Source organism: Zea mays, chromosome 6 (assembly GCF_902167145.1).
Source record: "Zea mays cultivar B73 chromosome 6, Zm-B73-REFERENCE-NAM-5.0, whole genome shotgun sequence".
NCBI classification, from domain to species: Eukaryota; Viridiplantae; Streptophyta; class Magnoliopsida; order Poales; family Poaceae; genus Zea; species Zea mays.
Window position 1 is genome coordinate 33,915,374 of NC_050101.1, and position 72,089 is coordinate 33,987,462.

Genomic DNA, 72,089 nt, shown 5'->3' on the forward strand with positions numbered 1-72,089 from the left:
CGCGACGATCCATTTTTATTTTAGGTTGTTTAAGGTGTAACGCCGCGTGTGTATTCACGCGACGTTCCACTTTGGACTCAGTTTAGTCGATGCTTAACGTCTCCTCATAACTAAGGCGAAGTGTCTCGTTGCGTGCCCGGTCGCGCGACGAGTCGTTAACTTCTTAATTTGTTTTAGAGTGCTATGTCGCGCGTCTCGCCGCGCGACCATCCTTTTTATTTATCTCCACCTGCTTATAATGATTAGACATGAAACATGACTTTACTTTACGCTAAACATAGTGTCTACATTAAATTTCCGTCCATCAAGCGAGTGGTTAATTTATAATCATGCAACGTGATCGTTTCTCGACTATCTTTTCCTCTTTCTCTCTTAATCGTACTCGCGAACCCGCGTGGAACGTCTGTTTACTTATTGCATTCTATTGTATGGTGTACTGTTCTTTTGTATTAAATATGTGGATGTATGTATGTTTGCAATCGCATAGAGAACGATCCGGTCGAAGAGCCCGAGGAACCCGCAGGAGAAGCCCCTGAGCAGCAGTCGGTTGGTGGAGGCAAGTGTCCTTTGACCTATCTCTGTCCTATTCATTATTTAATTCACCTCCCGCTCTACACATTTATGCCTAAGGATTGACTAGCTTTTGTTATCCATGTCCTTGTCTACCTATCTGGGTTGGATTATTATTAGTTAGCTTTATGCTATTGCTCACCTCTAATCAATGAACATGATGAGATTATCTATGATACGCTGTTTTCCATTCTCTTATTATGATGTTGTACTTGTGGCCTTAAGGGGGCTCGAGCGGTTTCTCGAGCGCCTCTCCGTAAGGACCTGTTCTATGGATGACCGCCCGGGAAAACAGTGCAACCATGAGGGTGGAATGGGGTGCCCTTAGCTGAATAATTAGAGGATCCGGGGTGTAGTTCGCTTTGCCGTCGTGCCGTCAATGGGGCTCGTTGTATGCGGCTCGCTCTGCCAAGGTTGATTTGTCCCTTGGGGAGGAGTGCGGTACATTTAGGAAACCTAACGGGCGACTACAGCCCCGGGGAATCTTTGTAAAGGCTACATAGTGAAACCCTGCCTATTTACCTTGGTAGTGTTTAAGGGTTTGATCGGCCCGAGGCAAGAGGGAATCACGGCTTGTGGGTAAAGTGCACAACCTCTGCAGAGTGTTTGAAAACTGATATATCAGCCATGCTCGCGGTTATGAGCGGCCAAGGGAGCTCCAGTGATTAGTGGTACTTGATCAGAGATACTTTGGTACAGGTGGCTATGAGATCGATGGTTTCGGTTATGACTATGGTGCTGGTAAGTGGTATTCTTTCCGTTTGGAAAGGGTACATCGGGTTAATAACTTGGGTTAATGCTAAAACCTGGCTTTCTACTAGTAAGTAATAATCTGACCAACTAAAAGCAACTGCTTGACTTATCCCCACATAAAGCTAGTCCACTACAGCCAAACAGGATACTTGCTGAGTATGTTGATGTGTACTCACCCTTGCTCTACACACCAACCCCCCCCCCCATCCCCAGGTTGTCAGCATTGTAACCACTGCTCAGGCGAAGACGAAGCCGTGGAAGGAGACTTCCAGGAGTTCCAAGACTACGACGAGTTCTAGGCGTGGGTTAGCGGCAACCCCCAGTCGGCTGCCTGTGAAGGCCGCGTTTATCTACGTTTCTTTTCCGCACTTTGATTTATTGTAAGGACTATATGGACGTCTCAGACGTATGATGTAATCAACTATTTCCCTTCTTAATACTATTTTGAGCACTGTGTGATGATGTCCATGTTATGTAACTGCTGTGTACGTGAATAACTGATCCTGGCATGTACATGGTTCGCATTCGGTTTACCTTCAAAACCGGGTGTGACACCAGCTGGGGCCGATCAAGTTATACAGGTAAAAAAGCGCATAACTCAAGGACTCACCCACCTCTGCTCGTTGTCATATAGACCGCAGTTGCAGGGTCCCACCTTGATGCCAGCTGTCCAAGCACGTGTTTGTTGATCTCATTTTCAATAATGTGCTCGAGGGAGATGTTTTTTGGACCTTCGGCACAAGGCATTCATCTGTTTTGCGGTCTGAGCACGTTATGGAAAAAATGAACTAATCTCGCGAGGGGCTACTATTGGGGGTAAGCCTTGCCGAAGGTCCTCAAAATCACCTAGTCTTAACCATCTTGTGATTTTTTTTCAAGAGCAAGCAATTTATGCTTGCCGAAGCTCATTAATGCATATTGAAAGGGGAATAGAAGAAGATTCACCTTAAGTGCATAGGCGAAGCATATTGCAGAGCTCGAAGCAAATGGCAAGAAAACAAAGAAAGGATTTTCCCTCATGCACACCAAGACTTCGGAAGAAAACGACGATGATGTCGTTAGTAAATTTTTCATAGTTGTTTGTAAAGTGTTCGAGGTCGTGGTTGTAATTTCTTACAAAATTGTATACCAAACTGCCATTATAAGTAGAGGTACAGTGCCATACACAAAGGAGACACTATAGGACGAAATTGCTCCGCCTCTAGAGATATGTTGCCTTGTCACCATCAAAGTGTTGTCACAGCCTTCGAAGATATAATTATAATTACTTGTAATCAGAAGGGATGATAAAAGGAGTGTATCAATGATGAATTGTCTTAAGTATCTTTATATATCTTGCTTTCTTTTAAGTTTGTAAAGATCTTTCTTCAATCTAACTCTCATGGGATAGATTTGAAGGATGAAGGTCTAATACCTTTAATTGTGTTGTCCTGTTCTGGTTCTCCACAGGAATCCTAATAGGTGACCAACATCCACCTCAATACATATGGATTGAGGTGAATACGGGAGTATCCAAACAAGTCTTTAGTGGATGGGGATAGTAAAGTTTCTATCCCCATAGGGATGTAAACGAGGAAAAAATCTCCCCCAACGTGTAAACGGGGACAAGAATGAGGAAGCATTCCCCATCCTTTGTCCCTGCACTTGTACGTGACGATGTTTTCCTGTAATAGTTAATGATAAAAATAATTAATTGCATTGTCAAGAGATCACCCGTTGTACAAATATGTTCATTTTGATGTATACGTAATAATTTCCTACATGTGCATAAGTGACAATGTTTTACAGTAACAACAAAAGATGTATGCCCTAATTATAATGTAAACGAGGATGAGGATCCATGTCATGGATTTATTCTTGTGGGAAACGAGAATGAGGAAGAAATGTCACTCGTAAACGTTTTTTCATCGCAGGAATAAGAATGGAGAGCTATTTGTCGACCAGAATTGTCGGTTGCCATCCCTACCCATGGAAAATTTCTAGGCGAGAAATTTCCGAGAAAACCGAAAATCGTGTTTATCGACAGGGCTTGGTTTTTTCCTTACCACTCAAATTTTTCATCTGTTCTGAATTCAGCTGGCCCAATTCAGTTTGTATGTATTTGGGCTGTAAATAAAAGTCCCAAAACACTAATCGTATATAAATATGGAACCCTAAAACATCTACAGCCGTCAGCCCGTCACCTGCTTCTTCACTGGCTAGCCGCCTGGTTCAGATTTTCTACCTAGCTTCTCCCGTGGCTGTTCTTCACGTGCAGCTCTTCCTATGACGGTCGCCAGTGCAACCGCGTGAACCACTCCGCCGCAACCACTAGCATCAGATTTTCTCCCTAGCTTCTCCCATGGTTGTTCTTCAAGACATAGATATAAGCGAGGTTGTTCTTCACGTTCAGCTCCTCCTTGTGCAAATGTGTTGATGGCCTGTTGTACGCCTGCACTAGTTCTTCACGTGGCGTCTCTCCACAAGATAGGTACAACACTACTGCATTTCTTGTATAACTTGTTGTATTTCACTTGGTGATTTGTTCTGTCGTCTGGTGTGCAAGGGAGGCTAGCAGCAAGCGCTGGACAACGACGAGCTGGGTGGAGGCACTGGCACTGTTCCTGCGATGTTGTGGGACTCGGACAGTGAAGATGAAGTGCATGTGGTTGACCATCCTACTGAGCTTCATGGTGCTACTCACTCAGAGAAAGGAAAGACCATGGCTGATGCTAACATATCTTCTAGTGGTGCTGAATGGTGCTTGTTCGACTTGGTAATTGCTTTTATTGTTTAATATATATGTGTATTGCTATAAATAAATTTGGATTCAATGCTGGATCAACAGTAGGATGTGGATTTCAATCCAATGCACATATTTATGACTAGTGTGAGATACTAATTGTTACAAATTTCTGTGGAATACTACTGGATTTCTGTACAAATTTATGATCAGATGGATTTCTATCTATTGCACATATTTGTGACCATTTGTGAGATACTACTTGTTAGAAATTTATGTAGAATGCTATTGGTAATGTATTTGCTAAAATAGTGTTTGGTAATGTAGGGAAACCAGTGAAGCTAAATGGACCAATTGATATGACTTGGAGCCATGGTGAACCATATCCTGGACCTCATGGGGCTGGCTTTAAGTGCTTTTATTGTTTTACCACCAAAAAAGGTGGGCGTCTCGATTAAAAGAGCATCTAGGTCACATACCTGGGAGTGTGGAGGCATGTCGTAAAGTGCCAAATCATGTGAAGGACCTAATGTCTCAAAAAGTAATAGATGGGAGAATTAGGAGGGCACGTGGTAAGAAGCTTCGTCTGTTTGTTGAAAAGGAGGTTACTAGAACAAGACATGGTTATCGAAGTGCAAGAATTTCTCTTGATGAAGAAGCACAAATTGATGTGGCAATGAGAAATTCATTGAGGGATTATTTTTCCACATTGGAACATGATAGTTGTTCATCTTTTGATAAGTCAACTGCTAGTGCAAGTGGAGCTGCAAGTTGTTCTACATGGAAGCAAAGTAGGCTCTCAAGGTACTACGAGGATACACAAGATACCTCCAGCGATCCTTTTGACATTGACTTGGCACGCAGTAGGACACAAGTGCAACCACGTATAGATGTTATGCTAGAGAGGGTCACAAAGAGAAGCTAGGGATAGCATTGGCAAAATGGTTCCATGCTAATGACATTCCTGGAAGGAAGGCAAACTGCCCATACTTCCGTTCAGCCCTTAAGTTAGCTCAACAATTTGGTGATGAAATACCATTTCCATGTGGGAGAGAAATAGATGGTCCATTATTGGATACGAATTATGCAAACTGGAGACTCACATGGCTAAATTCAAATAGTATGGGAAGGATTGTGGAGTTACAGTCATGTGTGATTCATGGAAAGGTAAACACTTGTTCAATTAGTTGACCTTACTTTATGTTGGTATTCATAATGACCTTACTTTTGTTTTCTATGTCTTGATTGTATAGGTCCTACCTTGATGTCCATTATTAATTTTATGATCTTTTGCAATGGGTGCATGTTCTTCCATAAGTCAATAAATGCAACCGGTCTAATTCAAAATTCTGATTATATCTATGGAGTTATATCTGATGTGGTTGTTGATATTGGGATCAAGCGTGTTGTTTAGATCATCACTGATAATGGCTCAAACTATAAAAAAGGTATGTCAAGACTTCACAACAAAATATCCACATATTACTTGGCAGACATGTGCTGCACATACCACAAATTTAATGTTGAAGGATATAGGACGATTTCCTGATGTTGCAGAAGTAGTGGATAGTGCAAAGAGAATTTGTAGATTCTTCTATAATCATAATAGGTGATAGTTCAATTCTGTTTTGTCATATTTCATTGTTGTTTTGTCATAATTCATATCCATTGCTGGTTTTCATAATTTATTGTTGTTTTTATTGTATGTTACATGCTATGATGCGAGATAAAATTGGTAGAGAGCTAGTTCAGTGGAACGCAACTAGGTTTGGTACTGTTTTTATTTTCCTGCAGAGTTTTTTTGGACAGAAAAGATAAATTTAAGTTGTGGATGGCATCAGTTGATTGGGAGAACTGTAAGTGGGATGGTGAAGAAGATCATGACTTCACATATGATTGTTTGACAAAAAATAAATGGTGGACTGACATGGAAAAGGTTTTGAAAGCTGTGTCACCAATCTACTTTGTACTTTGTTTAGCTGATCAACAGAAGAGTGTGTCTATATCTTCTTTTCTTCCAAAAATGATGAGTGCTATGGCTAAAATACGAGCCAATTTGGGTGATGATCCTATCAACAAAAATATGTGTGATAGATTAATGCAAGTAATCAATACAAGACTTGACTATATTGTCGATGTTTTGGGTCCGACCGCGCACCCGGGGTTGCCCCTCAAGGTGCTTTTTGGAGTAGGACGGTGTTATCGACTGTAGCTCGATGGTTTGTGCTAAATGCATGAGAGACAGTGGACAGTTGTGTACAGGTTCGGGCCGCTTTGAGATGCGTAACACCCTACGTCCTGGTGTGAGTACTTTATGTGGTGGGTTACAAGGAGGTTCTCTAGTATTGGAAATGCAGAGAGCCGGCGTGGATGCCTAGGTAATGAGGTCGATTGTCTTGAAGGGGTGTCCCCTAGGCCTTATATACTCGACCGTGGGACATTACATGTGGGTATGATAATAACGAGTGCCTAAATAATAGTGAACTGACTGAGTCTATCTTCCTATAATTCAGCCGACCTATCCTCGCTCAGTTCCGATGTACGTGGCCCCTGCGCGGGAAGGTCGGGTCACTGTTGTGATCACCGCTCGAATTCATCGGGCCGCTTGGGCTTGCATCGATCCGGCCTTGTGTCGATCCACTTTATTGGACGTTCCTCCCCAGGCCCACGAAGGGATGACCTTGCGGATTATTGGGCCCACGGGCCCCTTGCGAGGCATCTTGTCCTTCTGGTGGACCCGGGGGATATCCGTCCCCCACAAGCCCCCGATCTTTGGGTTGATTTTGAAATAATCGGCCCAAAGATCCTAGGTCCAGCTTGCAGTCTTTGATTTTAACAAGAAATGCCTTGGAAATAAGCCTATCGGGTCACTACCTCTGAACTCTGAGTAATCTGGTAAAAACGATCTTTTACTGTCTTCCTCCGCTATTATTCCTCGGAATTTGGTGTTTTGTCTCAGGTTCATGCTTCAGAGGTCAGCATTTTGCACTGTAGAACTTTGAAGTTCATTGGGTGCACCGGAGGTGCACCCAATGGGTGTAGCCCCCGAGCTTCGGGTGGATTTTTGCAGATAATCCACTCAAAGGTCTTCATTTCAAGTCTTCTCAGAAATCACTTTTATCTTCCACTTATGCTTTTTCAGAGGTCAGCTTTGCCTTAGTTTTGTTGTATGCTTTAGAGGTCAGCATTTTGTCTTTCGGGGATGATTATTCATTGGGTGCACCGCAGGTGCACCCAATGGGTGTAGCCCCCGAGCTTTGAGTGGATTTTTGAAAATAATCCACTCGAAGGTCTTCGTTTCCTGCTGTTTTTCAGAAATCATCTTTTTCTTTTGTCGAATGCCTTAGAGATCAGCATTATATCATTAACGTTATGCTTTAGAGGTCAGCATACGTTTTTGTCTTTGAAGTCGAGTACGCGATCAGCCCATATCTTGCTAGGCCTTGCAATTTATTTGATCTGCGACTGATTGGACGTTCGATAGATGGCCTTTGGCTAGTCTTCATATCACTTCATGCTTCAATGCTTCTATCGATTAGACTTGTACCTCATCGGCTATATTTGGCTTTCCTCTGATATTTGTTGATATCTTCCTTCTGTCTTGAGGTATTCATTGCATATACTGTATGGATGTGACTGCTTTGGAAAATCTATTGAAAATTCCTGGACGTCGCCCCCAATGGGTGTAGGAAAGGGACGGCTTGGTACGCTGAGCGTTTAGCAAACTGCTTCTGAGTAGTAACTTGATGTGACTGCGGGTGTAATCATATCGCCCGAGCAGTTGACTGAAGTCCCAATGGGTGTCGTGCTACATGGAACGGCGTCAACCGCCTGACGTATCTCCAGACGGTTTGAATTGCATATTGAATTTTTGCGACTGTTCGGTGGCCGTGGTAGGAGGTGAGCGGTTGCCTTCTTCTTCTATAAATATTGTTCTTGCTTCTCCGGCATTTTCACATCTCTTACCGCTGCTCGCTGTTTACTTTCTTCTCTTTCCTTCTACTCCACCATGGGCAAGAGCAAGAAGGGTGGTAGTTCTTCGCATCACTCCGGCGACAAGCGGAAGCATGAGCCGACTCCTCCCTCGGAGGACTTCGGTGACTTGGAGTACTCGGAGGAGGAGTTCTCCTCCGAGTCCGAGGGCTCGCCGGTCCATGCCTCTCCCCCGGCGTTGTCTGATGACTCAGACGACTCCCAGGGGATCGCCGCAGAGGTGTGGACCTACATCCGGGCCGTCGAGCGCGATGGGCTCAAGGGCTCGGATGAGTCGGAGAACTCCTCGGACTCGTCCGAGGAGGGCGGCGGCGGCGATGGCGGTGACGGCGATGACGACGGAGGCGATGGTGACGGTGGCGAAGGCGACAGCAAGGGTGGTGACGGCAGCGGCAAAGGTGGCAGCGGCGACGGCGGCGATGGCAGCAAGGGCAGCAGCAGGGGCAGAAACAAGGGCAGCAGCAAGGGCAGCAACAAGGCCAGTGGCTAGACGCCACTGGTTTTAAATGTTAGTATAGATTAGTAGTAGAAGTAGTATTAGTGAAATAATGTAGTAGTAGTTAGTAGTATAGTGTAGTGGAATATGATGTAGTAATGGGGAGGACATCAACTCATAATGAGTTGGTTTGTAAGTTCGGTAGTGCTTCCCTTTTATAATGAAGAATGATTTCACCCAATTCTGTGTGCACCATTTTGCCTTCCTGGCGATCATCGATCGTATTAATGCTTAATGCAGATGTTGTTTCTGAATGTGACGCTTGAGTAGCGACTCAGAATTGTCGAGTCGCGCTTCAGACTGCCTTCTTCGCGATATCAGCGCTTTAGTGGTAGTGGCCGAGTCTTTTGGAGTCACGTTGTCGTTTTAGGGATGACAACCGAGTGATTAGTGATGTCGGCGCTAGCCGAGTGATAGCGGGCCACGTCGGTGTTTTAGAAATAACGACCGAGCGGTTACTAGTGATGTCGACGTTTTAGAAGTAACAGCCGAATCCTTTGGAGCCACGTCATTGCTTTAGGAATAACAGCCGAGTGACTGCTGGCGACGTCGGTGTTTTAGAAGTAACAGCCGAGTGATAACGGGCCACGTCGGCCGCTTTGGAAACAATGGCCAAGTGAAGTCTGGTAACGTCAGCGTTTTTAGAAATAACAGCTGAGTTAAATTAGGCCGCGTCGGCCGTTTTGGAAATAACGGCCGAGTGATGACATGGCACGCCAACATTTTAGAAATAACAATTGGGTGGTGACTTGATGCTTTTTAGAAATGGCGTCTGGCCCGGGAAAACCCCATATGTACTGCACTGTCGCATGCCTCTGCTTTCTATGTCCTAGTTTTGCTTTTCTGCATCCAGGCCTTCTCTGCTCTCTTGCAATATTGCCTCCGCTCTGCTCGCCAGCAAGGTTGAGATGGCACCCAAGCAGAAAGCCCAGAGTTCGTCTACCGCAATCATTCCCCCTATCGATCCCAACAGTCAGCCACCTTTCGCAGGTAATCACATGTCTGTCGTCTCTGAATCCGACCTTTTCCATCTCATATCCATCGGAGTTCTTCCTCCGAAGGAGCTCTGTTCTTGGCGGATCTTCTATGGGGTCACTATTCCGACAGAAGACACCCACGAATCCGTCATTTATGTTCTTTTTCTCATCCGCGGCCTTGCTCTTCCCATTTCTCCTTTCTTCCGCGGTCTCCTTGATTTCTATCGCTTGAATCTGACCCATCTGAATCCCAATTCCATTCTGCAAGTTTCCATTTTTTGTTCATTTATGCGAAGCCTTCCTTGGTATTCTGCCACACTTCGGCCTATGGAAGTACCTGTACCACTGTCGGCCTGGGATGGCCGGAGGGCAGCACCAGCTTGTGGGGGGGCGCGAGTTTGGAGATGCACCGTGGGAGGAAGATCGATTACCTCAACATCCCACTCAAGGACAGCATCAAAGGATGGCGCCTAGAATGGTTTATCGTGGAGAATCACGGGAATTCCCTCCCCCCACGGTCAGGGAGACAGCCAGATGTTCGTACTCCGAGTTGGACCGAATCCCCCACAGACCTGGAGGTAGCTAAGGCAGGAGCTCTGCTTGCTGAAGTTGGGTTGTTGAAAGAGAGGGGTCTGACTGCAGAAGCTGTGGTTGTCGATTTCATTTTCAAGAACATTCAGCCACTAAAAGACAGAGCATACCCGGCTTATCTGTATCGAGGCCTCGCTGATTCAACCTGGGTTACCAACAGAAGGATTCCTGCTGTGGATTTGGTGAGCCGGCTCGAGATGATACTCAGAGGCAAGGTGTCGAACGTTGGCGCTCCTGTTGCATACTCAGCCTAGAATCTGCCTCCTTCCAAGGCCTTTACCAGTTTTGTGTCAAATCCTCCTATTGGAGATAGCGGTTTGGGCCTTAGAGTGCGACCCTCTCCCGAAGAGGTTAGTGCTTTGGTTGCCTCACTTGGCGAAATCCCTGACGACGAGAGGCAGGTTCATTTCGAAGTACCTTTGAATCCAAGTGATGCAGAGATAAGTGCCATGCTGGATATGTTGGCTGAAGATTCCTCTGATGCAGCCCCTGCTGAAACACTGGCTGTAGCACCCATCCCAGAGACTGGCAAAGCTTTGGATATTCAGAGGTCTGATAGTGTTCGCCCGAAGCGTCCTCGCCGAGCCAATCAACCAACTTCTCCTGCTGAGGGGAAGAAAAAGAAGAAGAGACATCTTTGTCGAGTGTCATGTTTGGATCAGGATGTCGGTCCTTCTGCTCCTGCTGTTGAGGAAGTGCCAGTGCCAGTTTTTGCTGAAGCTGATCCCAATGGGTGTAATCTGGCCACAGCTAATCCCAATGGGTGTACCGTCCGCATTATTGATGAAGATGAGGAAGAGGAGAATGAAGTCCCTCTAATTCGGAAGAACAGCCGGCGCTACATAGCTAGCGGGGAAAGTAGTGGTGTTCCTTCTCCAGCTTTGTCTGCTCTCGTTGGTCTGCAAGAATTGTCTCTGGCAAATTTTGATCAGACTCTCGAGGATATGGTCCCAGAGGATCTATTGTCGGAGCCGGCAGATGGTGGGATGATGGATATTTGTGCTGATGTGCCTGATGCCGGGTTGGAGTTATCCCGAGCAGCGTCCCATGCCTCGTCGACCTTGGAGCGCGGTCTTAAGGGTCAGGAGGCTGGTCTGGATTGTTCTGCTCCCATGGAAGTGGGTGAAGGTCCTTCAGCCTTAGAGGTGGCTATTACAGAGGGCTCGACCCTCAAGGATGGTGCTAGTGCTTACCCAGCCCCCGAGGGTGTCGCCGAGGATGATCCGGCTCGGATGGGTAGCGCGAGCTATGACCCAGCCCCCGAGGGTGTCCGAGTTAGTTCTCCCTCTCACACTTCCATGGATGTTCATGTAGGGTCTTCTCCTCCGCATTCTGGTTGCATGGCAGCAGCTCAAGCTTCGGGTCAGGAAGTCGCCTTAGAGGCCGGCGCTCCTAATGTCAGAGTTTTGACTTCTGCTGATGACACTGACTTGGTCCCCACTGATGCATTGCAGGTTGTTCCGGTTGGTGATCCTTCGTCGAGCCATCAACTGATTTCCCACGACTTGGGAGTTCCTTCGTTCTTCTCCAACCTCCAGGTAATTTGGTTTTTCCTAATCTGGTTGTACCCCGGGTGTGATATTGTTCTTACATTCTTTTGTTTTTAATGTCAGGCATTGGTTGACGAAATGGCTGGTCAGCTGAGGTCGCAGGGTGCTTCTGTCCCGGAAAGAGCTCCATCTCTGACGCATTGGAATCCAGTGCTGCTTCAGCTTCGGGTATCTGATTTGGAGATGGCAAATGCTGGTTAGTGCCCTTTATTTCTTCTTTAACTACTTGATTAATCTGCTTTTTGGCTGAACACCCTTGCTTGACTATTTCTTGACAGATATGGCTTGGCGGTATTCTGATCTTGAAGAAAAATATTCTCAAGGTCAGACTGAATTGGCCTGGGTTTCTGCTTCTCTGAATGATGCCAACACGCTGAACTCCACTCTGAAAAGGTGACCAGTGAATTAAGCTTTACTTGGCTTTATCTGCTGTGTTCTTAGTGCTTGCTTGACGTTGGAGAAACTGATTCTTGTCTGCAGGAGGAAAAACGTGCTCTTGCCACTTCTCGCGACAACCTTGACAAGCTATACCGCGACGCCAGCAACTCGTTGACCATCTTGGAGAGGAGCCATCGCTTCACCATGGAAGATTTGGATAATCATCATTATAAGCTGCAAGAGTCCTTGGATGATATGATTTGCCTCAGGCAATTGGTGTCGAACAAGGATACTATCATCAAGGATCTGTGTGCTTCCAAGAAATCAGTCGTCCAGGAGCTAGAAACTGCTCGGTTGGCTGTCAAAGCTACTGAAGAGACTTCTGCTACTCTGAGGGCCCAGCGCGACAAAGCTATGGACAAAGCTATTCGCGTGGGGCGGATCCTGATGAGGAGACCCGATGTGGTTGTTCCTGACGACATAGTGGCTGACGTGAATGCTGCTCCAGATTCTTCGAGTCGCCCTTCTTTGTCGGTCGCTCCTGAGAAGAACATTACCAAATAGAAACACTGAATGTTATGTATACGCGGTTAGTGTGCTTGGATATTCCATCAGAAAACATTTTTCAGTACTGAATGCCGTTATTGTTTTTCCGTTGTTAGAATACAACTGTATCTATAACCACAGAAGTAAATGCAGTATGATGGTTTTGAAATTTCTTCATATTTCGCGGGGCATAGAGGTTGCCCTAAAATGAGTAATTGCAAACGTGCTTGTGTTGGACTAAGTAGACGCGAGTGTACCGTGCCGATTTAAGTCATTACCGACTTAAACCGACTGCTCCGCTAGTAGGGTATAGTGGTCACCCCGAGTTAAGTAAGCGTGAGCATGTCGCATCGCCTTAAATCATTGCCGACTTAAGCCGATTGCTCTGTTAGTAGGGTATAGTGGTCACCCTGAGTTAAGTAAGCGTGAGCATGTCGCACCGCCTTAAGTCATTGCCGACTTAAGCTGATTGCTCCGTTAGTAGGGTATAGTGGTCACCCCGGGTTAAGTAAGTGTGAGCATGTCGCACCGCCTTAAGTCATTGCCGTCTTAAGCCGATTGCTCCGTTAGTAGGGTATAGTGGTCACCCCGGGTTAAGTAAGCGTGAGCATCTCGCACCGCCTTAAGTCATTGCCGACTTAAGCCGATTGCTCCGTTAGTAGGGTATAGTGGTCACCCTGAGTTAAGTAAACGTGAGCATGTCGCACCGCCTTAAGTCATTGCCGACTTAAGCCGATTGCTCTGTTAGTAGGGTATAGTGGTCACCCCGGGTTAAGTAAGCGTGCAAGTTGACAGTGAATAATTTGAGTGCCTTTGAAGTCTTTTTATTGATGATATATTTCCCAGTTTACAGCGTACATTGTCGTCCCAATAGCTTTTGAGATGTAGCTAGGGGTAAAACTTCCTGAGATGTTCTATGTTCCATGAGTTCCCAATTTCTGTGCCGTCCATTTGAGTGAGACGATATGATCCAGGCCGAGTGACTTCTGCTACTATGAATGGTCCTTCCCATAGTGGCGACAGTTTATGTCGTCCCTCCCCCGTTAGAATTCGGCGGAGGACGAGGTCTCCCACTGCAAAGGATCGATGCCGTATGGCCTTGTTATGATAGCGCCTCAGAGTTTGCTGATATCGGGCCGACTGAATCACCGTATTCAATCGTTCTTCTTCTAGTACATCCTCCAACCTAGTAGCCTCAGCTTCTGCTATGTTTTCAAAGATTAACCTTGGTGCCCCAAACTTGAGATCAGCAGGTAGCACTGCTTCCGAACCATAGACCATAAAGAAAGGTGTGTTTCCATGCAGAGCTCGACTAGGTTGAGTTCTCAGGCTCCAAACAACATACGGCAGCTCTCCGATCCACTTTCCTGCGAACTTTTCATTCTTGTCAAAGACTTTCTTTCTGAGCGCCTCCAATATCATCCTGTTGGCTCTTTCTACCTGCCTGTTGGCTCTTGGGTGCGCCACCGAGGCATATTTGATCTGAATGCTCTTTTGCTCGCAGAAATCGAAGAACTCTGAGCTTGTGAAATTGGATCCCAGGTTAGTTATGATGCTATTCGGTATTCCGAACCTGAATATTATGTCTTGTATGAATTCTACTGCCTTAGCTGAAGTTAGAGAGGCAATGGGTTTGAACTCTATCCATTTAGTGAATTTGTCGATAGCAACCAGTACATGAGTGTATCCTCCTTGAGCTTTCTTGAAAGGTCCAATCATGTCCAGTCCCCAGCACGCGAATGGCCAAGTTACAGGTATGGTTTGCAGTTGATGTGCTGGTAGATGCTGCTGTTTTGACAAGTACTGGCAGGCTTCGCACCTTTGGACTAACTCAGCTGCATCATTCTTTGTTGTTGGCCAGTAGAATCCCGATCGAAAGACCTTCCCAACTAGGGTCCTGGATGCTGCATGTATCCCGCATTGCCCAGCATGAACCTCTTCTAGCAGTTGCTTTCATGAGGACTCCTGATGCGCCCCTTCTGTATAGCGTTTCCCCAATGAGAGTATAATGAGATGACTGCCTTGCAATTCGTTCTGCTGCATTTTTTCATCTGGTTCCTCCTCATTTTTATGTACTTGATGATCGGCTCCCTCTAGTCATCAGAATTTGACTCTGGTTGGCTTAGAGCATTGCATTCCTCCACATGATCCAGTGAAATGCTCGGATGCAGTATTTCTTGAACAAAAACTCTAGGCGGAACCTGAGTCCGACTGGATCCTAGCTTGGACAATATATCAGCTGCCGTGTTACGATCTCTCTCCACATGATGAAATTCCAGACCTTCAAATTTGTCTTCTAGTTTCCGGACAGCAGTGCATTATTTACCCATGGAATCATTCGAGCAATCTCATTCTTTGTTTATCTGACTTATGACCGCCAGAGAATCTCCATACACCATCAGTCTCTTGATGCCCAGTGATATGGCAATGTTCAGTCCATGAATCAGAGCTTCGTATTCTGCTGCATTGTTGGATGCTGGAAATAACAATTGAAGAGCATATTTGAGTTGTTCACCTCCAGATGCAATAAAGAGGATCCCTACGCCTGCTCCCTGTAGCTTCAACGAGCCATCAAAATACATTCGCCATACTTCTGCAGTTTCCGGATTATCCGGCACCTGTTGCTCGGTCCATTCTGATACAAAGTCGACCAGTGCTTGAGTTTTGATTGCAGTGCGAGGTCGAAACTCAATGTCATGAGATCCCAGTTCACAGGCCCACTTGGCTATTCTTCCAATGGCTTCCTTATTGTGGAGAATATCCCCTATTGGAAATCCAGTGACTACTATGACTTTGTGGTCGTCGAAGTAGTGACGGAGCTTACGTGCAGTTAGAAGTACTGCATATAATAACTTCTGAACTTGAGGGTATTTCTTCTTCGAGGTACCCAGAACTTCACTGATGAAATAGATAGGATGCTGTACTGGGTATGCATGTCCCTCTTCTGCTCGCTCGACCACCAACACGGTGCTCACCACGTGAGTCGTGCAAGAGATGTATAATAGCAGATCTTCAGCCGGTTGAGTCGGCGTGGCTCGGTGCGGCAGTTTTAGCACTGGTGGTGTTGTCAAGAATTTTTTCAGCGCATCAAGAGCTTCTTGTGCTTCTAAAGTCCACTGGAATTTGTCTACCTTCTTGAGCAACTTATAGAATGGTAAGCCTTTCTCTCCTAGCCTTGATATGAATCTGCTCAGAGCTGCCATACATCCGGTAAGTCTTTGTACTTTCTTCTGTGATCGTGGTGCTTCCATCCTCATGATAGCCTCGATCTTTTCTAGATTGGCTTCAATTCCCCGGTGGCTGACAATAAACCCGAGCAACTTTCCTGCTGGTACTTCAAAGACACATTTTTCGGGATTAAGCTTCCATCGGTATCGTCGTAGACTGTTGAAGACCAACTGCAAATCTTCAATGAAATTTTATGAATTCTCTGTCTTAATCACCACATCATCCACATAAGCTTCCACACGCTTGCCCTAGTGGTTGGCTAAGCATGTCTGAATAGCTCTCTGATAAGTCGCTCCAGCATTTTTGAGGCCGAATGGCATGGAGGTATAGCAGAAAGCTCCGAACGGGGTGATGAATGCTGTTTTTTCCTCGTCTTCTTTTGCCAAGCTAATCTAATGGTACCCGGAGTAGCAATCCAAGAAAGACAACACAGAACACCCGATGGTCGAGTCCACCACCTGGTCTATCCTAGGGAGCCCGAAGGGATCCTTCGGACAGTGTTTGTTGAGATCCGTATAGTCTACGCACATGCGCCAATCCACTTTATTCTTTTTGAGTACAAGAACAGGATTAGCTAACCACTCAAGATGTAACACCTCTCTAATGAATCCGGCCGCGACCAAGCGAGCTAGCTCAGCACGGATGGCTTCTCTCTTGTCGGGCGTGAAGCGACGTAATTTTTGTCGGATCGGTGTCGCCTAGGGGTAGACCATCAGTTTCTGCTCGGTCAGTTCTCTCGGGACTCTCGGCATATCCGCAGGTTGCCATGCGAAGACGTCTCGGTTATCTTGCAAAAACTGGACGAGCGCGCCTTCCTATTTGTCATCCAGGCTGGAACTGATGATAGCAGTTTTGCGCTCGTCAGCGAACCCAAGATTGATTCTCTTGGTTTCTTCAGTCGACAGTACGGAGGTCACGGCCTGAGCTTCATTCGCGGGTACCGCGAGGTCTTCCTCAGGCTTTGAGTTCTCCTGCGTAGAAGAAGTCGTCGATGGTTTGGTAGTGAGGGCCGCCTGAATGGCCACTCGGAAACATTTTGCGGCGCCTTGGAAGTCAGCGCGCATAGTTATGATTCCTTGTGGTCCTGGCATCTTCAATATCATGTATGTATAATGCGGAATGGCCATGAACTTCACCAATCCAGGCCTCCCGATGATGGTGTTGTATCCGTAGTCGAAGTTCGCCACCTCGAACCTCAGGAACTCGGTTCTGTAGTTCTCCGGAGTTCCGAAGGTTACCGGCATGTAGATGTGGCCCAACGGATATTCTCCTTCAGTCGGCACGATGCCTAAGAAGGGAGTGTCCGACTCGTGGAGCTCTTTGAGGGGAACTCCCAAGCCTTCGAGCGTCCGGGGGAAGGTGATGTTGATGCTGCTTCCCCCGTCCACTAATACCTTCTTTACCCTGCTCTCTCGGATCACCGAATCAACGAGGAGCGGGTACTTGCCTGGGTGGTCGAAGTTGAGCCACTGATCTGCCCGGGTGAAGGTGATCGGGTGCTCAGACCATCGGTACGGGGCGGGAGGACCGGTAGCCACCACCAGTATCTGACGATCGTTGAGCTTTTGTTGTCTCTTGCTTTCTTGCAACCCGTGTCTGCCGAAGATGACGTTGACTTCTCTGTCAACGCGCGGGAAGGCTCCACCTCCTCCCTCCTCCTGTTGTTGGGGTTGTCGCGGTTCTCCTGGTCCTCGTCACGGCGGGGGAGGAGGTAGAGGTTGGAAGGGTCGGCCGTTCCCCACGGAGTGCTTGAAGTCTCTGCAGTTCCGGAGGGTGTGGCGCATGTCCTTGTGGTACGAGCATTGGGCGTCGAGGATGTTGTCCAGCGTGCGTTCGCCTCCACGAGGTCCTCCTCGGGCACGAAAGGCGGGCGGTCCGGCAGTGTTGACCTCTTCACGAGGCCTCTTCTCCCAGCGTTTGTCGGGTTGCTGGTTCGTGTCGCGTCGCGGTGCTGTCGGTGCAGGTTTTGCTCCTCCGATGAGGTCTAGCGCTCGTTCATCGGCGGTGATGTAGAGGTCAGCTTCCCGGAATAGCTGCTCCGAAGTGGTCGGTGCCTTTTGTAGTATGGCTCGGACGAAGGCCGAGTCATTAGATCCCCGGTAGAAGTCATCAATCATTGCTGCTTCCGCGACCTCGAGGATACGATTTCTCATGGTCTAGAATCTTTTGAGGTATGATCGGAGAGTTTCGTCCCCCCGGCGTTTGATGGATTTGAGGTCCCACAGTTGCGCCGGTTTGTTAGAGAGAGATTGGAAGTTGGCGGTGAAGCGCCGACTGAAGTCACTCCAGTCGTCAATGCAGTGTCGGGGTAGGTGTCGCAGCCATTGCAGCGCGTCTTGCCCAAGGACAATGGGCAAGTACGCGGTCATCACATCCTCGGTTGCCCCAGCGGCTCGGGCAGCGGTGGTGTAGACGGCCAGCCAGCCTCCCGGATCCTACTTAGGTTCATATTTGTTGACGTTGGAGACCTTGAAGTTAGAAAGCCATTGAATGGCCCTGAGGTGTGGAGTAAGCACCGATACTCCACATCTGTCTTCTTGTCGTCGATGATGATGTCTTTCCCGGGGAGGGGAGTGGTTGTCGTGGTGCCTCGACCATCCCCGGGTGGTGCCACCAGTTGAAGCCGTGCCCGACTCAGTCCTGGTGGCCTGACTCCGTGCTGGGATGCCGTGATCCCGGTCGTACTCTTCTCGGCGACGGATCTCGTTCTCGTGTCGTCGTTCGCGCGAAGCGTTGATGGATCTCCGTGCGTCCCGCCGACTGTTGATGGTGTGTCGTAGATCGTTCGGCGGATGAGCGAGGGGTAGAAGGTGGTTGGCTGCTTGAGTGAACAGCCGCCGATAGCCCTCGGCATCGGGAGTCTGGGGGAGGCCATCAGCTATCCGAGCCAACACTCCACCGACTTCACTCGGTGTGTTCATGGCTCGGGCGAAGTCAGGGTTCAAGTTGCGTCTGAAGAGTGGATTTTCCCGACGTTGCCTCGTTTCCTGCTCGGCCTGTTCTTGAGCCTGCCGACGGTCACGTCGTCGAGAGTTCCTCCTTTCTCTGAGAACCCGTTCTTCCGAAGTTTCTCCCACTTCCGAGACCTCGTCTCGCGATACGGGCTGCGCTGGATCCCGTTCTCCGGCTTCGTGATGTCGCCGAACATTTCGGCGTCGGTTCCTCCGCCAGCGAGATTCCTGCTGATGAGGTTCTTCTCCCGGTGCAGTCGGTTCGTCGTCGGAGATAGGATTCGATTCCACTCTTCCCCCGATGAAGAGGATGTCGGGGTAGAATGGAGCAGCTGTCGCGACGATCCTCTTTCTGCCCTCCTTTGAGGACGGAGGCACAGAAAGAAGAGCTTGACGACCCTTGGCCTCATTTGCTTCTTTCCTCCTTGTGATCTGTGTCCATTCTTCCGTCGAAGAAGTGGACAGCGGGGTTCTTTGGTTAGATGGACCCTCGGCTCCTAGCTTGCTGAAGGTGATCTTTTCTCGGAGTGTTGGAGGTTGCGCTTTTCCCTGCTTTGCTCCGATTTTCTCGGAGATCTTTGAGGACGACTTTCTCTCCGGTGGATCCGCGATGCGATGCAGAGTTCCCTCCTCATCTGCTACAGATGAGATAGTTCCAAAGAAGAACACGGACCCAGGACGGAGGATGATGTTGTGTTGGAAGGTGATGGCCATTGAGCTAGCTTGCATCGACGACACACCCCCTACCTGGCGCGCCAGCTGTCGGTGTTTTGGGTTCGACCATGCACCCGGGGTTGCCCCTCAAGGTGCTTTTTGGAGTAGGATGGTGTTATCGACTGTAGCTCGATGGTTCGTGCTAAATGCACAAGAGGCAGTGGACAGTTGTGTACAGGTTCGGGCCGCTTTGAGATGCGTAACACCCTACGTCCTGGTGTGAGTACTTTATGTGGTGGGTTACAAGGAGGTTCTCTAGTATTGGAAACGCAGAGAGCCGGTGTGGATGGCTAGGTAATGAGGTCGATCGTCTTGAAGGGGTGTCCCCTAGGCCTTATATACTCGACCGTGGGGCATTACATGTGGGTATGATAATAACGAGTGCCTAAATAATAGTGAACTGACTGAGTCTATCTTCCTATAATTCAGCTGACCCATGCTCGCTCAGTTCCGATGTACGTGGCCCCTGCGCGGGAAGGTCGGGTCACTGTTGTGATCACCGCTCGAATTCATCGGGCCGCTTGGGCTTGCATCGATCCGGCCTTGTGTCGATCCGCTTTATTGGACGTTCCTCCCCAGGCCCACGAAGGGATGACCTTGCGGATTATTGGGCCCACGGGCCCCTTGCGAGGCATCTTGTCCTTCTGGTGGACCCGGGGGATATCCGTCCCCCACATATATGCTCAATGATACTCTTATGCTTGCAGGTATGTGGTAAAGCATAAAACTTCAATTATTGTTGATGTTGTTGCTGCCCTTTTACTGATAGTTACTGATGTCCTTTTATTTTCCTAGTTGCTACTGAAAGGGAATTAGGCTTACACCTAGTTCCTAAATAATTTTGGTGGTTGAATTGTCCAACACAAATAATTGGACTAACTAGTTTGCTCTAGTGTATAAGTTATACAGGTGCCAAAGGTTCACACTTAGCCAATAAAAAGACCAAGTATTGGGTTCAACAAAAGAGCAAAGGGGTAACCGAAGGCACCTCTGGTCTGGCGCACCGGACAGTGTCCGGTGCACCAGAGGACTCCAACTCCAACTCGTCACCTTCGGGAAAATCTCAGAGCCGGCGCGCTATAATTCACCGAACTATCCGGTGCTCCAAGAGGACGCGACTCTGGAACTTGGCGGCTTCGGGAAACTGCAACGGATGCTCCGCTATAATTCACCGGACATGTCCGGTGTACACCAGACTGTCCGGTGTAACTGCGGGGCAACGACTACTTCGCGCCAACGGTCACCTGCAACAGCAATTAATGCGCGCCAGAGCGCGCAGAAGTCAGGCACGCTCGTAGTGGCGCACCGGACACTCTACAGTACATGTCCGGTGCGCCACCGGACATCCAGGCGGGCCCAGCAGTCAGAGCTCCAATGGTCGGAACCCAAAGGATTTGGTGACGTGGCTGGCGCACCGGACTGTCCGGTGCACCATACGACAGACAGCCTCCACCAACGGTCATGTTTGGTGGTTGGGGCTATAAATACCCCCAACCACCCACCATTAATTGCATCCAAGTTTTCCACTTCTCAACCACTTACAAGAGCTAGGCATTTAATTCTAGACACACCAAAGAGATCAAATCCTCTCCAATTCCACACAAGGCTTTAGTGATTAGAGAGAGAGATTTGTCGTGTTCTTTTGAGCTCTTGCGCTTGGATTGCTTCTTTTCTTTCTCACTTGTTCTTGTGATCAAAACTCCATTGTAATCAAGGCAATAGGCACCAATCGTGTGGTGGCCCTTGCGGGGAAGTTTTGTTCTCAGCTTTGATTTGAGAAGAGAAGCTCACTCGGTCGGAAGGATCGTTTGAGAGAGGGAAAGGGTTGAAAGAGACCCGGTCTTTGTGACCACCTCAACGGGGAGTAGGTTTGCGAGAACCGAACCTCGGTAAAACAAATCCTTGTGTCACACCCCTTATTTGCTTGAGATTTGTTTTGCACCCTCTCTCGCGGACTCGTTATTATTTCTAACGCTAACCCGGCTTGTAGTTGTGTTTATATTTGTAAATTTCAGTTTCGCCCTATTCACCCCCCCTCTAGGCAACTATCAATTGGTATCAGAGCCTGGTGCTTCATTAGAGCCTAGCCGCTCGAAGTGATGTCGGGAGATCACGCCAAGAAGGAGATGGAGACCGGCGAAAAGCCCACTACAAGCCACGGGAGCACTTCATCGGAAGAGTCCCGCACCAAGAGGAAGGAGAAGAAGAAGGACTCCTCCAAAGGGAAGGAGAAGAAATCTTCTTCACACCACAAAGAGAAGAAAGAGAAATCCTTTTCACACAAGCCGCATCGGAGTGGGGACAAGAAAAAGAGGATGAGGAAGGTGGTCTACTACGAGACCGATTCTTCATCGGCATCCACCTCCGGCTCCAACGCGGCATCCGTCACTTCTAAGCGCCAAGAGCGTAAGAAGTATAGTAAGATTCCCCTACGCTACCCTCGCATTTCTAAACATACACCTTTACTTTCCGTCCCATTAGGCAAACCACCAACTTTTGATGGTGAAGATTACGCTAGGTGGAGTGATTTAATGCGATTTCATCTAACCTCGCTCCACAAAAGTATATGGGATGTTGTTGAGTTTGGTGCACAGGTACCATCCGTAGGGGATGAAAACTATGATGAGGATGAGGTAGCCCAAATCGAGCACTTCAACTCCCAAGCCACAACCATACTCCTTGCCTCTCTAAGTAGAGAGGAATATAACAAGGTGCAAGGGTTGAAGAGTGCGAAGGAGATTTGGGACTTACTCAAGACCGCATACGAGGGTGATGAACTCACCAAGATCACCAAGCGGGAAACGATCGAGGGGGAGCTCGGTCGCTTTCGTCTTCGCCAAGGGGAGGAGCCACAAGACATGTACAACCGGCTCAAAACCTTGGTGAACCAAGTGCGCAACCTCGGAAGCAAAAAGTGGGATGACCACGAGGTGGTTAAGGTTATTCTAATATCTCTTATTTTCCTTAACCCTACTCAAGTTCAATTAATTCGTGGCAACCCAAGATATACACTAATGACCCCCGAGGAAGTAATCGGGAATTTTGTGAGCTTTGAGTACATGATCAAGGGCTCGAAGAAGATCAACGAGCTAGATGATCCCTCCACATCCGCGGCACAACCGGTCGCATTTAAGGCGACGGAGGAGAGGAAGGAGGAGTCTACACCAAGTAGACAACCAATCGACGCCTCAAAGCTCGACAATGAGGAAATGGCGCTCGTCATCAAGAGCTTCTGCCAAATCCTCAAACAAAGGAAGGGGAAGGACTACAAACCCCGCTCCAAGAAAGTGTGTTACAAATGTGGTAAGCCCGGTCATTTTATTGCAAAATGTCCTATATCTAGTGACAGTGACAGGGGCAACGACAAGAAGGGGAGAAGAAAGGAGAAGAGGAGATACTACAAGAAGAAGGGCGGCGATGCCCATGTTTGTCGGGAATGGGACTCCGACGAAAGCTCTAGCGACTCCTCCGACGACGAGGACGCCGCCAACATCGCCATCACCAAGGGACTCCTCTTCCCCAACGTCGGCCGCAAATGCCTCATGGCAAAGGACGGCAAGAGGAAGAAGGTTAAATCTAAATCCTCCACTAGATATGAGTCTTCTAGTGATGATAATGCTAGTGATGAGGAAGATAATCTGCATACCCTTTTTGCCAACCTTAACATGGAACAAAAAGAAAAACTAAATGAACTAATTAGTGCCATCCATGAGAAGGATGATCTCTTGGACTCCCAAGAGGACTTCCTAATCAAGGAAAATAAAAAACATGTTAAGGTTAAGAATGCTTATGCTCTAGAGGTAGAAAAATGTGAGAAATTAACTAGCGAGCTAAGCACATGCCATGACACTATTGCCAACCTTAGGAATGAAAATGCTAATTTGTTAGCTAAGGATGATTCTCATGTTTGTAATGTTTCAACTTCCAATTCTAGAGATGATAATGATGATTTACTTGCTAGGATTGAAGAATTGAACATTTCACTCGCTAGCCTTAGAAATGAAAATGAAAAATTGCTTGCTAAGGCTAAAGATTTTGATGTTTGCAATATTACTATTTCTAACCTTAGAAGTGAAAATGACATATTACATGCTAAGGTTATAGAGTTAAAATCTTGCAAACCCTCTACATCTATTGTTGAGCATGTTTCTATTTGTGCTAGATGTAGAGATGTTGATATTAATGCTATTCATGATCACATGGCTTTAATTAAACAACAAAATGATCATATAGCTAAATTAGATGCTAAAATTGCCGAGCATAACTTAGAGAATGAAAAATTTAAATTTGCTCGTAATATGCTTTATAATGGGAGACGCCCTGGCATTAAGGATGGCATTGGCTTCCAAAGGGGAGACAATGTCAAAATTAGCGCCCCTCCTAAGAAATTGTCAAACTTTGTTAAGGGCAAGGCTCCCATGCCTCAGGATAACGAGGGTTACATTTTATACCCTGCCGGTTATCCCGAGAGCAAAATTAGGAGAATTCATTCTAGGAAGTCTCACTCTGGCCCTAATCATGCTTTTATGTATAAGGGTGAGACATCTAGCTCTAGGCAACCAACCCGTGCTAAGTTGCCTAAGAAGAAGACTCCTAGTGCATCAAATGAACATAGCTTTTCATTTAAAACTTTTGATGCATCATATGTTTTGACTAACAAATCCGGCAAGGTCGTTGCCAAGTATGTTGGGGGCAAACACAAGAGCTCCAAAACTTGTGTTTGGGTTCCCAAAGTTCTTGTTTATAATGCCAAAGGACCCAAAACCGTTTGGGTACCTAAAGTCAAGAACTAAACTTGTTTTGTAGGTTTATGCATCCGGGGGCTCAAGTTGGATCATCGATAGCGGGTGCACAAACCACATGACAGGGGAAAAAAAAGATGTTCTCCTCCTACGAGAAAAACCAGGATCCCCAACGAGCTATTACATTCGGGGATGGAAACCAAGGTTTGGTCAAGGGTTTGGGAAAAATTGCTATATCTCCTGACCATTCTATTTCCAATGTTTTTCTTGTAGATTCATTAGATTACAATTTGCTTTCTGTATCTCAATTATGCAAAATGGGCTACAACTGTCTCTTTACTAATGTAGGTGTCACTGTCTTTAGACGAAGTGATGATTCAATAGCATTTAAGGGTGTGCTAGAGGGTCAGCTTTACTTGGTAGATTTTGATAGAGCTGAACTCGACACATGCTTAATTGCTAAGACTAACAAGGCCTTGTGGGGGATAGATATCCCCCGGGTCCACTAAAGAGTAAAAGACCTCACGAAAGGCCCAAGGGCCCAATAAATCATAAGGTCATTCTTTCGTGGGCCTGGGGAGAGACAACCAGCAAAGCAGATCGACATGAGGCCAGATTGATGTAAACCCGGACGATCCACGACGTCGAACGACTGATCACAACAGAGATCCGACTTTCTCGCGCTGGAGCCTCCATGCAACGGAGCCATGCGAGGATAAGTCGGTGAGGGTTACGCAGAGATAAACTCAAGAAGTTCACTATCTTTTAGCTACTCGTTGTTATCATGTATTGCCCCACAGTCGAGTATATAAGGCCTAGGGGGCACCCCTTCAGAACGATCGACCCTACTACTTAGCCACCCACTCCAGTTTTCTGCACTCTCAATTCAGAGAGCTCTCTTGTAACCTCATTCACCAGGCATACTCACCAGGACGTAGGGTGTTACGCATCTCTAAGCGGCCCGAACCTGTAAACATTGTCCACTGTCCCTCGTGCATCTGGCACAAACCATTTTGCTACAGTTGTCGACACCGTCCTACTCCTAAAAACACCTTGAGGGGCAACCCCGGGTGTGCGGTCGGACCCAAAACACCGACAGCTGGCGCGCCAGGTAGGGGGTGTGTCGACAATCCAAGCTAGCTCAATGGTCGTCACCTTCTACAGCAAGATCACCCTGCGCCCCGGATCCGTATTCTGCTTCGGAATAATCTCATCTGTAGCAGACGAAGAGGGAATTCTACGCCGTATCGCAGATCCGCCGGAAAGGAAGTCTCCTCCAACGAACTCCGAAAATACCGGAGAAGCGCAACCTCCAGCTCTTCGGAAAAAGATCGTCTCCGGAAAGTCGGGGGCCGAGAGCTCGCTGACCCGGAAAACTCCACTGTCTACTTCCCCGACAAAAGAATGGACACGGATCATGAGGAAGAAGGAGACCAGGGAGAAGCAAGTTGTTCTTTCCGTTCCTCCGGCCTCAAAGGAGAACGGAAAGAAGGTCGCCACGACAGCAGCACCATTCTACCCCGACGTCCTCTTCATCGGGAGAGTGGAGTCGCCTACCGTCTCCGACGACGAGCCGACCGCACCCAGAGAAGAACCGCCTCAACGAGAATCCCGCCGACGGAGGAATCGGCGCAGGAACGTTCGACGACATCACGCGGTCGGAGAACGGGATCCGGAGCAGCCCGTCTCGCGAGACGAGGTCTCGGAGATAGGAGAAACTCCGGAAGAACGCGTCTTCAGAGAACGAAGGAACTCCTGACGACGTGATCGCCGACGGGCTCAGGAACAAGCCGAGCAAGATGCGAGGCAACGCCGGGAGAATCCATTCTTCGGGCGCAACCTGAATCCCGACTTTGCCCGAGCTATGAACACGTCGAGCGAAGTCGGAGGAGTACTAGCTCGGATAGCTGATGGACTTCCTCGGACTCCCGACGCTGAGGGCTACCGACGCCTGTTCACCCAGGCAGCCAACCATCTTCTACCGCTTGCTCACCCGCCGAACGATCTACGACACGCCATCAACAGTCGCAGAGATGCTCGAAGCTCCATCAATGCTTTGCGCGAACGGCGGCATGAGAACAAGATCCGCTGTCGGGAGGAGTACGACAGGGATCATGGCATCCTGGCTCAGAGCCAGGCCACCAGAACTGAGTCGACAACGGCCTCAACTGGCGGAACCACCCAGAGACGGTCGAGGAACCACAACCACAACTCCCCTCCCCGGGACAGACATCGTCCCCGATGACAGGAGGACACATGCGGAGTATCCGCTCTTACTCCGCGCCTTAGGGCCATTCAATGGCCTCCCAACTTCAAGGTATCCAATGTCGACAAATATGAACCTAAGCAGGATCCAGGGGGTTGGCTAGCCGTCTACACCACCGCTGCTCGAGCTGCCGGGGCGTCCGAAGACGTGATGACCGCGTATTTACCCATCGTCCTTGGGCAAGACGCGCTGCAATGGCTGCGACATCTACCCCGACACTGCATTGACGACTGGGGGGACTTCAGTCGACGCTTCACCGCCAACTTCCAGTCCCTCTCCGACAAGCCGGCGCAACCATGGGACCTCAAATCCATCAAGCGCCGAGGGGATGAGACTCTCCGGTCGTACCTCAAAAGGTTCCAGACCATGAGAAATCGTATCCCCGAGGTCACGGAGGCGGCCGTGATCGAGGACTTCTACAGAGGATCCAACGACTCGGCTTTCGTCCGAGCCATACTACAGAAGGCGCCGACTACCTCCGAGGAGCTGTTCCGGGAAGCCGACCTCTACATCACCGCCGATGAGCGGGCCCAGGACCTCATCGGAGGAACGAAGCCTGCACCGGCAGCACCACGACGCGACGCGAACCAGCAACCCGACAAACGATGGGAGAAGAGGCCTCGCGAAGAAGTACACGCCGCCGGACCACCTGCCTCTCGCGCCCGAGGAGGACCTCGCGGAGGCGAACGCACGCTAGACGACATCCTCGACACCCAGTGCCCGTACCACAAAGACATGCACCACACTCTACGTAACTGTCGGGACTTCAAGCACTCCATCGGGCACGGCCGACCCTTCCAACCTCTACCTCGTCCTCCGCCAAGGGGAGGACCAGATGAACCACGACAACCCCATCAGCAGGAGGAGGGGGGAGGAGGAGGAGCTTTCCCGCGCGTGGACAGAGAAGTCAACGTCATCTTCGGTGGACACGGATCGCAGGAGAACAAACGATAACAAAAGCTCAACGACCGCCAGATACTGGTGGCGACCACCGGTCCTCCCGCTCCATACCGGTGGTCGGAGCACCCGATCACTTTCACTCGGGAGGATCAATGGCTTAACTTCGACCATCCAGGCAAATACCCGCTCCTCGTCGATCCGGTGATCCGAGAGAGCCGGGTGAAGAAGGTGCTAGTGGACGGGGGGAGCAGCATCAACGTCACCTTCCCCCGGACACTTCAAGGCTTGGGAGTTCACCTCAAAGAGCTCCACGAGTTGGACACTCCTTTCTTCGGCATCGTGCCGACGGAAGGGGAATACCCGCTGGGCCACATCTACATGCCGGTCACCTTCGGAACTCCGGAGAACTACAGAACCGAGTTCCTGAGGTTTGAAGTGGCGAGCTTCGACTGCGGGTACAACGCCATCATCGGAAGGCCGGGATTGGCCAAATTCATGGCCATTCCACATTACACGTACATGATACTGAAGATGCCAGGACCGCAAGGGATCATAACTGTGCGCGCCGACTTCCAAGGCGCCGCAGAGTGTTTCCGAGTGGCCATCCAAGCAGCCCTCACCGCCAAGCCATCGACGGTTCCTTCTACACTGGCGAACTCTAAGTCTGAGGAGGACCTCGCAGTACCGGCAAACGAAGCTCAGGCCGCGACCTCTATGCGGCCGACTGAAGATACTAAGAGGATCAACCTGGGGTTCGCTGATGAACGCAAGACTGCCATCATCAGCTCCAGCTTGGACGACAAATAGGAAAGCGCGCTCGTCCAGTTTCTGCAAGATAACCGAGACGTATTCGCATGGCAACCTGCGGATATGCCGGGAGTCCCAAGAGAACTGGCCGAGCACAAATTGAAGGTCTATCCCTAGGCGAGGCCGATTCGGCAAAAGCTACGTCGTTTCACGCCCGACAAGAGAGAGGCCATTCGCGCCGAGTTAGCTCGCTTGGTCGCGGCTGGATTTATTAGAGAAGTATTACACCCCGAGTGGTTAGCCAACCCTGTTATTGTACTCAAAAAGAATAAAGTGGATTGGTGCATGTGCGTCGACTATACTGATCTCAACAAACACTGCCCGAAGGATCCCTTCGGGCTCCCAAGGATAGATCAGGTGGTGGACTCCACCGCTGGATGTTTTGTGCTGTCTTTCTTAGATTGCTATTCCGGGTATCATCAGATTAGTTTGGCGAAGGAAGACGAGGAAAAAACAGCGTTCATCACTCTGTTTGGTGCTTTCTGTTATACCTCCATGCCGTTCGGCCTCAAAAACGCTGGAGCAACTTATCAGAGAGCCATTCAAACATGCTTAGCCGATCACTGGGGCAAGCGTGTGGAGGCCTACGTAGATGAAGTGGTAATCAAAACGGAGAATTCGGAAGACTTCATCGAAGACTTACAGCTGGTTTTCAACAGTCTGAGACGGTATAGATGGAAGCTTAATCCTGAAAAGTGTGTTTTCGGGGTACCAGCTGGAAAGTTACTCGGGTTTATCGTCAGCCACCGGGGAATTGAGGCTAATCCGGATAAAATTGAAGCTATCATGAAGATGGAAGCTCCTCGATCACAAAAGAAGGTTCAGCGACTTACATGATGTATGGCAGCTCTGAGCATATTTATATCCAGGCTGGGAGAAAAAGGTTTGCCATTTTACAAGCTACTCAAGAAGGTGGATAAGTTTCAATGGACTTCAGAAGCACAAGAAGCTCTAGATGCACTGAAAAAATTCTTGACAACACCACCAGTACTGAAACCACCCCGGCGAGCTACGTCAACTCAGCCAGCTGAAGATTTGCTGCTGTATATCTCTTGCACGACTCACGTGGTAAGCACCGCGTTGGTAGTCGAGCGAGTAGAAGAAGGACATGCCTACCCAGTGCAACATCCTATTTACTTCATCAGTGAAGTTCTGGGCCCCTCAAAGAAAAAGTATCCTCAAGTTCATAAGCTATTATATGCAGTACTTCTAACTGCCCGCAAGCTGCGTCACTACTTTGATGACCACAAAGTCATAGTAGTTACTGGTTTTTCGATAGGGGATATTCTTCACAACAAGGAAGCCATTGGCCGAATAGCCAAGTGGGCTTGCGAGCTGGGATCTCATGACATCGAGTTCCGACCTCGCACTACTATCAAAACTCAAGCGCTGGTTGATTTCGTATCAGAGTGGACTGAACAGTAAGTACCAGATAACCCAGAGACTGCAGAAGTATGGCGAATGTATTTCGATGGCTCGCTGAAGCTGCAGGGAGCGGGAGCAGGGATTCTCTTCACCGCACCTGGAGGCGAACACCTCAAGTATGCCCTCCAGTTGCTGTTCCCAGCCTCCAACAATGCAGCCATGAAGCTCTGATCCATGGATTGAACATTGCCATATCGTTGGGTGTCAAGAGATTGATGGTCTATGGGGACTCTCTGGTAGTCATCAGCCAGATAAACAAGGAGTGGGATTGTTCAAGCGATTCGATGGGAAAATACTGCGCTGTCGTCCGAAAGCTGGAAGATAAATTCGAGGGTCTGGAATTCCATCATGTAGAAAGAGATCGGAACACAGCAGCCGATGTATTGTCCAAGCTAGGATCCAGTCGAACTCAGGTCCCACCCGGAGTCTTCGTGCAAGAAATCCTACAGCCGAGTATCTCAATGGATCAAACAGAAGAGTGCAACATCATAGATCAACTCGAGTCAGACTCTGATGACTGGAGAAGGCCGATCATTAAATATATAAAGAATGAAGAGGAACCAGACGACAAGAACTCGGCAGAGCGCATCGCCAGACAGTCGGCTCACTACACGCTCATTGGGGAGACATTGTATAGAAGGGGTGCGTCAGGCGTTCTCATGAGGTGCATCCTCCCGTCCACTGGAAAGCAACTTCTGGAGGAGGTCCATGCTGGGCAATGTGGAATACATGCAGCATCCAGAACACTAGTCGGGAAGGTCTTCAGGTCAGGATTCTATTGGCCAACAGCAAAGAACGACGCAGCCAAGTTAGTTCAGAGGTGTGAAGCTTGCCAATACTTATCAAAGCAACAACACCTGCCAGCACAGCAACTGCAGACCATACCAGTAACTTGGCCCTTCGCGTGCTGGGGACTGGATATGATTGGACCTTTTAAGAAAGCTCAAGGAGGATACACTCATGTACTGGTAGCAATCGACAAATTCACTAAATGGATAGAGTTCAAACCCATTGCTTCTTTAACCTCAGCTAAGGCCGTGGAATTCATACAAGACATAATATTCAGATTCGAGATACCAAACAGCATCATAACTGACTTAGGATCCAACTTCACAAGTTCAGAATTCTTCGACTTCTGCGAGCAAAAGAGCATTCAGATCAAGTATGCATCTGTAGCACATCCAAGGGCCAACAGGCAGGTTGAGCGAGCCAACGGAATGATATTGGAGGCACTCAGGAAAAAGGTCTTCGATAAAAATGAAAAATTCGCGGGAAAGTGGATAAGGGAATTGCCTTATGTCATTTGGAGCCTAAGAACCCAACCTAGCCGAGCCCTGCATGGAAACACTCCTTTCTTCATGGTCTATGGGTCGGAGGCAGTGCTACCCGCTGATCTCAAGTTCGGGGCGCCAAGGTTGATTTTCGAAAGCATAGCAGAAGCTGAGGCCACCAGGCTGGAGGACATTGATGTACTTGAAGAAGAACGGCTAAACGTGGTAATCCAATCAGCACGGTATCAGCAGACTCTAAGGCGCTATCACGATAAGGCTGTGCGACAACGATTCTTCTCAGTAGGAGATCTCGTCCTCCGCCGAATTCTAACGGGGGAGGGACGGCACAAGTTATCACCCTTATGGGAAGGACCCTTCATGGTAGCAGAAATCACTCGGCCCGGATCGTACCGCCTCACTCAGATGGATGGCACTGAAGTTGGGAACTCCTGGAACATAGAACACCTCAGAAAGTTTTATCCCTAGCTGTATTTCAAAACTGCTGGGACGATGATGTATTCTGTAAAGTGGAAATATGTCATCAATAAAAAAGAGGTTTCAAAGATACTCAGTTCGTTTACGATTGACTTGCATTCTTACTTAACTCGGGGTGACCACTATGCCCTACTAACGGAGCAATCGAATTAAGTCGGCAACGACTTAAGGCGGTGCAACATGCTCACGCTTACTTAACTCGGGGTGACCACTATGCCCTACTAACGGAGCAATCGACTTAAGTCGGCAACGACTTAAGGCGGTGCAACATGCTCACGCTTACTTAACTCTGGGTGACCAATATGCCCTACTAACGGAGCAATCGACTTAAGTCGGCAACGACTTAAGGCGGTGCAACATGCTCACGCTTACTTAACTCGGGGTGACCACTATGCCCTACTAACGGAGCAATCGACTTAAGTCGGCAACGACTTAAGGCGGTGCAACATGCTCACGCTTACTTAACTCGGGGTGACCACTATGCCCTACTAACGGAGCAATCGACTTAAGTCGGCAACGACTTAAGGCGGTGCCACATGCTCACGCTTACTTAACTCGGGGTGACCACTATGCCCTACTAACGGAACAATCAACTTAAGTCGGCAACGACTTAAGGCGGTGCAGCATGCACATGCCTATGCAATTCAGGGGGTGACTTCTATATCCCGCAAACAAATCTCATAATCATCGTGCGTCGTTTCATTACTGCAAATTTACGAACTCATGAATTCTGATACAATAAGAGAGTAATTATATCATTCGAATGCTGAACTGATATCCTCTAACAAATACTCGATCATGCTAACCGCGCGCTCAAAGCACGCAAAATGTTTCTCTATTTCGCAATGTCTTTCTCAGGGGCGACCGACGAAGAAGGGCGACTCGAGGAATCGGGGGCAGCATTCACGTCAGCCCTTATGTCTTCAGGAACAACCATGTCGGGTCTCCTCATCAAGATTCGTCCCGCTCGAATAGCCTTGTCCATGGCTCTGTCGCACTGGGCTTTCAGAGTAACAGAAGTTTCTTCGGCAACTTTAGCAGCCAGTCGAGCAGTCTCTAACTCCTGGGCAATGGATTTCTTGGAAGCTCGGAGTTCTTTGATGGTGGCATCCTTTGCTGATATCAACTGCTTGAGGCGGGTCACTTCGTCCGTAGATTCCTGCAGCTTACAACGTTGGTTGTCCAATTCCTCCATTGTAAAGCGGTGACTCCTCTCCAAGATGGTCAGCGAGTTGCTAGAATCACGATACAATCTATCAAGATTGTCACGAGAAGCAGCAAGGATACGCTTTTCTTCCTGCAAGCAAAAATCAACTCCTTCAAAAACCAAGCAAGTAATAGGAACACAGCAAGGCAAGGCACAATTTTGTAAATTACCTTTTCAGAATTGAGCTGAGCATGAAGAGAAGAACTCAGGGCATTAGCGTCATCCAAGGCAGCGGAGACCTGACCCAGTTCAGTTTGGCTCTGAGAGTACTTCTCCTCGAAGTCAGCGCACCGCTGGACCCATTCAGCCTGATCTCGGGAGTGTTTTTCCTCAATAATTGAAATTTTCCGAGTCATTCCTAGCAAGAGATAATCAAACAAAACGGGGTCAGAAGGTAAAACAGTCCACAACAAAGGCAAGGAGAAGCAAAAAGGGCACTAACCAGCGTTGGTTGCCTCCAGTTCAGAGACGCGATGTTGAAGTGACACTGGATTCCAACATGCAAGAGACGAAGCCACTTCTGGGACGGAAGCACCCTGCAATCTCAGCTGGCTGGCCATCCCATCCACCAAAGCCTGATGAGGAAAACAGAAGAGGGTGATGACAGCAGCTCATACAATGTGAAAATCAAGCTAAAGCGCACCACGATACCTGGAGGTTGGAAAAGAATGAAGGGATCCCCAAATCAGAGGAGATCAGTTGATAAGCAGGCGTAAGGCCACCACCCGAAGCAGCTTGCAACGAACCAGCAGAGATCAGCTCAGTACCTTCAACAGAGCCCAACACTCGGTCAGCAGGGACGCTGCCCTCTAAAGCGACTCCCTGATCCAAAGTTTGGGCTACCACCATACAGCCAGAGTGTGGAGAAGATCCCGCGTGAACGTCCATGGAAGTACAGGAAGGAGACCCTGCTTGGGCACCCTCGGGGGCTGGGTCATAGTCGGCACTGCCCACTTGAGCCGGATCATCCCCGGCAGCACCCTCGGGGGCTGGGCAGTGGCTTACACTCTTCACCCGAGCTAAGTCATCCTCGGCGACGTCCTCGGGGGCTGGGCATGTGTCAGCACCATTCTTGAGGTCCAAGCTCTCTGCAGTAACCACCTCTAAGGTTGACGGGCCCTCAGCCACTTCCATAGGACCAGGACAATCCAAGTCAGCTTCCCGACCCTCGAGATCGCGCTCTAAGGTCGACGAGGCACGGGATGACCTCAACCCAGCATCAGGCACGTCGACGCAAGCCTCCATTGCACCATCATCCACTGGCTCCGATAACAAGTCTTCTGGGACCATATCTTCGAGAGTCTGATCAAAGTTGGCTAGGGACAGTTCTTGCAGACCAATGAGGGCAGACAAAGCAGGAGAGGGAACTCCACTACTTTCACCGCTGGCGATGAACCGCCGACTGTTTTTCCGAGTCAAAGGAGCTTCAGTCTCTTCCTCCTCATCATCCACAATGGCAACACAAACAGCACACCCATTGGGGTCAGCAACAGATGGAGCACCCACATTGGGATCAGCAGCAGATTGGGGACACCCATTGGGGTCAGCATCAATAAGTCCAGTCGCAGGCATGTCTTCAGTAGCAGGAACCGAGGTACCAGCGTCCTGATCAAAGCTGGATACTCGCCGGAGGCGTCTTCTTTTCTTCTTCTGCTCGTCAGCAGAAGGATCAGGCTGATTGGCTCGGCAAGGGCGCCTCGGGCGAGCACTAACAGGTTTCTGAGCATCCAAAGTCGTATCAACCTCTGGGAGGGGCACCACTGTCAACACCCCAGCTGGAGCAGCATCGGAAGAATCTTCAGCTAGCAAATCAAGCATAGCGCTTATATCTGCATCACTAGGGTTCAGAGGCACCTCAAAATGAACCTGTCGTTCGTCATCAGGAATCTCCCCAAGCGAAGCAACCAAAGCACTGACTTCTTCAGCAGAGGGTCGCACTCTAAGGCCCAAACCGCCATCAGTAATGGGCGGATTCGACACGAAAAGGGTGAAGGCTTTGGGAGGAGGCAAGTTCCAGGCCGAGTACGCCACTGGAGCACCAACATTTGACACCTTGCCCCTGAGGATCATTTCAAGTCGGCTCACCAAGTCTGCAGAAGGAATTCTCCTGTTGGTAACCCGAGTTGAGTCGGCTAGCCCTCGATACAGATAAGCTGGATAGGCCCTGTCTTTTAGTGGCTGAATATTCTTGAAAACAAAGTCAGTAACCACAGCTTCAGCAGTCAGACCCCTCTCTTTCAGCAGTCCGACTTCAGCTAGCAACACACCTGCCTCGGCCACCTTCTGATCTGTGGGAGACTCGGTCCAGCTCGGGGTGCGAACGTCCGGCTGCCTTCCCGACCGGGAGGGGAGAGAATTCCCATGATTCTCAACTATGAACCACTCTAGGCGCCATCCCTTAATGCTATCCTTGAGGGGGATCTCGAGATATTCAGTTTTCCTCCAGCGGCGCATCTCCAAGCTGGCACCCCCGACCAACTGATGTTGTCCCCCGGCCATCCCAGGGCGACAATGATACAAGTATTTCCACAAACCGAAATGTGGCAGCACACCAAGAAAGGCCTCGCATAAGTGAACGAAAATGGAGATTTGCATAATTGAATTGGGGTTCAGATGGGTCAAGTTAATATGATAAAAATCAAGGAGGCCACGGAAAAAGGGAGAAATGGGGAGGCCAAGGCCGCGGAGAAGGAAAGGGGCGTAAACAACGGACTCATGGGTATCCTCTGTCGGAACAGTAAACCCATGGCAAATCCGCCAAGAACAGAGTTCCTGCGGAGGAAGAACCCCGATGGATACGAGGTGGAGAAGTTCAGTTTCAGAAATGATGGACATATGGTTACCTGCGAAAGGCAACTGGCTGTTGGGATCGATTGGAGGAATAACCACAGCAGACGAGCTCCCGGTTTTCCTCTTGGGTGCCATCTCAATTCTACCAGCGAGCGGAGCGGGAGGCGAATGGCGGAGAGGATTCGGAAGCGGGAAAGCAAGAACTAGGGCACAGAAAGCAAAGGCGGCTAAAAGTGCAGCTCTTATGGGATATTCTCGAGCTAGATACCGTTTCAAAAAGTGCCCAGTCATCACCCGGCGGTTATTTCCAAAACCCCAGCATGCCACGTGGAAACCCGGCAGTTGTCTCCAGAACACCGGTGCGCCACCTCATCACTCGGCCATCGCCCTCAAAGTGGCTCGCGCGGCCTGCTATCACTCGGCGTCGTCTCCAAAACGCCGATTTCGTGTTCAGTCGCTCGGCATTACCTCTAAAATGCCGACGTCGCCCTCCAGTCACTCGGTGTCGTCTCCAAAACGCCGATTTCGTGTTCAGTCGCTCGGCATTACCTCTAAAATGCCGACGTCGCCTTCCAGTCGATCGGCGTCGCCTCCAAAACGCCGATTTCGTGTTCAGTCGCTCGGCATTACCTCTAAAATGCCGATGTCGCCTTCTAGTCGGTCGGCGTTGCCTCCAAAACACCGATTTCGTGTTCAGTCGCTCGGCATTACCTCTAAAATGCCGACGTCACCTTCCAGTCGGTCGGCATTGCCTCCAAGACGCCGATTTCGTGTTCAGTTGCTCGACATTACCTCTAAAAATGCCGACGTCGCTTTCTAATCACTCGACGTTGCCTCTAAAACGCTGATATAGTGTTCAGTCGCTCGGCGTTGCCTCTAAAACGCCAACATTGCCTTTCAGTCGCTCGGCACTAACTCTAAAATGCCGACATCGCTTTCCAATCACTCGTCGTTGCTTCTAACACACTGATACAGTCTTCAGTTGCTCGGTGTTACCTCTAAAACGCCGACACCGTCTACAAGTTACTCGGCAGCTACTTCTGGAAGCGTCAGTGTGATCCCCAAGTTATTCATCTACTGTCTCAAAGGAATCAGTTTTACAAACAAGCAAGACGAGTCATCAAGTAGAAGCCAAAGTCATTCTTTCATTAAAAGGGAAGATAATAAACTTACAAATCAACTCTTCACGAGTTGATACTCCCCTACTATTACTACATTACACTACTACTACACTACGCTATACTACTCTACATTACTACTACATTATTCTAACTAAACTATACTAATATCTAAAAGACCAGTGGCATCTAGCCACTGGCCCTGCTGCTGCTGCCGCCGCCGCCGCCCTTGGTGCTGCCCCTGCTGCTGCCGCCCCGGTTGCTGCCCCTGCTGCTACCGCCGTTACCGTCCTTGCTGCCGCCGCCACTGCCCCTGCCGCCGCCGCTGCCGTCGCCGTCGCCATCGTCGTCGTCGTCGCCGTCGTCCTCGTCCTCGTCCTCGCCGCTGCCGTCCGAGTCCTCCTCATCCGAGGAGTACTCTGACTCATCCGAGCCCTCGAGCCCGGAGCGCTCGACGGCCCAGATGTACGTCCAGACCTCCACTGCGAGCCCCTGGGAGTCGTCTGAGTCGTCAGACGACTCACGCAGGGGGACGGGGGCCGGAGACCCCTCAGACTCAGAGGAGAATTCCTCCTCTGAGTACTCCGAGTCACCAAACTCCTCCGATGGAGGAGTTGGCTCACGCTTGCGCTTGTTGTTCTTGCCCATGGTGGAAGCAGACGGGAGAGAAGAGAGGGAAGCAGCAGAGAACAGCGAAGAGATGTAAAAAAGCCAGAGAGGCAACGACGTTATTTATAGAAGGAGAAGGCAACCGCTCACCTCCAACCGCGGTCACTGAACAGTCGCAAAGCATTCAATAAGCACTTCAACCCGTCTGAAGACACGTCAGGCGGATGACGCCGTTTCACGCAACACTACACCCATTGGGACTCCAGTCAACAGCGCGGAGGATATGATTACACTCGCCGTCACATCACATTACTACTCAGAAGCAGCCGGCTAAAACACTCAGCGTACCAAGCCGTCCCTTGCCCACACCCATTGGGGGGGGACACCCAGGAATTATCAGTATATTTTTCAAAACGGTCACATCTGTGCAGGGCATGCAGTGAATGCCTCAAGACAAAAATGAGATATCAGTAAGGATCAGAGGAAAGCCAAAAATAGCCAGCGAAGTACAAAATATGGCCGACAGAAGCGACGTGAAGACTAGACAGAGAACGTCCATCAGATGTCCAATCAGTCGCAGTGCAAATAAATTGCACTACCCAGCAAGATATGGATAGATTGCGACCTCGGATGCTAAAGACAAAATATATGCTGACCTCCGAAGCAAAATATTGATGACGTAATGCTGACCTCCAAAGCATAATGCAAATAGCTTCATGTCAATTTCTACGAGCGAAAAGGATAATTTTCAGCAAAGAGGCACGAAAGGAAGACCTTCGAATGGATTACCCTTAAAAATCCATTTGAAGGTCGGGGGCTACACCCATTGGGTGCACCTCCAGTGCACCCCATGGATTATCATTCCAAGCCAAGATAGTGCCGACTTCTAAGGAGTGGGACAAGATTAAAAGGCCAGCCCTCAACCAAAATGCAGGAGCACAAATGGAAATAATTTCTGGGGAAGACCTTCGAGTAGATTATTTTCTAAAATATACTCGAAGCTCGGGGCTACACCCATTGGGTGCACCTCCGGTGCACCCAATGAAGTTCAAAATCCTACAAATTGAAATGTCGACCTCTAAGGCACAAGCACGAAACTAAGCCTCGGTCAACGAGTGATCGAAGCAGGAGAAGACAACAGGAAGTCATTTTCTTCAAATTACCTGCAAGCTGGACCTGGGATCTTTGGGCTGATTACCTCTAAATCAACCCAAAGATCGGGGGCTTGTGGGGGATAGATATCCCCCGGGTCCACTAAAGAGTAAAAGACCTCACGAAAGGCCCAAGGGCCCAATAAATCATAAGGTCATTCTTTCGTGGGCCTGGGGAGAGACAACCAGCAAAGCAGATCGACATGAGGCCAGATTGATGTAAACCCGGACGATCCACGACGTCGAACGACTGATCACAACAGAGATCCGACTTTCTCGCGCTGGAGCCTCCATGCAACAGAGCCATGCGAGGATAAGTCGGTGAGGGTTACGCGGAGATAAATTCAAGAAGTTCACTATCTTTTAGCTACTCGTTGTTATCATGTATTGCCCCACGGTCGAGTATATATGGCCTAGGGGGCACCCCTTCAGAACGATCGACCCTACTACTTAGCCACCCACTCCAGTTTTCTGCACTCTCAATTCAGAGAGCTCTCTTGTAACCTCATTCACCAGGCATACTCACCAGGACGTAGGGTGTTACGCATCTCTAAGCGGTCCGAACCTGTAAACACTGTCCACTGTCCCTCGTGCATCTGGCACGAACCATTTTGCTACAGTTGTCGACACCGTCCTACTCCTAAAAACACCTTGAGGGGCAACCCCGGGTGTGCGGTCGGACCCAAAACACCGACAGGGCTGGCTCTGGCATCGCCGACTAGCACATGTTGGGATGAAGAATCTTCATAAGCTTCTAAAGGGAGAGCACATTTTAGGACTAACCAATGTTCATTTTGAGAAAGACAGGGTTTGTAGCGCATGCCAAGCAGGAAAGCAAGTTGGTGCCCATCATCCACACAAGAACATCATGACGACCGACAGGCCGCTTGAGCTACTCCACATGGATCTATTCGGCTCGATCGCTTACATAAGCATCGGTGGGAGTAAGTATTGTCTTGTAATAGTGGATGATTATTCTCGCTTCACTTGGGTGTTCTTTTTGTAGGAAAAATCTCAAACCCAAGAAACCTTAAAGGGATTCTTGAGACGAGCTCAAAATGAGTTCGGCTTAAGGATCAAGAAAATTAGAAGCGACAACGGGACGGAGTTTAAGAACTCACAAATTGAAGGCTTCCTTGAGGAGGAGGGCATCAAGCATGAGTTCTCTTCTCCCTACACCCCACAACAAAATGGTGTAGTGGAGAGGAAGAATCGAACTCTATTGGACATGGCAAGGACCATGCTTGATGAGTACAAAACTTCGGATCGGTTTTGGGCCGAGGCGGTCAACACCACCTGCTACGCCATCAACCGGTTATATCTACACCGAATCCTCAAGAAGACATCTTATGAACTCCTAACCGATAAAAAGCCCAATATTTCATATTTTAGAGTCTTTGGTAGCAAATGTTTTATTCTTGTTAAAAGAGGTAGAAAATCTAAATTTGCTCCTAAGACTGTAGAAGGCTTTTTACTAGGATATGATTCAAACACAAGGGCATATAGAGTCTTTAACAAGTCCACTGGACAAGTTGAAGTTTCTTGTGACGTTGTGTTTGATGAGACTAACGGCTCTCAAGTAGAGCAAGTTGATCTTGATGAGATAAGTAATGAAGAGGCTCCATGCATCGCGCTAAGGAACATGTCCATTGGGGATGTGTGTCCTAAGGAATCCGAAGAGCCTCCAAATGCACAAGATCAACCATCCTCCTCAACGCAAGCATCTCCACCAACTCAAAATGAGAATGAAGCTCAAATTGATGAGGTAGAAGATCAAGCGAATGAGCCACTTCAAGATGACGACAATGATCAAGGGGGAGATGCAAATGATCAAAACAAGGAGGATGAAGAACAAAGACCGCCACACCCAAGAGTCCACCAAGCAATCCAACGAGATCACCCCGTCAACACCATCCTCAGCGACATTCATAAGGGGGTAACCACTAGATCTCGTGTTACACATTTTTGTGAGCATTACTCTTTTGTTTCCTCTATTGAGCCACACAGGGTAGAGGAAGCACTTCAAGATTCCGATTGGGTGGTGGCGATGCAAGAGGAGCTCAACAACTTCACTAGGAATGAGGTATGGCATTTAGTTCCACGTCCTAACCAAAATGTTGTAGGAACCAAATGGGTCTTCCGCAACAAGCAAGATGAGCATGGTGTGGTGACAAGGAACAAAGCTCGACTTGTGGCCAAAGGTTACTCCCAAGTCAAAGGTTTGGATTTCGGTGAAACCTATGCACCCGTAGCTAGGCTTGAGTCAATTCGTATATTATTAGCCTATGCTACTTACCATGGCTTCAAGCTTTATCAAATGGACGTGAAAAGTGCTTTCCTCAATGGACCAATCAAGGAAGAGGTCTATGTTGAGCAACCTCCCGGCTTTGAAGATAGTGAGTACCCTAACCATGTCTATAGGCTCTCTAAGGCGCTTTATGGGCTCAAGCAAGCCCCAAGAGCATGGTATGAATGCCTAAGAGATTTCCTTATAGCTAATGGCTTCAAAGTCGGCAAGGTCGATCCTACTTTATTCACTAAAACTCTTGAAAATGACTTGTTTGTATGCCAAATTTATGTTGATGATATTATATTTGGGTCTACTAACGAGTCTACTTGTGAAGAGTTTAGTAGGATCATGACACAAAAATTCGAGATGTCGATGATGGGGGAGTTGAAGTACTTCTTGGGATTTCAAGTGAAGCAACTCCAAGAGGGCACCTTCATTAGCCAAACAAAATATACTCAAGACATTCTAAACAAGTTTGGGATGAAGGATGCTAAGCCCATCAAGACACCCCATGGGAACTAATGGGCATCTCGACCTCGACACGGGAGGTAAGTCCGTGGATCAAAAGGTATACCGGTCGATGATAGGTTCTTTACTCTATTTATGTGCATCTCGATCGGATATTATGCTTTTCGTATGCATGTGTGCAAGATTCCAAGCCGACCCTAAGGAAGCTCACCTTACGGCCGTAAAACGAATCTTGAGATATTTGGCTTACACTCCTAAGTTTGGGCTTTGGTATCCTAGGGGATCCACTTTTGATCTGATTGGTTATTCGGATGCCGATTGGGCGGGGTGTAAAATCAATAGAAAGAGCACATCAGGGACTTGCCAGTTCTTGGGAAGATCCTTGGTGTCTTGGGCTTCAAAGAAGCAAAATTCGATTGCTCTTTCTACCGCCGAAGCCGAGTACATTGCCGCAGGCCATTGTTGTGCGCAATTGCTTTGGATGAGGCAAACCCTGCGGGACTACGGTTACAAATTAACCAAAGTCCCTTTACTATGTGATAATGAGAGTGCAATCAAGATGGCGGATAATCCCGTCGAGCATAGCCGCACTAAACACATAGCCATTCGGTATCATTTTCTTAGGGATCACCAACAAAAGGGAGATATTGAGATTTCTTACATTAACACTAAAGATCAATTAGCCGATATCTTTACCAAGCCTCTTGATGAACAATCTTTTAACAAACTTAGGCATGAGCTCAATATTCTTGATTCGCGAAATTTCTTTTGCTAAGTTGCACTCATAGCTCCTTTGTATACCTTTGATCATGTCTCTTTCATATGCTATGACTAATGTGTTTTTCAAGTCTATTTCAAACCAAGTCATAGGTGTATTGAAAGGGAATTGGAGTCTTCGGCGAAGACAAAGGCTTCCACTCCGTAACTCATCCTTCGCCGTCGCTCCGCGCATCTCTCCATCTTTTTGGGGAGAATTCAAAGCAAAAGGACTTCTTCTTTGGTACAATCTTCACTCATTTATTTATGACCAAAGGGGAAGAACGTAACTCGAGGGCTCTAATGATTTCGTTTTTGGCGATTCATGCCAAAGGGGGAGAGAGTATGAGCCCAAATCAAAAGGACCGCAACACCACCTATTTTTAAAATTGGAGATTTTCAATTGGTAAATTTCAAATTGGTATCTTATTATGTTCAAAAGGGGGAGAAAGTAATATTTCAAAAATGATATATCAAAACCCTCTTGAACACTAAGAGGAGGATCTCATTTAGGGGGAGTTTTGTTTAGTCAAAGGAAAAGTATTTGAAACAGGGGGAGAAAATTTCAAATCTTGAAAATGCTTCGTAAAGTCTTATTCATTTACCTTTGACTATTTGCAAAAGAACTTTGAAAAGGATTTACAAAAGAATTTGCAAAAACAAAATCCGTGGTGCAAGCGTGGTCCAAAATGTTAAAAATAAAGAAACAATCCATGCATATCTTGTAAGTATTTATATTGGCTCAATTCCAAGCAACCTTTGCACTTACATTATGCAAACTAGTTCAATTATGCACTTCTATATTTTCTTTGGTTTGTGTTGGCATCAATCACCAAAAAGGGGGAGATTGAAAGGGAATTAGGCTTACACCTAGTTCCTAAATAATTTTGGTGGTTGAATTGCCCAACACAAATAATTGGACTAACTAGTTTGCTCTAGTGTATAAGTTATACAGGTGCCAAAGGTTCACACTTAGCCAATAAAAAGACCAAGTATTGGGTTCAACAAAAGAGCAAAGGGGTAACCGAAGGCACCTCTGGTCTGGCGCACCGGACTGTCCGGTGTGCCACCAGACAGTGTCCGGTGCACCAGAGGACTCCAACTCCAACTCGTCACCTTCGGGAAAATCTCAGAGCCGGCGCGCTATAATTCACCGGACTGTCCGGTGTACACCGGACAGTGTCCGGTGCTCCAAGAGGACGCGACTCTGGAACTTGGCGGCTTCGGGAAACTGCAACGGCTGCTCCGCTATAATTCACCGGACATGTCCGGTGTACACCGGACTGTCCGTTGTAACTGCGGGGCAACGACTACTTCGCGCCAATGGTCACCTGCAACAGCAATTAATGCGCGCCAGAGCGCGCAGAAGTCAGGCACGCGCGTAGTGGCGCACCGGACACTCTACAGTACATGTCCGGTGCGCCACCGGACATCCAGGCGGGCCCAGCAATCAGAGCTCCAACGGCCGGAACCCAACGGATTTGGTGACGTGGCTGGCGCACCGGACATGTCCGGTATGCACCAGACTGTCCGATGCACCATACGACAGACAGCCTCCACCAACGGTCATGTTTGGTGGTTGGGGCTATAAATACCCCCAACCACCCACCATTCATTGCATCCAAGTTTTCCACTTCTCAACCACTTACAAGAGCTAGGCATTCAATTCTAGACACACCAAAGAGATCAAATCCTCTCCAATTCCACACAAGGCTTTAGTGATTAGAGAGAGAGATTTGCCGTGTTCTTTTGAGCTCTTGCGCTTGGATTGCTTCTTTTCTTTCTCACTTGTTCTTGTGATCAAAACTCCATTGTAATCAAGGCAAGAGGCACCAATCGTGTGGTGGCCCTTGTGGGGAAGTTTTGTTCCCAGCTTTGATTTGAGAAGAGAAGCTCACTCGGTCGGAAGGATCGTTTGAGAGAGGGAAAGAGTTGAAAGAGACCCGGTCTTTGTGACCACCTCAACGGGGAGTAGGTTTGCGAGAACCGAACCTCGGTAAAACAAATCCTTGTGTCACACCCCTTATTTGCTTGAGATTTGTTTTGCACCCTCTCTAGCGGACTCGTTATTATTTCTAACGCTAACCCGGCTTGTAGTTGTGTTTATATTTGTAAATTTCAGTTTCGCCCTATTCACCCCCCCTCTAGGCAACTATCAGCTACCCTTAACCAATTATTGTTGCCCTTCAATTTTTCTAGCTGATAAAACATGATAGTTATTGACGTTGTTGTTGCCTTTTTATTTTCCTAGCTGCTGCCCTTAACCTGAAGCGCTATGTACTTCCAAAATGGCAAGACAACCAAAGTTCCAACATGCTGTGAAAATAGCCATAAAGAAACTTTCAAGCTCATCTTAAAAGGCTTCAGTTGTAATTAATCAATATACTTTCTTCAGAAAGCAAGCTAGGTTATTTGGAGGAGAAGAGGCTATGTATGATGAAGGTAACTTGATTATGGAATGGTTGTGCAACTCTAGGAGTGAATAATTGCCGACACTTGATGAAAATGATGAGCCTGAATCCCCTAACAAACCAAGTGGGTTCGTTTTAGAGGAGTCAGGAGGATTGAATGAAGAAGAGATGATTCTTTTAAATTCTAGGATATCTTTTAAATCCCCTAACGAATATAATGGTCCTGGTAAGCAAGCAAAATCGACAGTGTACATGCAAATAATTGTTTCAACAATGTATTTTGTTTTTATATCTATATATCTTTTGTAGGTCAAGATGAACAACCACCCGCTCTTCGTCCAAGATCAAAAAGGCAGAAGAAGCTCTCTATCAAGGGCCTGTACATGCTTGAGAAGGTTAAGTACATCTAAGATTATAGATATGTTGTCTTGGTGTTTCAAAAAATTCCTTTAACTAATTAATTTTTTGTCTTACTGTTGGAAAATACAGTGATCTAATCTTCAAGCACAAGCACAAGAATATGGTGTATGCATGGACCGATTCAATGGCAAGATTTTGAACATGTGGCTCTATTGTATCAACTGTGTGCTCTGTTTCAGTTTCAGCATAATATTGCTGCTATATCTGGTTTATGTGGCCTACCAATATTTAGAACTGTGATTGATTTCTATGCATTATTTGAACTATGGACTATCAATTATTTTTGACTCAACACTAGTGTTATATTTACTGGTGCATAGATGCTACCAAAGAACTTTATTTATGTAATATTTGATTTATTTGGACTGTCTCATTATTCTATGTTCTCTATGGAATTAAAAAGGTAAATAGATAGTTAAGAGAGAAAAAAATTGAAGAGTATCCCAGAGATACTCTTTTAAGGGTAGTTTAGAAAATTTTCTGTTTAATCCCCTTAAACCTCGAAGGCAGTTGGGCCGTGACGTGACTGTACCCTGCTCCTGGGTCCCACGTGCATGCACCGCGCCGCATCGGAGTCCGGGTCCGCCGCCCTTTCCCCCCGCCGCCGCGATATATAAGCCCTTGCCCTCGCCCTCGCCCTCGCCCTCGCAGCACTATCAACCAAAACCAACGGCACGAGTCCGCGGCGCACGCGGAAGCCGTTGAGCACCTGCGAACCAACGATCGCAACGACCCCACGCCCACCGCCCGATCGGCCACGCCCCCCAGCCGCCGCCACCGGCGGGCACCTGCGACCTGCTTGCCGTGCCGCCGCTACTAGCGCAGTCCCGACCGACCACCGACGAGCGCGGGAGCGCGCGCGCGTCTCGCCATGGACATGTACGCGAGCGGCGCGAAGCTGCAGGACGCGATGGCGACGATCGCCGACGAGGCCGCGGACGCGGGGGACGCGGCAGCCGCGCTCGCCGCGCTCTGCGAAGTGCTCGCCGAGTCTGGCTCGGCCTCCATCCTGGCCACCCCGCACGCGGGCCTCGCCACGCGCCTGCCGGCCCTCCTCGCCGGCGGCTCCGGCTCCCAGGGCGATGGCGTGCCGCTGCTCGCCGCGCGCGCCATCGCGGAGGCCTGCGACACCGCGCCCCAGTGGGCTTCGCACTTCGCGCGCCACGGCGCCGTCGAGGCGCTCTGCGACAGGCTCCTCGCCGTTGACTGCGTCGAACTCGCCGAGGAGGTTGGTTAATTGCCTGCTGATACTAGTCCTGTAAGTTTGGGCCGTGCTTGTTGGGCCAGCACGAGCCCGACACGAAATAGATAGCACGCAGTCCGGCCTAACACAAAATAGAAAAAATTGGGCCAGCACGACACGTTAGAAGGGCTAGGCCGTGCTTCGGCTGGTGGCCCGACGGCCTAAATAGCCCGGCACGCCATCGTTGGCCGTGCTCGGGCCAGCCCGGTACGAGTTAGAGTTAGGGAACCGCGGTCTCGCGTCGCGTGATATTTATTTCCAGCCCCAGCCGTTCGTTCCTGTGGCGCCATTGTGGGCCGTGCTGCTGCGATGAAGAGGCACCGTTGCTGGCCGCGTTGTTGGAGTTGGAGCCAGGCCGAGCGCTCCTGCCCATCGCCAGCTGGTACTGCTGCTGTGAGGAAGAGGCACCGTTGCTGGCCGCGTTGTTGGAGTTTGGAGCCGAAGCTGATGAGGTTGTTGGCATGGTCGTCGTCGGGCTCCTCGGTTCCTCGCCTAAGCAACTCTTACGGGCCGGGTCTGGGTCAGCACGGCCCGATGCAAGCCCGCCGTGCTTTAGGGCCGTACTGGGTCTACATTTTAGAACGTGAGCACGATTTAGCCCGGCCCGAATAAAATTCGTGCTAGTCCGGCCCGAAGTTTTTAAGCACGAAATACGATGGGTCCGTGCCGGGTCAGCACGACCCGGCCCAACTTGCAGGACTAGCTGATACAGCACACTGCGCTCTCCCTCGCCTTATTCCTTTTCCCCTGTTACCGAGCCGTGTCGCGCCATCGTACTTATAAACCCTATACCGATTAAAAACCCTGTCTGCTTGTCTTGATCGTAATACTGTAACGCTCTCTTGATTTAGGTTACTCGTGTACGTTAGTCTTAATGATCCATTAATGTAAGTGTCGCGAACTGTGATTAATCTATTGTCGGCCGGATTGTTATGCAATGCTTTCCTTTCCATCTATATATATGAGCCCCGTGTAGTCGCGCCGGCTAATGAACCTCACCATCATATGAAGTAGTAGTTGTTGGCCGTTGGCCCTTGGTTTAGGGTTTAGGGTTTTAGAACTAAAACAGGATGGTTGTATACTAAAGTTTGGGTTCCTTTACACTCATGCACAACTTGTGCATGTGTACATATTTGTTTGTACGTGGTTTCTATTTTGTTCTCGAATATTTGTCGTCCGTTATTTTATTTTAAAACTAAAACGCGACGAATAAAAAAGAAACGGAGGAAGTAAAGTCTAACTCTGTGTGCTGTAATAAGCGTCTTCTACCTTCCCTTCCAGATCTTATTTCCTCAAGTTGCTCCTAAACAGACATCTCTCTTTCCTTTCGCTTCGACAGTGTTTGTGGGCTCTGAACGCCATATCTTTGGAATGCCCTCACGAGTGCCTCAGCCGGGGAGTGGCAGCTGCTGTGCTGCAGTTCTTGGACTTCTTTTCAACGAGCAAGCAGGTAATGACACGTGAGCGAGTGTTCTGTGGCTTGATGTGCTTCTGCACTGTTCGTCCTCTTGCTTCATATGTTCTGTGCTCACCAAATGTTTGTACAAATGCCTACAGAAAGTGGCGTTTGATATCCTCCTGCACATCTTCAGTGATTATGATGAAGTGAATGCGCCTAAGGCCATGGAGGCTGTGCCTGCACTGTGTAACCTCCTGCAAAATTCTGATACAATGGTAAGTATGATTATATATGATGAAAAGTGTGTGTGACAAAATACATTCATGTGTTGTTGATCCTTGTGGATGCTAGATTCTTGAATCTGTTGTTCCGTGCTTGGTATCGATTGCTGTTGGTGCTTGTGAAAATGATAAATACATGAGTAAGCTCATCTATGAAACGAATGTGGTCAAGGCAACATTGACCTTGATGTGTAATGAGAGGTGGAAGAGCCTCAATGATGCCACCTTAGAGGTATGTCTCATCATCCTTCCTTGATTTCGTTGCTATCTTTTAGCTTTCTTGGAACCTGAGGACTCAATGGAACATGTCTGGCAGGGCATTCTGGGGCTGTTTAGAGATCTTGCTTCTTTCTCCGCAAAGGCTGTGAAGTCTCTCTTTGAATTAAATTTTTGTGTATTGCTCGAGGAGATGATAAGTTATTACAGCTATGTGCACCACGATAGTAATATGGTACTCTACTTCTTCTCTTTGTATTACTTAGTGTAATTTTGTGGCCATGCACTTGCAGTTAAGGTGCCTTAACTACCCCGTAACGTGCCAAGTTTCACGCGATAATTCTAACATCATGTGTCACATATTTATTAAAAAAAAAGTAAATTGGAGTATAGTTGCATTTACTTTTGGAGAGTGCACAAAGGGAAGATCTTTTACATTCAAGCCATCGGTAGTGATATCACAAGATACCAGATATGGATGCCATCTATATGCATGTTATGAAACACCTGCAAATATGTTGGTGAATCTCTTGACTGTTGACATTATTATATTCCCAACTGCAGGTCGGGATGCTCCTGGAGCTCATTTACCAACTTATGCCACCTCTTGAAACTTCTGGTCAACATCTTAAATTACTCACTGCAAAGAAAAAAATCATCATGCGACATCGTAGATACATGACCCAGCTTGCTAGCACCTTTGCCCTTATAGTACAGGTACGAGGTATCTTTTCAGGACCGCTACGGGAGGACCTCTGGATGCTTGCAGAAGTACATAATTTTCCTTGACATGTGCACTTCTTTTGTCCAATGTAGGTTGCAAAATCTGCTGCACTATCATCAATTTGCTACTGCTGTGTTGTTGTCATTGGCAGCTTTGTTAAATTATGCACACCTAATTTCCTAGTGGAGTTACAGAAGACTGTAAATCTCTCTAGGTAAAATTTCTACATTTTTTTCCTTTTAGCAAGAATTTGAGATTTGGAATTTTCTGCCTTGTCACCATGCATAATGTTCATGTTTATTTTTTGCTTTGTATCAGCTTATTTAATTGTTTGTTGGCCCAGAAAAACCAACACGTCTTATTTGAAACACTCAAAATTTCAAGGATCCTTGCAAAAAAAGATCAGCACTTTTTCTTGGAGAGCTTTACCAAGGAGGGTGTAAAGCATGCAATTGAGTATATAGTATCACAATCAAAAAATACCAGTCACCAGAACATGAAAGAATTTTGCCTTTGCTTTTACATGAAAACTTCCTCGACTGTTGAGGCATGCAGCATTGCGAATAATTCTGTTACGGAACTAGCAAAAGAGATAAAGAAAAACTTCTTATCGGTAAAAGGGAGTAACAAATCTCCAAATAGGTTTGGATTCACTCTCAAAAGTGTCAGGGACTTTTTTGCTAGGTTGAATTTATATTCCTCGACACACCTTGCTGAAAATCCTGATAGCTGCAAGCAGTTGTTTGATCTTTCAAGGAGATTATTGTCAGATGAACTGCCAGTTACTTCTAATTTTGAGTTTGTGCAGAGTGGGTCTATCAAATGTTTGTCAGTTTATCTCTCAAACGGGGCATACTGCAATGCAGACCTTAATGATGGACCTGTACTTGAGCAGCTTAGTGTGGTGCATAGTCGGTTGCATAAATTTGCTAATTTGGCTCTCACCCCCTTCAATGAAAGTTCAGCAAATCCACTTGGGATTTTGGTGGAGAAGCTGCTAGACACTTTGCACATGTGCTATGGCAGTTTTCCGGTACTGCTATCTTATGAACAGATGCCACGTGAGGACATGATGATTCCGCTGAGATATCCTAAGGCCAAGAAACCAACATCATTGCTATTAAAATTCCGGAGGTCGCAGAAGGAGAGAGAATTGTATAACTACAATGGTGTTCTTAGTGTCGACCTTTTCTCAACACCAGATAGCACCGAACCAATTCTATTTCCTGAGATCTTTAGAAGAACTGATCAGGAACCTGCATCCGAGGTACACACAGTTGCTCAAAATATAATTTCCTCAATGTTAATGCAAAAAATACGATAATTCTCTTGGACTTCTAAGTTTCTCTTGAAATTATTATTATCGTATCAATGCAGTTTATATTTTCAGTATTGCAAACTTTCATTAACAGTATTTAACAATTCCCTCTTGTTTCCCAAAATTGCAGAATTCCAATCAAGATAAAAATGGTATGCATCCTCTTCTCATGTCTCATTCCCTCGTGCTTTCCTTATTACGTTAGTCTTGCTTGATTGTTGATTATAATAAGATAGGAACCTAAATAAAGTGACTTCTGCGTATCTTCTAGATGATGGGAACAAATCCTCAAGACTGGAATTCTTCTACAATGGCGTGACACTCCAACCATCTGTTACATTTTTTGAATCGATTCTCCATCTGATGTACAAGGGACAATCTGATGTATGGATCGACCAATCTTTCTGGGTTGAAGAACACAGCATAACCTATAGGAAAAGAATCAAAAGCAATAAGGAGATCTCGTCTCAGAGTTCCTACTATACTCGGTTATCCCACGTGCATGAAATCCTTCAACGTGCATGGTTAAAGGACCCTTTTTTCACTGCCATACTTAATGGCAAACTTCCTGGCAATCTGGATGTGTCTGACCTGTCATACAATCTCTTATTCATGCTGAAAGTTCTTGAAGGGGTGAACCGTTTTTCATATCAACTCTTGATGGATGAACAGATAAACAAATTTGCTGAAGGTATTCAAGAAGATATCAATGATATTGAAGTGGCAATATGTCCAGTACCACGACATCAGTTCCTCAGTAGTCTTCTCATAAATAAGCTAGAGATGCAAATGCAAGATGTCTTGTTCGATGATGGCCTCATACCCTCGTGGTGTGTCTATCTGGTCGAGAACTGCCCATTCCTGTTGTCCTTGGACACACGGTGGAAGTACTTCTGTCTGACTGCACATCGCTCATTCTTTCCAGACCAGATTAACCGTTATTATCCACAAACTAAAAAGTACAGGGTAGCCCGAAGTGCTATCATTGAAGGTGCTGTATCAGTGATGACCAATCATGGTCCAAGCAATAGAACCATTGTGGTGGAGTTCGAAGGAGAGATTGGGTTTGGGCGAGGTCCAACATTTGAATTCTACTCTACAGTTAGTCATGAACTTCAAAGAGCTGGGCTCGGAATGTGGAGAGGAGACAGCGGTGAACATGGATTCGTTCATGCTCCTTTTGGACTATTTCCAAAGCCGTGGCCATCATCATCACAAGGAATTGATTTTACTAATATGCTACAAAAATTCAAACTTCTAGGGAATCTTGTAGTGAGAGCGGTTCTGGATGGAAGGATTCTGGATATTCCACTTTCTAAAGCATTTTACAAAATCATGCTTGAGCAGGTAATTATTGTATTTCTCATTCTGAATTCCCTCTCTCTTGTTCTAATTATTGTATTTTTGGTTTTAGGAACTCGATATGTATGACATCCTATCATTTGATCCTGAGCTGGGCCGGACAGTAATTGAGTTTCAAGCACTTGTTAGCAGGAAGAATTTTTTGGAAACCTCTTCAGAGGAATCTAACCCTACGGCGGCTGACTTGTCCTATAAAAACGTGAAATTGGAGGATTTGTGCCTTGACTTCACTCTTCCTGGAAATCCTGAATATGAACTTGTTCCTGGAGGCTCAGAGAAGATGGTAACACTTGACAGTTTAGATGAATATGTATCTTTGGTCGTTTATGCCACACTGAAGAGTGGGATTGCCAAGCAGATCGAAGCTTTCAAGTCTGGAATTAATGAGGTCTGTTTGTCATATAATGGAATATATAGAGCTAAATGAGTTTTTCTCTGCTATGCAAAGAACAAATACAAATTTAGGTTCTACAACTTGCAGGTTTTTGATCTCAAGGCCCTCAAAATGTTTACAGAAGAGGAAATGGAACGCATACTATGTGGTGAACAGGATGCTTGGGATGTACGTGTCTTTCTGTACTCCCCAAGTCTTGTGCAAACATGATCCTTAAATTGTTCTAATTGTGTTTATGTTTTGCAGTTAAAGAACCTTGAGGATCACATTGGGTTTGAGGATGGCTACGATATGAGCAGTCAACCGGTTATTATTGTAAGTAGTATGCTTATCAGACTTGATATTCCTTGAACTCTACACCAACCAATTAAGATCTCAAAACTGTAACAACTTGCAGTTTCTGGAGATATTGCGAGAGTTTGGAAGAGAGGAGCAGCGGGCTTTCACACAATTCAGCACTGGAGCCCCTCATCTCCCACTTGGCGGCCTAGCTTCGCTTGATCCCAAGCTCACTGTCGTACGCAAGGTTTGTTAGCATAGCAAATTATACATACCACTAGGGCACAGACCTATTCATTTGTTGAATACTTATCTGCCATGCATCTTGCCCGACAGGAATGCAATGGCAATGTAGACGACGAATTGCCAAGCGTCGCTACCTGCTGGCACTGTATCAGGCTCCCTCCTTACTCCTCGAAGGTACCACATACCTGTTTGTTAATCTGTTTTTATTTTTGTGAAGATGTAAAACTGACACCTATTTACCTTTGCTATCTGTTTTGATTGCAGGAGATAATGAGAAAGAAGCTCAAATATGCCATTACAGAGGGTCTAGGCGCTTTCCACTTATTATGATAACAAGACTGAGGTCCACAAGATGATGGAAGAGTAGTGTACATTATTGTAGGAGGAGGTAGATAACAACTGTGTAATACCAAAATTATAAGAGAGAACCACTTATTATGATAACAAGACTGTGGTCCACAAGATGATGGAAGAGTAGTGTACATTATTGTAGGAGGAGATAGATAGCAACTGTGTAATACCCAAATTGTAAGAGAGAACCACTTATTATGATAACAAGACTGAGGTCCACAAGATGGTGGAAGAGTAGTGTACATTATTGTAGGAGGAGGTAGATAGCAACTGTGTAATACCCAAATTGTAAGAGAGAACCACTTATTATGATAACAAGACTGAGGTCCACAAGATGGTGGAAAAGTAGTATACATTATTGTAGGAGGAGGTAGATAGCAACTGTGTAATACCCAAATTGTAAGAGAGAACCACTTATTATGATAACAAGACTGAGGTCCACAAAATGGTGGAAGAGTAGTGTACATTATTGTAGGAGGTAGATAGCAACGGTGTAATACCCAAATTGTAAGAGAGAATATAAAAGGAGAAAAGAAAAGTTATTTCCTTTATTATTATGTGTGTGTTATATTTCTACTCACCATCACATTTGAACATCTCACTTACACAAATAAATAATTAACAAAAGACACTCAAATAAGTTATGCATCATGCTCGACCTTATTTTGTGTGTATTCTGTTACAATATAAAAATAATATAAAAATATATATTAATATCCAAATTTGGAGATTTAACCCTAATATGCAAATCGGAGTTTAGAGGAAAGAAAGAAAAATGCTATACAAAATAAAGGAATAAATATATAAATAAAGGTAAAACTATTAATACTGGTATATTAGTTTGAATAGTTGACCTAATTATGAATATCACAACTAGTTTGAATTCAATTATGAAATCCAAGAATTTGGAAATAGGAAAAATGGAGATAAGAATAAAGGAAAAGAATTCTTAACTCGGATGGGCCTGGGAAACGAATTTCGGCCCACTTCCTGTGTCCTTAGCTGCGCGGCCCAAAACAGCAGACGGAGCGACATGTGGGCCTCTGGGTCAGTCGCGCTCGCGCCTTCTCCTCTCCGTTACACCGACTCGCGGGGCCCTCGCGTAACACCACGCCGCACTTCGTCTATATCACTTACGTGTGGGACCCACCCGTCAGGGTTTCCCCTTTCCCGCGTTGTGTCGTTGCAACAGAAACTCCGCGCGTCACCGGCGTCGATCGCGGGGATTGTTGCAAGCTACCCGGCCACCTCCCTTGGCTATAAACCGATAGCCGCGGACTGAGTCCCCTATTCTCCTCCCTTACCTCCACTTCCCCCTTCGCGTTCACCGAGACAAAAATCGCTGCCGCCGTCGACCGCGTGCCACGTAGTGGCTGTGGCCTAGGAAGACCGTGCTGGGGGCTCGCCTGGTTGTATCGGTCGTGTGCGAACACCTCAGGAGGGCGGAGATCAGCCGTTCGTGCCACAATTTGTTGCCGTCGATTCACCGCCACCGTCGTCCGCGCGTCTCCGGTGCCAGTGACCTCTGCGCGGCAATCGTCGGTATAAATCACTTGCGCATACTCGTTTTCGTTCCTGGTAGGCGTAGCACCCAACAGAAGCGTGTTTAGGGTGCTAAATCACCGAAACCGGAAGTCCGGCAATGGCGACCACCGTGGGCTCGCGCGCGCCGCCGTGCTTCTCCACCGGTGTTGGGGAGAAGACGCCTCTGCCGTTTGATTTGAACGGACGGTAGAGATTAGATGTGGCTCACCCATTCGGCTTGGGCGACTGCTATCCGTCCGATCGAGATCGGATGATGCACATCACTTTAGGATTCATTAAACCGGGGCCAACAGATCTTGATCAGAGTGACCATGCTACGTATCGGTTGATCATATGTAGGATTTAATCCTGGCGCTTGATCATCGATCCCACGGTCGCGGGCGCACGCTGAGTTGTTTTAACCTAGATCTAATCTGGCGCGTCCCTCGTTGATCGGACGGCCAGAATCTGGTGATACCCTTTCGCCATGGTTTAACTGCAAAAGAGCCCTTACTGAGTTTCAAAATAGAACCCACCGTCGAGGGACCCTGTTCACTGAGTCTGGGTTATTTTACGCGCCAGCTCCTGCACTCTCTGGAAAATGAGGCCCAGTCCAGTGACGTGATAAATTGAATAAATGGATTAGAAAATAGGTTTTTATTATATAAATGAGTGCTAGAATTTGAATAATTCATAGAAATTTCATATGAGCTCCAAATTACCCCATTCCAGTTTCTAAAATTATGTAATATTATTCTATATTACTTAGAGTCTCTGTTTTTACATGAAAACAGTAAGAAAATTTATTCCTCATTTAATCCTATTTTAAGCACATAAAACCTTTGGAAATTCATATCTTAAAATCGATAACTCCAAAAATTATGATTCCTGTTCCTAGGTTTATATTTTAATGTGTAGATTATTATTATGTATTTTGTTTACATGTTTGGTGTGATGTTAATTTTCTCTACATACTGTGCTTGTTTGTATTGTGGCGAGTAGAAGAGCCCGTGACTGAGGATCCTGGTGAGCAGCAGATAGAAGTAGTTGAGCAGGAGCTCATTGAAGCCAAGTTGTGCCCTTGATTCACTTTTGTTACCCAATAATGTTCTTTATAATCATTTACCATGCATAGGCTTAATTTTGATGGGACCCGATAGGTCACCCTAGATTGTTTATCTCTTTACCTTGTTATCCCTGAATCACTTGGGTAGTTTTACTATTGCTTTACATGGTTTTGGGATAATATTTTGTTATATCCATGTTTCAGTTATTTTGTTATTCTATTTATGTTCATGTCAAGATCATTAATGTTAATTGGAACATGGAGCTTAACTTGAGAAACACGTGCCACCACAAGGGTTTAATGGGACGTCCTTGGCCAACTACCTAGGAAAGCTAGTGGAAGACTACCTTACCCGTAAGGGGCAAGGGCAGTAGGGGATTGCATGCAAGGAGGTTCTCGGGTTGAGTTTGTTGCGATGGCGGTCAGACGGGGGGATTCTTGCAAGTGCTCTTCCCATAAACTGTAGCGAGTTTTCGGAAGCTAGTGGAATTTTGTAAAGGCCTCGTAGTGGATCCCTAGCCATTCACCTCGGTAGTGTCTAATGGTCTAGCTAACCCTAGCGACATGGGATACACGACTTGTGGGTACAACCTCTGCAGAGTGTAAAACTGGTATATTAGCCGTGCTCGCGGTCATGAGCAGATCAGGACTCTCTGATGATTAATTTATGGAACTTAAATTCAATTTGTCATTTGCATTGCATGGGATTATTATTAATTTTGTTCTATTACTTTATTTAAGGTTTGGTATTTACTTACATTGAGTAACTGCTAATAAAATTTTGACCAACTACTTAAAAGCAATGTTCAGCTTTAACCCCTATTGTTGATCAGCCTTACACATCACATGAACTCCCACCTTTGGTGAGTTCATGCCACATTATTCCCCACAACTTGTTGAGCGATGAACATGTGTGAGCTCACCCTTGCTGTCTCACACCCCCCACAGGAGAAGAACAAGTGGTTCAGGAGGAGCCTCAAAGCGAGGAGTTTGATTTAATTTAGGTGGCGTTTCCCAGTTGACATCAGCGCCAAGGACGATCCTTAGTTCGTTTTATATTTATCTTTTATTTTGTAACAAGACTTCCGCTATGTAATAAATACTCTGATTATTGTGACATTTATCTCTATACACTCTGTTATTATATATATTGTCTTCTTGGCGCATGTATGAGATGCACCCGGCTTTGTCCCTTAAAGCCCGGGTGTGACAAACTGATTGTTGGTGATTTTTTAAATCACACGACAGCTCTAGATTTGATGTAAGTAGCCATTTAGACCTCTCAGTATTCTGATTTAGCTCTTTTTTAAACTAAAATTTATCTATATTTTTCTAGTTGGGAATCAGATCTAGGCGCTCAAGTTTTCTCCACTCTAGTATAATTCTACCTAGTGTATAAAACATGCATGGCAACAAATATGTAAATTCTCGTACATTTTGGATGAAATAATATCTATCTCTACTATATTAAAACGTTAGTTTTGATGGTCGTCCTGTGTCATTTTTCTACAAATACCCCCCCCTAAAGTTGTACAAATCAACTCGTGTCCCCTTTCCACGAGTGACGCGCCCCTTGCCCCTTTCCACGAAACCCCCTCTCTGCCTCCCTCCCCACACCCAAAATGCTATTTTGAGAGTTGTAAATCTTTCTCCAAAAGATTTCGAATTAAAAATTCCCTCGATATGGACTTCTCACTTTTGAAGTAAAAGTATTTTCTAATAAAAAGGTTTGGATTCCTATATTAACTAAACTTATGGATATAATTATTCAATAAAAGAGGTTATCACCTAAATGATTTTTTTGTTTGGTTAAACTATACACCATCATACTCTCAAAAGAATTAAAGTTATTGATAAGACCTCACATTCAAAATTATTTATTTATCCTAAACCAAATACATTTTAATTATTTTTTAATTGAGCACACATTTAAAAATGTTACTTCCCTAAAATGAATGAGTCACTCTTTATTATATGTTCTGAAACATGGATAAGATAAACTAATATAAACTTAAATATAAAAAGTGTATCCTTTCATTTCATGTTGGATACGTTTTTGGGGTTGTTGCATCCAAACCAAATTTGAATTTTGAAATACAAACTTGAATTGGAAATATATAACTAGAAGCTGGAAATAGAAAAGGAATAAGAAAAGCAAAAAAGGGAGAAAGCCTATCTTCGGACCAGCTCGGTCCAATACTTCACCGCTGAAAGGGAATTAGGCTTACACCTAGTTCCTAAATAATTTTGGTGGTTGAATTGCCCAACACAAATATTGGACTGACTAGTTTGCTCTAGTGTATAAGTTGTACAGGTGCAAAAGGTTCACATCTAGCCAATAAAAAGATCAAGTGTTGGATTCAATAAAGGAGCAAAGGGGCAACCGAGGGCACCCCTGGTCTGGCGCACCGGACTGTCCGGTGTGCCACCGGACAGTGAACAGTACCTGTCCGGTGCACCAGGGGACTCAGACTCAAACTCTTCACTCTCGGGAATTCTCGGAAGCCGGCGCGCTATAATTCACCGGACTGTCCGGTGTGCACCGGACATGTCCGGTGCTCCAAGGAAAGCTCGGCCTCCTGAACTCACCCGCCTCGGGTTCGCGCGACAGCCGCTCCGCTATAATTCACCGGACTGTCCGGTGTGCACCGGACTGTCCGGTGTGCCAGCGGAGCAACGGCTCCCTGCGGCGCCAACGGCTCCCTGCGGTGCATTAAATGCGCGCGCAGCGCGCGCAGAAGTCAGAATCGCCCATGCCGGTGCACCGGACATCAAACAGTACATGTCCGGTGTGCACCGGACACCCAGGCGGGCCCACAAGTCAGAAGCTCCAACGGTCAGAATCCAACGGCAGTGATGACGTGGCAGGGGCACCGGACTGTTCGGTGTGCACCGGACTGTCCGGTGCACCATCGAACAGAGAGCTCCCAGCAACGGCCACATTTGGTGGTTGGGGCTATAAATACCCCAACCACCCCACATTCATTGTCATCCAAGTTTTCCAACTTCTAACCACTTACAAGAGCTAGGCATTCAATTCTAGACACATACAAAGAGATCAAATCCTCTCCAATTCCACTCAAGCCTTTAGTGACTAGCGAGAGAGATTTGCCGTGTTCTTTTGAGCTCTTGCGCTTGGATCGCATTCTTTCTTTCTCTTTTGCTCTTGTGATCAACACTCAATTGTAACCGAGGCAAGAGGCACCGATTGTGTGGTGGCCCTTGCGGGGAAGTTTTGTTCCCGGTTGATTGAGAAGAAGGAAAGCTCACTCGGTCCGAGGGACCGTTTGAGAGAGGGAAGGGTTGAAAGAGACCCGGCCTTTGTGGCCTCCTCAACGGGGAGTAGGTTTGCAAGAACCGAACCTCGGTAAAACAAATCCACGTGTCACTCTCTTTATTTGCTTGCGATTTGTTTTGCGCCCTCTCTTGCGGACTCATTTATTATTACTAACGCTAACACCGGCTTGTAGTTGTGATTATTTTTGTAAATTTCAGTTTCGCCCTATTCACCCCCCCTCTAGGCGACTATCAATTGGTATCGGAGCCCGGTGCTTCATTAGAGCCTAACCGCTCGAAGTGATGTCGGGAGATCACGCCAAGAAGGAGATGGAGACCGGCGAAAAGCCCACTACAAGCTACGGGAGCACTTCATCGGAAGAGTCCCGCACCAAAAGGAGGGAGAAGAAGAAGAGCTCCTCCAACAAAGGGAAGGAGAAGAAATCTTCTTCTCACCACAAAGAGAAGAAGGAAAAATCTTCTTCCCACAAGCCGCATCGGAAAGGCGATAAGCACAAGAGGATGAGGAAGGTGGTCTACTACGAGACCGACACTTCATCAACTTCTACCTCCGACTCCGATGCGCCCTCCGTCACTTCTAAGCGCCAAGAGCGCAAGAAGTATAGTAAGATCCCCCTACGCTACCCTCGCATTCCTAAACATACACCTTTACTTTCCGTCCCATTAGGCAAACCACCAACTTTTAATGGTGAAGATTATGCTATGTGGAGTAATTTGATGCGATTTCATCTAACCTCTCTCCACAAAAGAATATGGGATGTTGTTGAGTATGGTGTACAGGTACCATCAATAGGGGATGAGGACTATGACACGGACGAAGTGGCCCAAATCGAGCACTTCAACTCCCAAGCCGCAACCATCCTCCTTGCCTCCCTAAGCAAGGAGGAATACAACAAAGTGCAAGGATTGAAGAACGCCAAGGAGATTTGGGACCTACTCAAGACGGCGCACGAGGGTGATGAACTCACCAAGATCACCAAGCGGGAAACGATCGAGGGGGAGCTCGGTCGCTTCCGTCTTCGCCAAGGGGAGGAGCCACAAGACATGTACAACCGGCTCAAGACCTTGGTGAACCAAGTGCGCAACCTCGGGAGCACAAAATGGGATGACCACGAAGTAGTTAAGGTTATTCTAAGAGCTCTTATTTTCCTTAACCCCACTCAAGTACAATTAATTCGTGGGAATCCTAGATATCCACTAATGACCCCCGAGGAAGTTATCGGGAATTTTGTGAGTTTTGAATGCATGATTAAGGGCTCCAAGAAGATCAACGAGCTTGACGAGCCTTCCACCTCCGAGGCGCAACCGGTGGCCTTCAAGGCAACGGAGGAGAAGAAGGAGGAGTCTACAAGTAGACAACCAATTGACGCCTCCAAGCTCGACAACGAGGAGATGGCCCTAATCATCAAAAGCTTTCGGCAAATTCTCAAGCAACGGAAGGGGAAGGACTACAAACCCCGTTCCAAGAAGGTTTGCTACAAGTGTGGTAAGCCCGGTCACTTCATTGCAAAATGTCCTATGTCTAGTGACAGTGACAGGGGCGACGACAAGAAGGGAAGAAGAAAGGAGAAGAAGAAATACTACAAGAAGAAGGGCGGCGATGCCCATGTTTGTCGGGAGTGGGACTCCGACGAAAGCTCAAGCGACTCCTCCGACGACGAGGACGCCGCCAACATCGCCGTCACCAAGGGCCTTCTCTTCCCCAACGTCGGCCACAAGTGTCTCATGGCCAAGGACGGCAAAAAGAAGGTAAAATCAAGGTCCTCCACCAAATATGAAACATCTAGTGATGAGGATGATGATAAAAATGAGGAGGATAACTTGCGCATTCTTTTTGCTAACCTTAACATGGAACAAAAGGAAAAATTAAATGAACTAATTAGTGCCATCCATGAAAAGGATGATCTCTTGGACTCCCAAGAGGACTTCCTAATCAAGGAGAATAAGAAACATGTTAAGGTTAAAAATGCTTACGCTCTACAAGTTGAAAAATGTGAAAAACTGTCTAGTGAGCTAAGCACTTGCCGTGAGATGATTGACAACCTTAGAAATGAAAATGCTACTTTAAATGCTAAGGTTGATTCACATGTTTGTAATGGTTCAATTACCAATCTTAGAGATGATAACGTTGACTTGCTTGCTAAGATTGATGAATTGAATGCATCTCTTGCTAGCCTTAGATTAGAGAATGAAAATTTAATTGCTAAGGCTAAAGATTTTAATGTTTGCAATGCTACTATTTCCGACCTTAGAACTAAGAATGAAATGTTGCATGCTAAGGTTGTAGAACTTAAATCTTGCAAACCCTCTACATCTAATGTTGAGCATGTTTCTATTTGCACTAGATGTAGAGATATTAATGTTGATGCTATCCATGATCACCTAGCCTTAATTAAAAAACAAAATGATCATATAGCTAAACTAGATGCTAAAATTGCCGAGCACAACTTAGAAAATGAGAAATTTAAATTTGCTCGTAGCATGCTTTATAATGGGAGACGCCCTGGCATCAAGGATGGCATTGGCTTCCAAAGGGGAGACAATGTCAAACTTAATGCCCCTCCTAAGAACTTGTCTAACTTTGTTAAGGGCAAAGCTCCCATGCCTCAGGATAACGAGGGTTACATTTTATACCCTGCAGGCTATCCTGAGAGCAAAATTAGGAAGATTCATTCTAGGAAGTCTCACTCTGGCCCTAACCATGCTTTTATGTATAAGGGTGAGACATCTAGCTCTAGGCAACCAACCCGTGCCAAGTTGCCTAGAAAGAAAACTCCTAATGCATCAAATGATCATGCCATTTCATTTAAAACTTTTGATGCATCTTATGTGCTCACTAGCAAATCCGGCAAGGTAGTTGCCAAATTTGTTGGGGGCAAGCACAAGGGTTCCAAGACTTGTGTTTGGGTACCCAAAGTTCTTGTATCTAATGCCAAAGGACCCAAAACAGTTTGGGTACCTAAAGTCAAGAACTAAATTTGTTTTGTAGGTTTATGCATCCGGGGGCTCAAGTTGGATACTCGACAGTGGGTGCACAAACCATATGACAGGGGAGAAAAGGATGTTCTCCTCATATGAGAAAAACCAAGATCCCCAACGAGCTATCACATTCGGGGATGGAAATCAAGGTTTGGTCAAAGGTTTGGGTAAAATTGCTATATCACCTGACCATACTATTTCCAATGTTTTTCTTGTAGATTCTTTAGATTACAATTTGCTTTCCGTATCCCAATTATGTAAAATGGGCTACAACTGTCTTTTTACTGATACTGGTGTTACTGTCTTTAGAAGAAGTGACGATTCAATAGCTTTTAAGGGAGTGCTAGAGGGTCAGCTATACTTGGTAGATTTTGAAAGAGCTGAACTCGACACTTGCTTAGTTGCTAAGACTAACTTGGGTTGGCTTTGGCACCGCCGACTAGCCCATGTTGGAATGAAGAATCTTCACAAGCTTCTAAAGGGAGAACACATTTTGGGACTAACCAATATTCATTTTGAGAAAGACAGGATTTGTAGCGCATGCCAAGCTGGGAAGCAAGTTGGAGCCCATCATCCACACAAAAATGTCATGACTACCGACAGGCCGCTGGAGCTACTACACATGGACTTATTCGGCCCGATCGCTTACATAAGCATCGGCGGTAGTAAGTATTGCCTTGTAATTGTGGATGATTATTCTCGCTTCACTTGGGTATTCTTTTTACAGGAAAAATCTCAAACCCAAGAGACTTTAAAAGGATTCTTGAGACGGGCTCAAAATGAGTTCGGCTTAAGGATCAAGAAAATAAGAAGCGACAATGGGACGGAGTTCAAGAACTCTCAAATTGAAAGCTTCCTTGAGGAGGAGGGCATCAAGCATGAGTTCTCTTCTCCCTACACGCCACAACAAAATGGTGTAGTGGAGAGGAAGAATCGAACTCTATTGGACATGGCAAGAACCATGCTTGATGAGTACAAGACACCGGACCGGTTTTGGGCCGAAGCGGTCAACACCGCCTGCTACGCCATCAACCGGTTATATCTTCACCGAATCCTCAAGAAGACATCATATGAACTCCTAACCGGTAAAAAGCCCAATATTTCATATTTTAGAGTTTTTGGTAGCAAATGCTTCATTCTTATTAAAAGAGGTAGAAAATCAAAATTTGCTCCTAAAACTGTAGAAGGCTTTTTACTTGGTTATGACTCAAACACAAGGGCATATAGGGTCTTTAACAAGTCCACTGGACTAGTTGAAGTCTCCTGTGACGTTGTGTTTGATGAAACTAACGGCTCTCAAGTGGAGCAAGTTGATCTTGATGAGATAGGTGAAGAACAGGCTCCATGTATCGCGCTAAGGAACATGTCCATCGGGGATGTGTGTCCTAAGGAATCCGAAGAGCCTCCAAGTACACAAGATCAACCATCCTCCTCCATGCAAGCATCTCCACCAACTCAAAATGAGGATGAGGCTCAAAATGATGAAGAGCAAAATCAAGAAGACGGGCCACCTCAAGATGATAGCAATGATCAAGGGGGAGATACAAATGATCAAGAAAAGGAGGATGAGGAAGAACCAAAACCGCCACATCCAAGAGTCCACCAAGCAATCCAACGAGATCACCCCGTCGACACCATCCTCGGCGACATTCATAAGGGGGTAACTACTCGATCTCGGGTTGCTCATTTTTGTGAACATTACTCTTTTGTTTCCTCCATTGAGCCACACAGGGTAGAGGAAGCTCTCCAAGATTCGGATTGGGTGGTGGCGATGCAAGAGGAGCTCAACAATTTCACGAGGAACGAGGTATGGCATTTAGTTCCACGTCCTAACCAAAATGTTGTAGGAACCAAATGGGTCTTCCGCAACAAGCAAGATGAGCATGGTGTGGTGACAAGGAACAAAGCTCGACTCGTGGCCAAAGGGTATTCACAAGTCGAAGGTTTGGATTTTGGTGAAACCTATGCACCCGTAGCTAGGCTTGAGTCAATTCGCATATTATTGGCCTATGCTACTTACCATGGCTTTAAGCTCTATCAAATGGACGTGAAAAGTGCCTTCCTCAACGGACCAATCAAGGAAGAGGTCTATGTTGAGCAACCTCCCGGCTTTGAAGACAGTGAGTACCCTAACCATGTCTATAGGCTCTCTAAGGCGCTTTATGGGCTCAAGCAAGCCCCAAGAGCATGGTATGAATGCCTAAGAGATTTCCTTATTGCTAATGGCTTCAAAGTTGGCAAGGCCGATCCTACACTCTTTACTAAAACTCTTGAAAATGACTTGTTTGTATGCCAAATTTATGTTGATGATATTATATTTGGGTCTACTAACGAGTCTACATGTGAAGAGTTTAGTAGGATCATGACACAGAAATTCGAGATGTCGATGATGGGGGAGTTGAAGTATTTTCTAGGATTCCAAGTCAAGCAACTCCGAGAGGGCACCTTCATTAGCCAAACGAAGTACATTCAAGACATTCTTGCTAAGTTTGGGATGAAGGATGCCAAACCCATCAAGACACCCATGGGAACTAATGGGCATCTCGACCTCGACACGGGAGGTAAGTCCGTGGATCAAAAGGTATACCGGTCAATGATTGGTTCATTGCTTTATTTATGTGCATCTCGACCGGACATTATGCTTTCCGTTTGCATGTGTGCAAGATTCCAATCCGACCCTAAGGAATCACACCTTACGGCCGTAAAACGAATCTTGAGATATTTGGCTTATACTCCTAAGTTTGGGCTTTGGTACCCTAGGGGATCCACATTTGATTTAATTGGTTATTCGGATGCCGATTGGGCGGGGTGCAAAATCAATAGGAAGAGCACATCGGGGACTTGCCAGTTCTTGGGAAGATCCTTGGTGTCTTGGGCTTCAAAGAAGCAAAATTCGGTCGCTCTTTCCACCGCCGAAGCCGAGTACATTGCCGCAGGACATTGTTGCGCGCAATTGCTTTGGATGAGGCAAACCCTGCGGGACTACGGTTACAAATTAACCAAAGTCCCTTTGCTATGTGATAATGAGAGTGCAATCAAAATGGCCGACAATCCCGTCGAGCATAGCCGCACTAAGCACATAGCCATTCGGTATCATTTTCTTAGGGATCACCAACAAAAGGGGGATATCGAGATTTCTTACATTAATACTAAAGATCAATTAGCCGATATCTTTACCAAGCCACTTGATGAACAATCTTTTACCAGACTTAGGCATGAGCTCAATATTCTTGATTCTAGAAATTTCTTTTGCTAAGCTTGCACACATAGCTCTTTTGAATACCTTTGATCATATCTCTTTTATATGCTATGACTAATGTGTTTTCAAGTTTATTTCAAACCAAGTCATAGGTATATTGAAAGGGAATTGGAGTCTTCGGCGAAGACAAAGGCTTCCACTCCGTAACTCATACTTCGCCATCACTCCGAGCAACTCTCTCGTCTTTGGGGGAGAAATGAGCATCAAGGAAAAGGACTTCATCCTTGGGGGAGAGAGTAAAAGCTCAAACGCAAAAGGGACTTCGTCTTTGGTATAATCTTAACTCACTTATTTATGACCAAAGGGGAAGTTTGCACTTCGAGGGCTCTAATGATTCCGTTTTTTGGCGATTCATGCCAAAAAGGGGGAGAAATGAGCCCAAAGCAAAGGACCGCACCACCACCACCAAATTCAAAAACTTAGTGCTTTCCAAAAGTCTTTATCATTTGGTATCCTATTGTGTTCAAAAGGGGGAGAAAGTAGTATTTCAAAAATGGTATATCAAAACCCTCTTGAACACTAAGAGGTGGATCTCTTTTAGGGGGAGTTTTGTTTAGTCAAAGGAAAAGCATTTGAAATAGGGGGAGACAATTTCAAATCTTGAAAATGCTTTGCAAACTCTTATTCATGTACCTTTGACTATTTGCAAAAGATCTTTGAAATAGATTTACAAAAAGAATTTGCAAAAACAAAACATGTGGTGCAAACGTGGTCCAAAATGTTATATAAGAAAGAAACATTCCTTGCATATCTTGTAGGTAGTTATATTGGCTCAATTCCAAGTAACCTTTTCACTTACATTATGCAAACTAGTTCAATCATGCACTTCTACATTTGCTTTGGTTTGTGTTGGCATCAATCACCAAAAAGGGGGAGATTGAAAGGGAATTAGGCTTACACCTAGTTCCTAAATAATTTTGGTGGTTGAATTGCCCAACACAAATATTGGACTGACTAGTTTGCTCTAGTGTATAAGTTGTACAGGTGCAAAAGGTTCACATCTAGCCAATAAAAAGATCAAGTGTTGGATTCAATAAAGGAGCAAAGGGGCAACCGAGGGCACCCCTGGTCTGGCGCACCGGACTGTCCGGTGTGCCACCGGACAGTGAACAGTACCTGTCCGGTGCACCAGGGGACTCAGACTCAAACTCTTCACTCTCGGGAATTCTCGGAAGCCGGCGCGCTATAATTCACCGGACTGTCCGGTGTGCACCGGACATGTCCGGTGCTCCAAGGAAAGCTCGGCCTCCTGAACTCACCCGCCTCGGGTTCGCGCGACAGCCGCTCCGCTATAATTCACCGGACTGTCCGGTGTGCACCGGACTGTCCGGTGTGCCAGCGGAGCAACGGCTCCCTGCGGCGCCAACGGCTCCCTGCGGTGCATTAAATGCGCGCGCAGCGCGCGCAGAAGTCAGAATCGCCCATGCCGGTGCACCGGACATCAAACAGTACATGTCCGGTGTGCACCGGACACCCAGGCGGGCCCACAAGTCAGAAGCTCCAACGGTCAGAATCCAACGGCAGTGATGACGTGGCAGGGGCACCGGACTGTCCGGTGTGCACCGGACTGTCCGGTGCACCATCGAACAGAGAGCTCCCAGCAACGGCCACATTTGGTGGTTGGGGCTATAAATACCCCAACCACCCCACATTCATTGTCATCCAAGTTTTCCAACTTCTAACCACTTACAAGAGCTAGGCATTCAATTCTAGACACATACAAAGAGATCAAATCCTCTCCAATTCCACTCAAGCCTTTAGTGACTAGCGAGAGAGATTTGCCGTGTTCTTTTGAGCTCTTGCGCTTGGATCGCATTCTTTCTTTCTCTTTTGCTCTTGTGATCAACACTCAATTGTAACCGAGGCAAGAGGCACCGATTGTGTGGTGGCCCTTGCGGGGAAGTTTTGTTCCCGGTTGATTGAGAAGAAGGAAAGCTCACTCGGTCCGAGGGACCGTTTGAGAGAGGGAAGGGTTGAAAGAGACCCGGCCTTTGTGGCCTCCTCAACGGGGAGTAGGTTTGCAAGAACCGAACCTCGGTAAAACAAATCCACGTGTCACTCTCTTTATTTGCTTGCGATTTGTTTTGCGCCCTCTCTTGCGGACTCATTTATTATTACTAACGCTAACACCGGCTTGTAGTTGTGATTATTTTTGTAAATTTCAGTTTCGCCCTATTCACCCCCCCTCTAGGCGACTATCAACCGCGATCAACAGACCCACTTCCTTTATAATCGGCCCGTGATTCCTCGCATTGCCGGCCCGGCTGAAACACGTGCCGATTGGTGGACCCCAAGTGCCGGCCACACTTTTCATATTTTAGCGTACAACAATGGTTTCGCTGACATGTGGGACCAGAGCGTCAGCTCTATCATCCCCTCAGGTCTTCAACCAAGCATGTCACATGCTCGCCTGGGATGCGGAGTTCTCGGCTAGAGATCCTAACCAACCGGTATTTATATACCCAGGAAATTGCACCCCCTTGACAATAGCATCAAATTAGAGGTAGCCAAGATAGAGTAGGCGCAGGGTGCACCTCCGAGGACTGGAGAGTCAAGAAAGTTCGCCGCTGGGACGAAAGAAAAAGGGAGCAGCCGGTTCACCTGGGGCAAGTCATCGTGGGGCTTCTCTAGGGCCCGTGAAGGTCGTCGAAAGTTGTAATCACACGTGAAGCCCCTTGGTGGAATGGAATTGCTCGCTGGAGCATCCACCATGTCGTGAAGCCGCCGCGGGTGGGGCTCGGCTACACCCGCGTGGAAGCATCGGGAGTGCGACGAGATGCTTCTCTGTGCTGCGTGGAAGAAGTCTGAAATGATATCAGGCAAGATTGATGGGCGGGAAGCCGGTAATCGCTCATCGGAGTAACCCAGTCACCAAGAAGTCGTCGTGCGCCATGGGTGGAGCTCTCTGTGTCATGGGATCGGGTAAGACCACATCCATGACATTCTATATCACCCGTACATCACGTAGCGCCCGTTCATTCGTGGATTCGAGCACCAGGGTGTCGAGTGCCTTCACTCCGGCGATGGGCCATGGCAAGAAGGGGCAGCGCTGCCGATGCATGGAGTCGGGTGGGGGAAGATGTCCCCTAGCCGTTGTGTTATAGATGTGCGGCCCAGATTAGAGCATGCATACCCTTTTGGCTTGAGCTCGTCTCAGTCGTAGATCTGGTAGTGTACGCGTAAGATTTGGCCTCGGGTGTTTTAAATCTAGGCAGTCGATTGAGAATCTGATAGCCAGCGCAGCGCACCCCATTCGCGATGTAATTTGCGCCTTAGATCAGAGACTGGGCGGCTCCAATCGATTCTACGTTAAAGTCGTCGTGGTAGTTATGCTAAAGAGCCCTCGAGTATAGGAAGAATTAACCCACAGTCACACCTAATAAAAAGAGTATAACAAATCAATCCTGATTTTTGTACAGGTGACCCTAGACTTTTGTAAAATATGAGCCGTCGTCCAAGGAATTTGGAAATAAAACCATAATTTATTTTTAATGTGAAGAATAATTCCATAAAATTGTAAAATCCATACCTTTCTCGCTTTAACTCTGATTTGAACCGTTCTAATTGTGATAGCTTCGTAATTAAATTCCCTACGCATTAACAATATTATTTTATCATATACCATGTTTTCAAAAATGACTAGCTAACTTGTCTAACATATGTTTATTAAAGTAACTCCCCTAATCTAAGTTAATGTAGCATTTTAATTTGGTCCATTTATAACTTGACTAAAATATAATTTATAATCAAGTTATAACTTAGATTAAAGTTAAATTAGCTATGTCTTTGTAAACTTTTCTCACATGGTTTATGTTAATCAACATAGAATATAGTTTTATTGTTTCATCACCTAAGACTTCAGAAAACTATATCTTTTCAACCATAACTCTGATTTTAGTGAGTCTCGAACCTACGATCTCGTAGCAGTGTGTAGAATGTTCTTATATAGTTTGTTCATATGCTTTGATGTAATGTTACCATACCCATTATTTGCTTGATTGTATGTATTTCTACGCATAGAAGCGAGGTGACGAGAAATCTGGAGACGAACTTGGTGGAGTACCTGGAGTTGCACCAAAAAGGCAAGTTGTGCCCTTAATCACTCTTCTTTACCTAGTAATGTTCCTGTTAATCACTATGACATGCTTAGATTAATTTGATGGGACCTAATAGGTTACCCTAGTTCTGTTTATCCCACACCTTGCAAACAAATGAACTATTGGGTAGACTTGCTATTGCTCTACCTGGTTTTAGGATTAATGTTATAATGAACTATGATCATGTGCCACTATTATTATTGATTTAATTATTGTTCATGATAAGACTATTGTGTTAATTGGAACATGGAGCTTAACTTGAGATAACAGTGCTACCACAAGGGTGGAATGGGACACCCTTGCCTGACTAACTAAGAAAGCTAGTGTGAGTTAATCCTTTCCCGAAAGGGAAAGCAGGGTGGAGTGCAAGTATAGGGAGGTCCTTGGGTCGGACTGTCTGTAAAGATTTCAGACGGGGGATTCCTATATTGCTTTCGTCCCGGAATTCGTAGCGCGTTCTCTCATCTAGTGGGACTTTGTAAAGCCCTCGTAGTGGATCCCTAGCCATTCACCTTGGGAGTGTCTAAGGGTCTTGCAAACCCTGGCTAAACGGGAAACACATCTTGTGGGTAAAGATGTCTAACCTATGCAGAGTGTAAAACTGGTATATCAGTCGTGCTCATAGTCAAGAGCGACCCAGGACTCTCGCATGATTAACTTATGGAATTAAACTTAATTTGTCATATACATTGCATTGTTGGATTTATTATTAACTGTGATCTCTTATTTAATTGGGTTGGTATCTACTTATACTTAGTAATTGCTAATAAAACATTGACCAACTTTAAAAGCAATGCTAAGCTTTAACCATCTTCTTCGGTAAGCCTTACACTTCACATGAGCCACCACCGTAAGTGAGCTCATGCACATTATTCCTCACAACTTGTTGAGCAATGAACATATGTGAGCTCACCCTTGTTGTACTCACCCTAGGCCAAGAACAGATACCGCAAGATAAGGAGCATGAAGGATGTCGCAATGAGTTCGTGAGAGGTCTAGGCCATCATCTCTCATTCAACTATGGTTGCGAGGATCATTGTCTTCATATGATGTAATTAGTTAGCTAAGTCCTATTATATAGTAAAGATGTGACATTCGTTTCTGTACCATGAGTCATCATATGTGTGAGACTTGATCTTAGCACATATTTGATTCACGCACAGGTTTGCCCTTAAATCCGGGTGTGACACTTTCTTTCCTTGTCCCTATAATCAGCATTTTTTTGCATAGCCCACTGCACAACTATGGTGAATCCTGACAAAGGAAGAGTGGTTGCAAGCAACCGCCCTGACATGTATTTTGTTATTTTGCTCATCGAATTCATTGGTTGTCTGATTTCTGCTTACCTAATTCCTGCACAGTTGAATTCATTAATTGTCTAATTTTTGCACCATCCACTTTATTTTACTCATTCAGTAGAGTAGGGAATATGTGCATTTGAAACTGTTTACCTGATTTCTGATTCTGTAGTTTGCTTTGTCCATAGCCAAACAACAAGTATTATCTGCTTTCAACTTATTTTACAAAATTACTAAAGCTAAATGCTGAAATTCAGTTCCATTTATGTGTCATATTGCCTCCTCCCTGCTTCTCCATGCATTTTGTCAGCGCGCCTAAGAAATTTTTCACTGATAAGAGCCTTTGGTAGCCCTCATTGGGTATGTACTGCATTGTAGGATATTCATTTGGTTCAGTTTTTCGCCCCCTCCCTGCTTCTCCATGCATTTTATCAGCATGCCTATGCATTTTTCACTGATAGGAGCCTTTGGTAGTCCCCATTGGGTATGTACTACATTGTAGGATATTCAGAAGATTCAATTTTTTGTGGTTTACATTTGGGTGTTTGATAGTCGCCTAGAGGGGGGGTGAATAGGGCGAAACTGAAATTTACAAATACAAACACAACTACAAGCCGAGTTAGCGTTAGAAATATAATCGAGTCCGAGAGAGGGTGGAAAACAAATCTCAAGCAAATAATGAAGTGAGACACGCGGATTTGTTTTACCGAGGTTCGGTTCTCTCAAACCTACTCCCCGTTGAGGACCCACAAAGGCCGGGTCTCTTTCAACCCTTCCCTCTCTCAAACGGTCCCTCGGACCGAGTGAGCTTCTCTTCTCAAATCAAAGTCGGGAACAAAACTTCCCCGCAAGGGCCACCACACGATTGGTGCCTCTTGCCTTGATTACAATGGAGCTTTGATCACAAGAACAAGTGAGAAAGAAAAAGAAGCAATCCAAGCGCAAGAGCTCAAAAGAACACGGCAAATCTCTCTCGCTAATCACTAAAGCCTTGTGTGGAGTTGGAGAGGATTTGATCCCTTTTGGTGTGTCTAGAATTGAATGCCTAGCTCTTGTAAGTGGTTGAGAAGTGGAAAACTTGGATGCCATGAATGGTGGGGTGGTTGGGGTATTTATAGCCCCAACCACCAACTTGACCGTTGGTGGATGTTGTCTGTTCGATGGCGCACCGGACAGTCCGGTGCACACCGGACATGTCTGGTGCCCCAGCCACGTCACCAGTTCCGTTGGATTTCGACCGTTGGAGCATCTGCCTTGTGGGCCCGCCTGGATGTCCGGTGCACACCGGACAAGTACTGTTCATTGTCCGGTGCACCAGTATGGGCGTGCCTGACTTCTGCGCGCTTCTGGCGCGCATTGAATGCGCCTGCAGGTGACCGTTGGCGCGAAGTATCCGTTGCTCTGGAGTTGCACCGGACAGTCCGGTGCACACCGGACATGTCCGGTGAATTATAGCGGACTAGCCGTTGGCGATTCCCGAAGCTGGCGAGTTCCTGAGGCCGTTCTTCCTTGGCGCACCGGACACTGTCCGGTGTACACCGGACAGTCCGGTGAATTATAGCGTGAGTGCCTCTGGAAATTCCCGAAGGTGGCGAGTTCGAGTTGGAGTCCTCTGGTGCACCGGACACTGTCCGGTGGCACACCGGACAGTCCGGTGTGCCAGACCAGAGGTGCCTTCGGATGGCCCTTTGCTCTTTTGTTGAACCCAACTCTTGGTCTTTTTATTGGCTAAGTGTGAACCTTTAGCACCTGTATAACTTAAACACTAGAACAAACTAGTTAGTCCAATTATTTGTGTTGGGCAATTCAACCACCAAAATTATTTAGGAACTAGGTGTAAGCCTAATTCCCTTTCAATCTCCCCCTTTTTGGTGATTGATGCCAACACAAACCAAAGCAAGTATAGAGAGCATAATTGAACTAGTTTGCATAATGTAAGTGCAAAGGTTGCTTGGAATTGAGCCAATATAAATACTTACAAGATATGCATGAATTGTTTCTTTTATTTTTAACATTTTGGACCACGCTTGCACCACATGTTTTGTTTTTGCAAAAATCTTTTGTAAATCTTTTCAAGGTTCTTTTGCAAATAGTCAAAGGCAAATGAATACATTTTTAAGAAGCATTTTCAAGATTTGAAATTCACTCCCCCTGTTTCAAA

The 72,089-nt window shown here is 46.8% G+C and overlaps 1 protein-coding gene and 1 pseudogene across 1 annotated transcript; both read left to right on the plus strand.

Moving 5' to 3' along the window:
* The first annotated feature begins 5,764 nt into the window (after positions 1-5,764).
* Positions 5,765-44,882, plus strand: LOC103629175 (uncharacterized; annotated as a pseudogene).
* Positions 44,883-45,466: 584 nt separating this feature from the next.
* LOC103630940 (E3 ubiquitin-protein ligase UPL4) lies at positions 45,467-52,387 on the plus strand. The gene is made up of 14 exons (XM_020539891.2): positions 45,467-45,823; positions 47,178-47,288; positions 47,396-47,512; positions 47,589-47,750; positions 48,299-48,451; positions 48,551-48,672; positions 48,777-49,702; positions 50,051-51,123; positions 51,191-51,526; positions 51,620-51,700; positions 51,779-51,847; positions 51,930-52,058; positions 52,148-52,231; positions 52,322-52,387. Exons 1-14 carry the CDS (start codon positions 45,467-45,469, stop codon positions 52,385-52,387), a joined length of 3,786 nt encoding a protein of 1,261 aa, XP_020395480.2.
* The last annotated feature ends 19,702 nt before the right edge of the window (positions 52,388-72,089 follow it).

Excerpts from the sequence above, each read along its gene's own strand:
- LOC103630940 (XM_020539891.2), top strand. The coding sequence starts at position 45,467 with ATGGACATGTACGCGAGCGGCGCGAAGCTGCAGGACGCGATGGCGACG. Across the intron at positions 47,289-47,395 it reads TCTTTTCAACGAGCAAGCAG|AAAGTGGCGTTTGATATCCT; the intron begins GTAATGACACGT and ends AAATGCCTACAG. Across the intron at positions 48,673-48,776 it reads AAGACTGTAAATCTCTCTAG|CTTATTTAATTGTTTGTTGG; the intron begins GTAAAATTTCTA and ends GCTTTGTATCAG.